Below are 72,089 nucleotides of genomic sequence, written 5' to 3' on the forward strand. Positions count from 1 at the left end.
ACAGCTAAATGCGGAAGGAGTGAATACGTTTTGTTCAAGTTATATGTCAATTCCGACGGCATGTTAACATTATGGACATATTCTGTTGAAGCTATATATCGCTTCCGTCCAAATTGAAACATTCTGTTTAAGCACTGGACACATTTTTTTTCAAGTGCTTTGTTGCTTCCGAAGGAATGGACACATTCTATTTCATGCCGCTCTATGTTGCTTCCGAAAGAATGACCACATTCTATTTCATGCTCAGTGTTACTTCCGAAGGAATGGCCACACTCTATTTCATGCTCTATGTTGCTTCCAAAGGAATGACCACATTATATTTCATGCTCTATGTTGCTTCCGAAGGAATGGCCACATACTATTTCATGCTCTATTTGTACAAAAGAAATGGCCACATTCTATTTCATGCTCTGTTTCTTCCGAAGGAATGGCCACATTCTGTTTCATGCTCTATTTGCTCCGAGAAGGTCACAACTAATTTCATCTTTATGTGCTTCCGGTGTGTAAGCGATTACTTCAGTCCGCAACCATCTAGCCATCGATGCATTAATTAAGTTTCGATCGAATTCATGTCTCATGTGCTTCCGAAAGAATTCGCATTTTATATCTGCTCCATGTTGCTTCCGACGGAATGGCCACATTTATTCCAGCTCTACTTGCTTCAAGACAATGGCCAGATCTATTTCATGCATCATGTTTCGTCGAAGGAATGGCACTTTATAGGAAGTTTCACTGTCAAGAGGAGATGCGCGTATTTTCCTCGTGTTTTCGGTCAGGTAATTTTCACAGAGTTATCTCCCTCTAATTATTTAACAATAGTATATTGTAGTACAATTCTCGTCCAGAGTATTTCTCAGTAAAAACCGGCTGGAGATCAACGAAACTTAATAGAAAGCTTCAAAATCAAGAGGAGATGCGCAAATTGCCTTCTTGTTCCAGTCGGAGATTTTTTTCCCCAGTTTTAATGCCCTTTAGTTTACTATGGGACAACTCTTGTCCGGAGTATTTCTCAGCAACCACTGGTTGGAGTTTAGCAAATCATCTTATGAAGCTTGCATATTATCTTCATGTTTCGGTTAATTACTTTCTCATTGAGATATTACCCATTAGTAAACTGTATGTGCACAGTCAGTGCATTTTGTTCTTATAATATGCAACAAATATTTTGGCGAACATCCATCGGTCCTTGCTAAGTTCTACGACGCACAATTATCAAATTATTATGAATTTGAGGTCAAAGTAACTCTTTAAGATGTCACTACAACAATGCAAAACTTTATAAAAACAGAGGTTTCGTCTGCACATCTACTAACACTATAACTATTTTGGTAACACTATAACTATTTTGGTAACACAATATCTATTAGTCATATACCAGTAAAGTAATCTACATGCAGGGGCGTCGGAAGGTGTTTGATATTGGGGCCGCGAGGGGGGTAGGTACGGGAGGGGGCATCACCCTCCCGTAAGGGGGGTAAGGGGGACCTCCCCCTGAAATTTTTTCAAAACAGGATCATAAATGGCGAGTTCTGGTGCATTTTAAGGGTACTGAATCGCATCTCAAGTCTCCAGTATTTTCTTACTATTTACATGACTATAAGCAAAATAAAGTTTAATAAACTCTTATCAGAATTAATAATGTATAACGCAATACAAAGAATGCATGTATGTTGTTTTTTTTTTGTTTTTTTTTTTTTTTTTCTTTTTTTTTTTTGTATTTAATGTATTGAACAATAATCATTCATGTTACATTCATTTCTTATTTTTGTTTGAAATATCATTTTTTTTAGTAAAAACAATTTATGTAATAAATTCCTTACATCTTAGCGGTGTGATAAATCTTAACACTTACCTCTTTCATTAAATAAAAACATGATAATTATTTTTCTGAATTTTATAAGTTAACACCCTAGATCTTTGCGGCTGGGTAAAGCTTAAACATTCCATTGACTAAAGACATGCCAATTAAAAACATGCTGATTTGTTCATGCGTAATTAAGTCCAATCACGGACACGTGTGTATGACTCCAATTAACACCCCCGATCGTGTCACCGTCACCACGGTAACACACTAATCTGGACAGCGTGTATTGTTTAACGCGAAGCAAAATTTAATATACTATACAAAATATTGGGTCCGCGGACCTGCGACTCCAACATATTTATTTACAAAAAATCGTTTTTGGTCAAATTATTGGGGCCGCGGTCGCGGCCCCTGCGGCCCCACTTCCGACGCTCCTGACATGCCGAGTGTATAATGCAAGCTAATATACAATAATATTAATAATAACCTCCTCCACCTCGCCAGATAAACTTTCTCATCTACGGCACTAACCTATTATTCTCTATATATTACACTATGCTGCGTTGTGTCGTGTCGTGTCATCACGGTCATGTCATATTTACTCATATCATATTTACTCAGATATAAGCACATGTCATTTAGATAAGAAAAACTTACCCGCATGTGTTGTTCCCAACGCAAACATATTTTCCAAGGAAATAGAACACTCCATGGTATGACCATATTGGTTCATACCAATAAAAAGTATCAGGCTGGAACGCTAGTAACTGGCCTAAAAAGCTGGACCCACTGCGCATGTACGAGTTGATAAGTATGTCGTAATGTTTGCTTCTTGTGCTCTCTAAAAGTAAATATATATATAATTAATAATATATTTGGGACCGTACCATCTAATCTCCGATACTGTTAATGCACTGCCATTTATGCATGCAACGGTAATAATGAAATTTATTACATAGATCTACTCGTTTCTATTCCCCGTTAAGTTACACTGGTACCGGAAACGTCAATATTTTTCCATTACTGACGCCTGAATTTCATATCGGGTACGTGACGTAATTCAGTGTGTGTAGTTGCACTATTTTTTTTTTCTATTTAGTTCAGTATTATCAATCCTATTCAGGCTATAGAACACATTTATGATATTTACATAATATTTATACGTGTAGATGCGTATGTAATAAAAAGGTTATTATCTTTGCATCGGGAAATATGCACTCGGTCTTCAGCGGAAGAGTATTGCGCTCCTAAAGTCGCGCAATATTTCCGCAGAAGAACTCGTGCATATTTCCCGATACAACGCTAATAACCTATAATAATGAATCACAGTCGAAAAACTAACTGATACCGGATGTTAATGACTTAGTGCGACGATGGGTGGTATTAAGTTTTTTACTGTTATTTCCTTATCATTGAAATTTTAAAATCATTGTTGAAATTTAGACAAAGTTTGCTGTTCCCAACGTTCTCCTGCTGTTTAAAGGGCAAATATACAAGATTCTGTATGTTATATATTCACTGGTAATGTAGAGAAGTAAGTACATCAGGGAAATTTTGGCAGTTTTGACAAGTTAAAAGTGTTGGGAAAAACTAGTTATACTTTTTTTTACTCGAAAATTGCCATTAGCTGACAAAGTCAATACACGACTGGTCCGCTGTGAACTCTGAACGTGTCCAAAATTGTGCAAGTTCACGGCGCACTGTAGATGGACAGAGAAAAAGGATGTACGTACACTGTATGACTGTTGCCATTGCTGTTACAGGAATGTGGTAGAGTGCACACCTTAGGTCTGACAGGCACAGGTTCGAGTCATGTTCAGGCCTTGAATATTCCATCGGACGATTCTATTTTTCTATAAACAGCATACTAGTACTGGGACATTGTTCGGCAATAATCCACATAGAATACCCAATATGGTATTTTTGTTGTACCTGTCCAAAACGTTTCATTTCGTGTGACTTTGTCACAAATTTTGTCTTTTTTTCTTCTATATAACTCATTTATTTATATAATTATGCAGTTTTGGTTAAACAAAATTAATTACAAGTAAATTTGTTATGAGACATGGACATTTGCATGCATGTCAAAGTTTTCTAACTTCATATCTTTTAATGCAGAACAAATAGTTCAATGGGAAAGCGATGGGTTCTAATCTATCATATGATTTCGCAAAAAAAAAAATAGGACTATCTGAATCCGCCATTATGCGACTAGCATTTATTTTCGCGCCATCTTCCTATTTAGTGTCTGTGTGTCAAGTGAAAAAACTTTTTTCTCTAAGATTATGCCAGTCTCATTTAAAATATATATGCCACCCAAATGCACGTAAAAAAATAACAACAAGGTTTTAGTTTGATACCAACAGTTCCAAGGTTTTATGGCATTGTCAATAGCATAAGACAAAGTGTCAGATTTTGCAAAAAAGAAATAGCTGTCGCGAAATAAGTTTAAAGCAGTCTTCCTAACTGTAGCCTAGGTTTGCCCTACTTTGTCATTTTCTACTCTGATCTACATACAAACTACACATTTAATATGTTAAATATGTTCAATTTATCTCTGATTGTCAAAAATTAGCAATCTTTAGGCTATATATAAGCAGGAGTATTTTGTTGTCTTTTTTTTGGGGGGGGGGGGGGGGGGGGGGGCGGGGGGGGTAGTTATGGTACACCCAAAAAACAGTGAATATGTGATATTTTAGGTTTAATCCTCATTTACAGCACATCACAACTGTAATAAATTTGTCATTTTCTATCAAATTCTAATTCAAGTAGCCCATTTTCACCCGCATCTGGCCAGATTTTATGGTTACAACACACTGACTGTTCTTCTTTATTCTATATAAAATTGATATATTTTCAATGGCCGCAGAACACATCAGCACCTATTTTATATGTCTGTAACTTACATTTTCTTGAACAATATTTGTGCTGAATAAAAATCAAAAGAAAAATGTAAATCATGTTTGATGCATGAAAAATATTTCAATCAATCACACAAACTGCAAAATCAGCTAAAAATTATACCCAAATTGTATTGGTGATGTTTGGTTGAGGTTTCAATGACAAAATCTGTCGTTTTATTGTTTCGTTTTGAAAATGTTACCTACATTTCAAGCATAGATCTGTCATGTCTGTCATGTGATTTCGGAGAAACATGCAAGGAAGCAAAGAAAATAGCTCTACAGAGCAAAAAGAAAAACAAACACACACAACAACAACAAAACAAAAACTGAGGACTATTTGAATCCGCCATTTTTCCTGCATTTTTTCGCGCCAGTTTCCTATTTAGTGCATGTATGTGTACAACAAACAGGAAATGACTACTTAGTGTGAAGTAGTCCAAAATTTAGTTCCATTTTGCTGTTGAAATCTGGTATAATGAGTCATTTAAGACTGTGAAAGATATATTTTTGGCTTATTCTTATTGCTTATGGTATTGAGAAAAGATCCAGACCACTTTCACTTGACTTGTTGTAAATGTATATGACAGACCGGCGCAAAAAATATTTCGTTTTCAGTTTTTAGTAAATGTTATATGTATAAATATCTCAGTCTGTCGGGGGAAATGCGTAGCTCAATGTGGCACCGTTAAATGTCGCAAGGTTGAAGTGATATGTCGCAACCACCGTTAAATGTCTGAAATGTCGCAAGGTTGAAGTGATATGTCGCAACCACCGCTAAATGTCGCAAAGCAAATAACAAAAGAAATAACTATGGTAAGTTCAAGCGTCATTACAGCTTAGATATTACTTTCAGTAATTTTGAACCTGAGATAAGATTAGTGTGTGCGTGAACGCCAAAGCATGCATTGTGTGGACTATGTGAAGAAGGGCTTAGAAATTACATACTGTTCTGAAATGTTTCTCAAAATTACCGCTCCCTACGTAATAAGTTTTTGAAAATTCAAGGTTTGAGCCTCGACGCGGTACTCGCTGTGGTACTTCTAAACTATAGATTCCGACAGAGTCGTGTTTGGCATATGCATCGCGCGTCGTGTCGCCCGTCTTATCTTTGTTGAGCGTCCTGTCCTGCCTCGTTTCGTAATGTCGCGTGTTGTATTGTATGTGCGTCGGTCAACACACAACACGGCGTTCAACACACGATACGGCGGATGACAATATAAAAGAATTTTGTAACATTTGCTAGAATTCTTTTTACCAGACATCGATATTTGAATGAGAAAATATCTTTTAAAACTGAGTAAGCGTATTCTTGACCTGTGGAGTTTCCATTTCTTCTATTTTCATGTTACTTTTTATTCCATTAATTGCTCTCTCTCTCTCTCTCTCTCTCTCTCTCTCTCTCTCTCTCTCGGGACATTTTCTGTGGCAAAACATGTATTTTGAATATAAAACAGTCTTAGATCGTTTTTTGTTGCTTTACAATAGAAATAAGATATCGTGCACTCGGGATAATATGTTGAGTGCTCGAGAATCGATATCGTGCGACTGAAGTAAGATGTCGTGCGCTCGAGATAATATGTCGAGAGCTTGGGATTTTTTTTTTTAAACAAAAGAGTCATTATGATTCTAGATCGATCACCCGAGTTTCACAGCTCAAACATATATTTTTACAACTGTTAAAGCAAGCCAGAGCCATAAGTGGTACTCTTTTTCTCAAAAAAAAAACCTGTAGTGTGAATAGTCTAAGTAGACTGGTTCCATGAAGAATCATTTGCGAGAAATTGTTTTGACAAAACAAAAAATTGCTGTCATGCTGCAAGTCTATTTAACATAACAAAATGCCATTAACAACATAAAAAAACAATTATTATTTTCAATCATTTTAAAACCGAACAAGCGTTTTCTCCCAAAATTTGACAGAACGTGTCTTTTCACCATTTTTTTTAAGTCAGTTCCTTAACGGGCTAACTTTTTTCATGTATGAATAGGATACTTTGTAAATCGACTTGCCTAAATTGTTCGATCCCAGAAAGCATGGTTAACCGCAGTTATTAATTGAACATGGCTTACATTTTCAATATTACGTAAACATTTTACTAGGACTGCTCACACACTTTTGATTTGTACGAAAACATGGCCGAAAGTGGACGTTATTTTTTTCATATCTTTTAAGCTTCGAAACTCAGGTGATCAATCTAGCATCATCAAAAGTGTGATGTCAAAAGATAAAGTTATCTCGAGCATTTGACATATTATCTTGAGCTCACGACATATTATCTAGAATGCATGATATTTTATCACGATATCATGACGGCATTTTATTTCGATCGCCCGACGCCTCGAGTGCAAGACATGTTATATTGATTGCACGACATCATATCTCGAACACTGGACATTTTATCTAGAGCGTTCAACATCTTATCCCAAACACGACATCCTATCTCGAATTCACAATGTCTTATTTCGATCGCACTTGATTATCTAATTTAAAAATCATAAGATAGTTGCCGATAACTTCCCCACACGATACCAAATATAACAATCAAGGGACCTTTTGTCAAAATGAAGGTTTCACTGGCCCAGCACAGTCAAGTCTGATTGATCTAAGTAAAAGCTGCTGCAAGATATATTTTTGTAATAGGGAAATGTATGATATAAGCGACATAAAATGGCCTTGCTGCCACCGAAGGATCGAAGCCTGATATGTTGAAAGACAACCAATCGCAAATTGATGCACATGCGAGTCATGCCAACTGCACCGACCTTGATAACGCTCGTTCACACGCGATACTTTAACCTGTTCGTATTACTAATGATACGCCCGCAACTTATTTTGTACCGTGCAGTAGTAAAATACGAATTCTTTCCTATTAATTGACCATGGGTTCGTTTTCTTGGGCTGAATTTTACAGGTAAGGTCATATTAACACATCATCATCCTCCCTACCCACAATATCCCCTCAATCTTTCGTCCCATCCCCACACATTAACTCTCCTACCTCGTCTACCCCCCACCCCCCTCATCTTCCCAAAAAGTGTTGTTGTTGTTTTTTTTTATACTTATTGTTATTTTGGTATTGTTACTTAGATTCCTGTATCATCATTCACCCACTTCTTTACCCACAGCGTTCCTGTCAGAAAACGCTGGTGCTTATTACAGGTATTTTTTGTTTCCCTGTGTTAAAACTGTGTCAACAAACTGTGAAATTCATGCGACCTAGGACAATCTGTATAAAAGATGATTATTTGTATAACATGTTAAGTCTGCTGGCCTCAAAAAAATTTACACTAGACTTCTGTCGGGCTTAAAGTCAAGTTTGTTTCATAAAATAAAATTTGAAAAAGAATACACAGTGAATTGTAAATATATGTCTTAGTTTTGAACTGGCATTGCGATATGCGGCATGTAACAGTTGACGAATTCTTGCGACATTTAGCGTTAAAGATGTGACATATAGCACATGTGATATATATATATATATATATATATGATATATGCAGATGCTTTTAGGTGTCAAGGTTAATCAATTTACAGCACGTTCACTATGAACTACAGCATTACGACTGGTGTTACAATTGATAAACTTGAAATATATAATCTCTATTTGAGTCTAAACAGTAGACGCTAATCAATATATTAAGTGGATATTAAAATGAGCGATTAAAATACTGATATTTGAAAAAAAAGCACTATTGTGCAAATTCAAAAAAGAAGGGCTAAAAATCAGATATCACCCCATCAGATCGTATATGAACTGCAAACGCACTATTTTGGTTTTCTCAAAGTGATTTGCGTAATGTATTAGATTATAGACATTCAAGCTACGTGGCAACAGTTCTTCATTTCTTACCCACAGGTACTTTAATATGTTTAATCAGAGGTATTATATAATTAATAACGGAATCATTGAAATTAAAATGTCAAAATAAATAAAAGACATACCTGTTTTAAAATCTGTCAGTGACATAAATAGCAGCAATAAACACCAAGACAAAGCGACAACAAGAAACGGCCTCTGTTTTAGATAACTTCCATTCCAAAATTTACTTCTGTATTTGCACATTTTGCTGTGGAAATCTACTTTCAAAACAACAGCTAAAACTTTGTTCGTCTTGCTTTAAGGCATACTTAATACTTATTTCAAAGGATGACCTTTTAATGTGCTGTCGAACTTTGTTGACACTCAAAATAATCGATAAAATAATGCACGTGCAGGATCACTGTTAATAAATTAATTAATTGATTTTCATATTTGCCTGACAGCATTGTGTTAACTTGATTAAAAGACATGAGGCTTTATATTATTCAAAACTGCGCGTACTTAACTTAGTTAAGTGACAAATACTCCGAAGATGCTACCTTGTAAAAGCAAATATTCATAATGAACATACAGAAATAGATTTGCGAAAGTCATATAGCAGAACAACGTACAGAAATAGATTTGCGAAAGTCATATAGCAGAACAACGTACAGAAATAGATTTGCGAAAGTCATATAGCAGAACAACGTACAGAAATAGATTTGCTTTGCAAAAGTCATATAGCAGAACGTCATATCAAGTGATAATCTTTATTTTAACAGTTGGCAGTTATTTTGACAATAAGTAAGGACATTTTTCACAGATGACGATAAATAAACATTTATATTAATTCCAAAATTCTTATTATTTTGTCAGGATTCACTTATACAACAATCTGTCGTCTAAAATTGAAAATATTATTTTTTTAAATGGGGGTGACCTGGAGTCTATTAATGCCAAACGACCAGTCGTGGTTTACTTGCACTCTTTGTTTGCTAGGCAACGAAATATTGTTTATAAAATTTTAAGTATGTTATCGTCACTGCTCGTAGCGTTGTACAATAGGAGGAACAAGTCATATCCTTATCGCAAAATCACTTGAAATGGCAGATTATCCTCCCCAGAAATATTGGGATTTGTGGATCCTTGCTGCCATTTTATAACTTTAGGTAACATCTTCAACCTATTAACTGCATAGGTTAAGTAGCCGTACAAAATAAACCTCAGCTCGCCTTTGAGTAAGGCTTGTCCACACTTAAATACAATAGGTTCATAAAGTCCATGGAAAAAAGAAATTGTTGCCACATGAAAGTATCAAAGATTTTTCTTCTGTTTAGCTATATCTTTTGTAACATGTTAACTTTAAACAATAAATAAAACACAATACTTTACATGTAGTTAACAATGTACGTGCAGTTTAGGCTCAAAATACATGTACCTATATCTAGAAATTATACAGTATAATAATAATACAGTATGTAATAATGTGTGTATAAATGCTTGTACATGTATGTAATAATGTGTGTATAAATGTTTGTACATGTATGTAATAATGTGTGTATAAATGCAAAATGACCCATAATGGCTGCACACTGAGAATCGAATGCGAATCAAGAATGTTTTGTGTGTCTTATTTATGAAATATAGATTCTATCTTATTTATGAAATATAGATTCTATCCTATTTATGAAATATAGATTCTATCTTATTTATGAAATATAGATTCTATCCTATTTATGAAATATAGATTCTATCTTATTTATGAAATATAGATTCTATCTTATTTATGAAATATAGATTCTATCCTATTTATGAAATATAGATTCTATCTTATTTATGAAATATAGATTCTATCTTATTTATGAAATATAGATTCTATCACAAACATTTATTTTATAGTTGGATTACTCCTATATTTCAATTCAGATGTAATGAATCATATACATGTATATTATTCCCATTCTAACATGATATAAAGGATTCCTAAATTCATCCTTGACCATCTACCGAATGCCTGTTATGAGCCGAAGTCATTAGAGTTCCCCTATGACGTTTGACTATATGACGTTGACGTATGTCGTATTATCTATGACGTACAATCAAATTCCTTTTAATCACGCTTAAATTGAGCCAGTCAGCAAACGTTTTACAAAACAAACACATCATAAACATTACGACAATGACGCACACTTATGCAAGTTCTAAATTACCAATATTCTTTGATCAGAGATTCTGGAATCTTCTTTTGAAACAATATCAGTTTCTAAATATTATATACTAGTTGAAACAGTATCAATTTCTAAATATTATATACTAGTTGAAACAATATCAATTTCTAAATATTATATACTAGTTGAAACAGTATCAATTTCTAAATATTATATACTAGTTGAAACAGTATCAATTTCTAAATATTATATACTAGTTGAAACAGTATCAATTTCTAAATATTATATACTAGTTGAAACAATATCAATTTCTAAATATTATATACTAGTTGAAATAATATCAATTTCTAAATATTATATACTAGTTCATATTGTTCAGCTTCTTAATATCATAAGGTAACATATCTCACCTAAGTCACCTTGGTATTAACCGATGTCATTAATGTCGGGTTATATTTGCTTTTACTCTTAAATTAAAAGAGTTTTGTGCTCCGTGATTTCGTTGCCTTGCTTTGGAATAATATCAATTTTCCTTCTAAAAGGCCTCTGGTTACGCAAAGCCTTAAAATCATAGAACCCGCTTTCATTCAAGTTGCTTATCAGCAGCTCTTTCTGGAACTTAAATGCTTTATTTGACACGTTCCTAAGCTCTGATTCATTCAAAAATATTTTGTACCCTAAAAATGAAAGAACGTTTCCACAAACGCTGTCAACAACATTTAATGTCCTAAACGATAATTGGAATCTCCACCAGTTTGTATAATCGCCATGTGTTCTGTTCACTTTGTGTTCCTCCTGCAAAATTTCTGTATTATTTTCCGCTTTTGACTTTACGTCTGACTTGCCAATGCCAAAATATGAATATAACATTTCTGTTTTAGTTTTTAGATCAGTCTGCAAATCCTCATACATTATAAACGAAAATCTTTGAGGATATTTTTGCTTTAACTTTTCCCCTTGGATTAAGTCGTATTTAACCCTACTGCATAGCTCATGTGCATCACTTTTAATCGTTTGCTCCGAAACATTTAAATTATACCACTTTGTGGTGATTCTTGAATTAATGATTGCACGTGGATCTCGTATAAGATGTATAGCCTTTAAGTTCGGTCGATGTTCTAGAACATATTCCAAGTTATCGACTGTTAATCGGACAATCTTAGTTGCCCGGTGCTTTGAACGTCTACAGATATCTTCCATTATTGTCAGGCATGACGACACTGTTTGGTTCTTGTCTCGGCAGTTCAGGTAAGGTTTCCAGTTCGTACCTGGAATATATACATTTGATTATTTGACATAAAAGTGACAAACCTTTAGCCTGCCGGCGGCAAGTGATTCTGTCTTTGCAACTAGTGCAGATCAAGATAAGCGTGCACATCCGTGCAAAGACAATCATAGAAATTTAGCACGGTAAGGGTTCAGTATTTCGCAACCTTTACCTCCGCTGATGAGAAGCTATTGTTGTAATCTGCTATCTATCTCGTTTACAGAAACTTTTCTTGTAACTTATTCTAAAACTGCTACAGGTAGTTAAATATACATAACTATTTTACCACCTGTATTTTCTTTATAAAATCTAACCGGAGATGGGAAACTACCTGAATAATTCGGCGTGGCATTTTCTGCTACGGCAGTTTCCATCGGCCGGAAGTTGCATGAGTATAAGTTATCCAGCAGGTCGTATATTTCTTTACTTTTATCGTTTCCAAAGTCTCTGAAAGCAAAAAGAAAAAATCAATGTTCATTGTGTATCGAATACATTTACAATACGGGCGGGCAAGCTTTAATAGATAGGCAATTTGGATAATTTTGTATCAACATTAAGTGTCATGAATCCTTTTCATCAAATGACTGCATAGGAAAATAGCAGGAGTTAAAGTGCTAGGGATGTGCATGAAAGTTGCTGTACTTTTTCGTAAAAATAATCGAAAGTAAGTGTTTAGCTAATTTTTCTTGCACTGCTATCAAGGCGTTTTCGCGGAAATTTTAATTTTTCTATTCTCTACTCCGGCAAATTAGAATGTTTATGAGTAAACAAAAAGTCGATACAACAGACACGTGCTTTCAGAAATACTAAACATACTGTCCAAATTTGTTAACTGAATTCGGATAATTCATACACCACCCTTCTCTCGAACTCGTCGTCAGGTTCCTGGAAAATCCATGTATAATGAATTTTGTTGGATGGCTCGAACAACCGATCACTCGAACAAATTTTGATTGTAACCTGTAACAGACTAATAAATGACAGACCGTGTACATACTTTATAATCAAACTTTTTAGAATTTTAGATCGAAACTGTGCCTTTGGGGCCTATTTCACAATCATTATCTGATAAATACCGGTAAAATAATGCACGTGCAGGAGTGACTCAAATACGGCTGAGGAACTGTAATTAAATATTTTAATGTGTCAATTTGTAAAATGCTTACCCACAAGTGTTGTGCCCAATACACACATATCTTCCCAAAAGATAATATAAGCCATGGTATGACAACATAGGTTCGTACCAGTAGAAAATATCGGACTGGAACGCGAGCAGCTGGCCTGTAAAACTAGATCCACTGCGCATGTACGAGCTGATAAGTATGTCGTAATGCCTGTTTCCTGCTCTGTCTGAAAGTTAAATAGGATCATAATTATACTTCTGTTTGAAGACAGACCTATGGATATTGTATTGAACGCAATGTATGACTTCTTAGGGTTAAGTCCCATTCAGTATTAGCAAGTACACTGGAACTTTTGTGCTTTGGGTTTTGTAATATAAATACTGAACTGCCATGCTGCTATAATGACGTCCCATGCTCCGCTCAAGTGAGCTCGCATGGAAACTGTAAGCAGCCTAAAACAAATCGACCGGCAGAACCAAATGTTTCTTTGTAAAATAATCATAACTATAGATATAACTTACAGTTATCTTTAATGGGCTGTATTAACGAGTTTCTAATATTATATTTTCCACGAGTCTTAGGTCGCGTTAGACAAAATGACGTAAAATACAGGCCTAACACGGCTTGAACCCAACACATCCGTGGGAAGCCCGTCGATCTATAGACATGTTTACCATTTCGTATACATCTCAAAAACATCAAAAATGTTATGCGAGAAACAATGTGTGTGCGTTGTAACTTGGTTTTTAATGTATTTATTGGGAATTAACTCTACACAAGAAATATCTTTAAAAATGATGGTCGGCGAATTGTAATAAGGAAAGAAATTTATAAATTTTTCATCTAACATTCATCTTTCATCTAACATTTTTCAAATTGCAAAACTAAACACCGCACTTTAACAATTTAAATGGTTCTCTTTTATTTTTTCGCAAAGGTTTCGTAGGGTTGCAATTTTGTTTCGTTTATCCTTAGACGAATAATTACAGCAGTAGTTCGATGAAGATTCATAAAGCGGTTCATGAGAAGAGGTCATTAAACGTGTTTATAGTTTTAGCTAAATTGGTCCCTATCCCCATTTGTAACAAAATAGCAGGAGACCTTACGATATTGTTACACATCGAGTTTGATAAAAATCCATTACATTTTAGTGGTTAATGCGAAGAAAGGCATATCTACTTTTAGCTATAGTGGTCCCTAATAGGGCCCAAGTTCCTATATAAATAAATTTGGAAGAGGACCTTATAATGATGCTCCAGACCAAGTATGACAAAGATCCACAAAGCTGTTCATGAGACGCTGTTGAAGGCATTTCTAGTTTTAGCTCTAGCAGCCCCTAAAAGGGGTCAAATGTCCCAGCTGAACAAAGTTGGCTGCGGGCCTATTAAAGATGCTACAAATCAAGTTTGATTAGAATACATGAGAAAAAATCAATTAAAGGATTTTTTTATTAATTATTTTTTATTTATTTCTAAAATAGGCCAACTGATCCCGCTTTAACAAATGCATATTCGCTATTCGTGAATCTTTGGACAATGACGTCACACCTATAAAAAGTGAAGGTCAAGCAAAACATAAAATTGTTATTATTTCAATATGTCTGTTTCATAAGCAAATTTTGACCGCATAAGCAAAGTTTGACCGTAGTTATATCACATAGATAAACTGTATGCAACGTACCTTCATTTCAGTGTAAAATGAGATTCAGTCATTATATAGCATATATATAATGAAACAGATTTCAACTGAGTTCAATACTTGCATACAATACTAAAAAAAATATTCATATATAACAAATGAGTTAAATAATTTGTAACAAATATATCAAAGCAAACAAGTACTCATTTTAATATGCAAACTGAATAAGTCACAAAAGCAAGAAACCTTTTCATATACAGACGACAATTGTAACAAGGAAAATCTTTTAAAAAGCACTTCTCTACATAAAAGACTCTTATCACACCCTTATTCATGTGATACGCAGACCGTATTCAGCTCTTTCTTTAATTTGATATATGTTGGTATTTGAACAGGTTTTTATCATATTTATTAAACTTACTTATTATTTTGAGATATATCAATATTCTTGCTAAATATACTGAGCCAAAGTTGGCTTTAAAACTGTGAGCAGCGTCGTTTAGGATAAACGCTTTGCCTACATTTCATTCAGCGTAGCACAGTCAACAGAGTGAAAGAAATTGACACTCTCGTCCAATCAGGCAGAGTGTTGCATAAATCTTCCGTTTTGTTAAATTATCTATAATGCGTTATCAAGTAGTTTGATTGGCAAACTGAAGTCACGTGGCATAGGAAAACGAAAACGAATTTAGACGGCGTCGCCGAAAAAACTTGTGACAAAGATAAACTTCATGTGATCTGTTCTTCCTTTAAATACTGACTGCAAACTATACAGGTTTCCGTACCAAGGTGTGCTTATTAAGAAATCCGGACGATAATTCTGGAATAATAAGGATAATGCTTTTTGCCACCCGTCATAATTTTCCGGGTGTATTTTTGCATGTTGTATGGCATTGTTCCTCATGTAAACAATAGCTAGAAATATAAAACTCGTAGTAGATAAACGAGTATTGTTAGAGAAAAAGTACAGTCCAAACCAAAGTTCATATTTATATAGCATGAACAACTACTACATATAGTTTATGTAGATATAAAATTAGCACGTCTATGTGTATTACAGAACTATGCATTAGATTGCAAATAGTACACGCTGTATGCATGCGTGGTGAACACAACATAACTGTGTTATATCACTAAAAAGCTGGAAGGTTTTTAAACAATCGACTGTTATACCATGACATTCAATTACGAATGTAGCAATTGGAAATCTTTAAAGTAATGTTATTAAAGCTGGATTCTTCCGTAATGTTTCTATATGTTTTTTATTTTCCTAGGGATGTTTCAGGTAGAGTTAAGGAAAACAGTGACAAATGATATGAGAATCGAATTTACATTTCACTGCGATTTTCGACCATTTTATATGTTTATTTTTTTTTATTAATATATGCGCATGGCACGCCAAATTACGTGTATACTTTGAACACTCGGACTTACCATTTCGTGACACTAGCTGTGTTTTCCTAACATCACCGAGTATACTGGGTGTCATGTCTGGTAAATCCTTCATCGTGTCATTTTCCAATTCTTTCTTCGAAATAATACCTAAATAAAGGTCATATTACGTAAGTAAAATTAAATACTTATAACATATCTGAAAATAATTTCCTCCTTTTTGGGGTAACACATATGTGAATATTCACTGTCTATGAATATTAAAAGATATATCTATATCTATGTTAGTTATAAACATTTTTTTAAACTATGATATAAAAAAACGCAGTTTGGCTTTAATGTGGCTTTTGATTCATTGAATGTTATTCCGATAATCCCTTCCATGTCCGTTTATCAAATAGTTTCCTTCATCTACGCGCTTTGAAAACCCATGAAAAGGTAAATTATGAGATTTTTCAGTACATTTTTCATAGTCCATACCACCAGCCTCTCAAGATTATTACACTGGTTTCTCGTTTACCTAAACGTTTCACTGTAATTAATGAACTGCATAAAACACACATACATAAGTGTATATGAAAGCTTGCATGCGTGATATTTTATTAAAGAAAATTTATTTATAAAAGACTAACAATCATATTTTCCTTTTTTTTTTCATTCTTTTTCTCATTCCTTTTTTTACCATGCATCTAGTTAAATTATCTTTTTTTAAGTTTTCTTCATTTTTTTTTACCTTTGTACTTACATAAGAAGTGTATACTTGAAAATATATCTTATATATACCTATACCATGTCGCAAATTATTTGAAACATTATTTTCACTGTATACTCATGTGTCATGTATATGATTTGAGTTAATAAAGTTGTGTTGTGTTTCCGACATACACACAACATCAACAAATTGTCAGCGGTCAATGGCCTAGGAACACTAATTATTTTACCATTGTCTGAGAGTTTCGAAAGAAATATGAGAAATAATCGTCGTCTTTGAGTTAATCCTCATCATTTTTATTTCATTAACATATCATAATCCCAAGAGAACCACATAATTCACGATTTCCGACAACATGCCTTAAAACTTAAATTCCACAGAAAATTGAATTATGTGTAAACTTAACACACTATAATATGGTAAACAAATACCTGTATTTAAAGCCGCCAAGATAATAAATAATAACAACAAACACCAGATCAGGTAAAATACCCGTAGTGTCCTTTTTGTAACAGATCTAGGAAAGGCCTTCGAAAACCTATTGTATTTTTTAAACATGATCAAAGTGTAATTCCTTGCATCGACTTGGAACAATATTATACCATGATAGTAATCCCTTCTAATTTTCAGCCTGTATACTTAGAAAAGAATTAAACTTCAGTATGGCCTCAAGACTTTTCATTGACATCGTAACATCAAACGTAATAAACATTTAATGACCAGCAGGCTTAGCTGTCACTTATTTCAAAATGTTTTATCATTATGTAATAACAGAACGGTTAAACAAAAATTGAGCAGCGCCATGAGAAAACCCATACAGTGCGTTTGCGACCAGCATGGATCCAGACCAGCCCGTGCATCAGCGGATGTGCAGGCTGGTCTGTATCCATGCTGTTAGCAAATGCATTATGTTGGTTTTCTCATGGCGCGGCTCAAATGTAAGCTAGTACTAGTAAGTAAATTTATAATAAACACATATACATAAGGAATTTACAAACACAACAATATAATGATGCTCGGCTCATTGTACCCATCATAAAATCTGAAAAGGATCCTTTTGGAAACATAAATCAACGAAACAAAATAACAGCAGACTTCGGTCCATTGCATATGTTCATGAGGGTACACCCCTAACATCTACCGACGGAATATCATAGTTGTTTGTTAACAACCACTCGCCCACATTTGGGGTAATATTTTTCAACAAATTGATTTCCACAAAGTTTAGCATATAATTTATATAATGAAGGGAATGAATTAAGCGTTTGTTACTGATAAAAAAGCAAAAATGATTTGTTTCAAAGTTAAACAACGGTTTAGTTCCTTTGTTTAATTATCAGGATACTAAGCAAAAATCAATGTCAATAAGTGTATACCTCAGTACCAATAAACTTAACGGATCTTTTAGGAAACAAATATTTCGCAAAAACCGAGTAGTTTCAATAGATATTCACTTTGTTCTGAAACTTATCATGTCATTATACAGATCTATATAATATAGCAATAACAATAAAAATAAAGATCCTAAATTTCCTTGTTTCCATGGCATTCAATTAGAGAATCGGAGTTCCATCCTCTGTCTGTCCAGTTTGAATACGTGCAAACAAAATGTGTATGCAAGGAAAAAATGGATAAAATGTCAACTATGAGGTAACATATTCTGTTAATTATCATCAATTTAACTTATATTTTATGGTGTATTTTTATTCTGTTTTCGGACAGTTAAAAGCTGTGTGCTTACTGAAAAATAATAATGACTGAATGGCGAACAGTGCAGATCATGATCAGACTGCATGGATGTGCAGGCTGATCATGATCTATACTGGTCGCAAAGGCAGAAACACAGTCGTGTCCAGCATGATAAGGATTTATAATCATTAAACTGGCATTTTGAATTTCAAACATTACTGCTATGGTTTAATACTACTGACGGTCTATGTGACGTATAAATTCAAACCACTCAAACCGTTGAAAAAAATAAGTCCGTTTTAACATATTATAGTTTTTCAAAAACATTAAAAAAAAGCAAGCCATCTTTTAACGAAACCATATTTTTACATTTATTTGCATCAGTTAATCATTTATCAAAAAGTCTTCCTGTAAGTAAACATTTGAAAGGCCGTGTGTTGCAATTCTTAGCACAGGAACTAACTAGTAATATAGAGTTCGCAAATATAAAACAATTGTCGTTTAAAATGGGAAACAATGTAGGATTCATGTGCACGGAATTAGTCTCATAAGATATACTCGGTGATTTATGGAAAACGTTTCAATTTTCAGTAGTGTTACAGGCGATAGGCTGGTGATGTACTTTATTGTATTTGTCCGTTTTTTTACATTCACTTAACACGTGAATGATTGAGTTCAAGTCATGTTGTGTTCTAGACTGTTCTTAAAATCTTTCAATATAAAAAGGCAAATCGGTTCGCTCAGAACATTTGTCTGATATAATCATTAAAAGCAGACTTGCAACGGTTAGCTTATGAACATATTTATTGTCGTCTTGTAACTTATTCATTGTAGTATTAAGAAATGAGGTTTTTTTGGTGTTCATGCAAAATGAACGACAGAATAGTGTTGGCAAATCCATGAATCGCGCTCATGAACGCCGAAAAAAGTTTCATTTCTTATATTTACATTATATTTCCTTTTCCATTTGTAAACAAGATAATATTATCAGTTTCACGCATTTTGTTCCATTTACATTAAAGTCAGCTTCCCGACGATTCTGTTCACTAGACGGAAGAACTGCGACGTCATCTAAGGAACGTTCTCCCTGATTATACGTGGACGTCGTCAAAACATCGGCCCGTTATCTCTATGCAGCGTTGACGTAACATTCGCACCTCATACGAAATGAACGTCATACTTTTAAATGGAAAATAATAGGTTGAATGTAACTATTCTTTTATCAATGTATTACTCTTACTGTCCTATTGCTGTATAACCGACATTTTTCACCTTTACTGTATTTATTTCCTGGTCCATCAAAATACTTTTACAGGAAGTGCGTATAATTTTCGCCAGCGGCAATTTGACATGTCAAACATATAAGTATAGGTAGTAAATATGAAGATATCGTGTTCAATTTATTGAAGTTTATAATCAAATTATTTGTTTTTAATTTCGTTATTTTATCTTTAAAAATTAATCGTGAAACCTGTATTAACAAGGACATAATTATGGCCCTTATATTCTCAACGACTTTTAAAAGATGTAAACATGTTAATTTTTCAAACATTTTATAATCCTAGGAGATGAAATCGTTATCTTTGGTTTAATATTATGTAAGCCGTCTGTTCATAATTATCCAGGCTGATTACATGTTTTTAAAGGAATTTAAGCAAACGAAATCAACTCTATACTTAATGGATTAAGAAATAGAAACACTGTCTTTTTCCTGATATAGCATAAAAACGATCATAAAAGTATGCAGAGATTATTTCATTTCTATACAGACTGTGTTTGCCTATGTTTGATGATAAACGCTGTGAAGTAGACATTAAGAGAAACTATCAGAATTTAACAGGTTTATAACAATAAATGTTGCGTAATGTGTATTTGATTTCCTTATTTTGGATGCGAAATTAACAATTTGTTCATCTGTTTCTGTTGCTTGTCTGATAAGTTAGGAAAATTGATGACAACAATCAGCTGTCTTTTTGACTGCGTTAGATAAATAGCTTTATAATGTATTCTACTAAGCATCATACGAGTTATAGTTGAGTAATTTGAAATTTGTTAAATAGTTTTTGATCCAACAACAATCAAAAATTGAATTAAATATCCAATATTTTTTCTAACAAAAATTTCAACACTAGTAAAGATTTTTAAAAATATGAAACGCCATATTATCACAAATGAAGTTATTCCTAATGATGTGAAATAATATCGTAGTCTTATATTAAAAGAGAAATCAACAACACTTTGTCACGGGAATATTTGCCAATACAACCAATACCTATACTCGTGGCAGCTCTACAACTGCGATCACACGCCGGGATTCTACGCTTACCACGACGACCCTCCTACTCGCCGCCGCATGGCTCCTTGGGGGCTCGCTTTGCGGCGACGGCCCGGTGTAGGCTTTAGGGGGCTATTTGATTCGTTGAATGTAGTCGCAAACAGTAGAATAAAAGACCATTTTTTAAATTTTATTTTGTTTCAATCCCGTCGGTATTTTCCTATCGAGTGGCATGTCTTTAAAGTCATAAATACATGTTCAGATTTCTTTTTCCAAATGGTAATTACAGTTTTACAAATGGATTTATATATGCTTGCACGTTTGAATCTTTAATTAAGATGAACTATACAAACGTACATGGCATTCGCATTTGGAATCGACTTTCCTTCCTCATTGTTAAAATAAACATTTTGCTAAACAGTTTTATTTTAAGGAGAAGTATAAACTGTTGTTATTGTGAAGAATGAGTATTCTCTTGGACATCTGTACTGCAATTTTAAACGATAATAAATGATATAATATGAGGCATTTGTTTAGATTAAATGTTGCTAGTTTCTTGTGGAGTACAATTTCAGAAAACTGGTTACGTTCATTTGCTGTCATGACCATGCCATTAAAGTATGTGTATTCAATAGTTATTTTCTGTCAGTTAGTTATAAAGCCTAATCACGAAATAAGGACAAAGCGCCGATACAATTGTAGGCATTTAAGTATCGTAGTAGTAGTAGAAGTAGTAGTAGAGACAGAGCGTGCGTGCGTGTGTTCGGAAATGGCGTCATTTTCAACAATTTTTCTGTGATGTAAATGATGATGTGTACTTGTAGCATTGAGTGCAATATCTAACTTCATTGTGATGCCTCACTGGAATTTCAAGCCGTCCTTAAACTATATCCTTAATGCTGAGCGCCAGGCGAGGATGCTTCTAGTACTGTGTTTATTTCTCTGGTAACGTTACTTGAAGCAGTTTTAACTATATCTTTATCTTTCTAGACTGTCTTTGAAAATCTGGTTATCAAAACAATTAACAGTTTAAGTATGTGACTAATATTACGTCTTAGAAAATATTCATATTTATCTTGCCTCCTACAAGTTTCTTGCATTTCTATTGGTCAACAGACATCACGTGGAGACAGGATATATTCCATATCCTGCTAGTACATTTCAGATATGAATTTTGTTTTAAAAAAATGCTTGCCGCTTTGTTACTTTACAAAATATTAGATTATAGCATGTAAGTAAAGGGTAGTCGGCAAGATAAAATCGTTATACAGCTTGTTGGTGACAGGATACGGGATATACGCTGTCTGGAAAATCCATATCAGGCTCGAGCTTCGCTCTCGCCTGATATGGATTTCCTGGACAGCGTATATTCCGTATCCTGTCACCAACAAGCAGTGTAACTAATAATATATGAAAAATAGTATGAATGTATGAAACATATGTATATTTTATCTTTTCAGAAATACATGTGCAGTGTATATATATTTTAAAGAGTTAAATTATATCGCTTTATTCATGCTGTACGTATGAAGCGACATAATTAATATGAGCTGTGCCATGGTAAAACCAACATAGTGGGTTTGCGACCAGCATGGATCCAGACCAGCCTGCGCATTGGAATTGGAGAAACTGTTAGCGAACAGCATGGATCCTGACCAGACTGCGCATCCTGACCAGACTGCGCGGATGCGCAGGCTGGTCTGGATCCATGCTGGTCGCAAACCCACTATGTTGGTTTTCTCATGGCACGGCTCAATTAATATATTTGATTAGACTTGACCTGTGCCGATTTCATTCACGTTTTTAGGATTGGGTAAATTAATTATTTTCAGTCTTAATCAGACAGCTGTGGAATATAAATTAATACTACTTGTAAAATATTCTGTACCAGAATCAGAATATTGACAACATCCGTGTAACAGTATATATGTGATTACATTTTATCACGTTTGCTGATATATGACAAAGTGATTTTATATAGGTCAGTCTTATCTTAACTACTAAGGGTTTTCAAAAGTAGTTCATCGTTTGACATTTTGTTCCAAGTTTTACTTCCGGTAAGTAAACTTTAAACATTTTATGCCATCTTCTGCCTATTTTTTCGTTGTATCCCATGTCTTTATTAAATTGCACATTCTTTCTAAAAGCAGTTACTTTATGAACTAAAGATACCTTAATGATATTTAAAACCCATATTTTTCAGAAATGACGAATTACAACATTAAAACCTAATACCTCGGATTTAAAAGCGCTATTTTAGACCCTTTTATTTAACAATTTAGGATAAAAGATATGATTTCGAAATTGATATTTTCGAATTACAAGAAAAAATTGATAAACAGTTTTACAGTTGTCGCAAAGGACGGAAGACTTATACAAAATATTTCCTAGGAAATACAAACAAATCTTAAAACAGTCCTATACACACCATTTACTATGCGGGTGTCGTATATAAACTATGCAAAATCAAACATAATGCTTACTTTTGTAAAATATTTGAAAAATATGTTAAAAGGTTTATTCAAAGAGGATACAATGTCAAAATGGCAAGGCACAGTGTATGTTTCGCGACTGACGCCTCTACAATTGCTAGATTATCCTGTTTGATAATGTGATGACTACTCAGATATGAGACGTGTAGACCAATAAAACGGACGGAGGATTGAATTATCATCTTGCAATTTGCATAAATACACCCTGAAAAGTTATGCACTTAATACACTGATCTTAGACAAGTTATAAAATGCATTCGTGAACTATACTCCGGCTTTACCCTCTTTCTATGATTTCTGTAGTGTAGTAATTTTTCACTAAGTTAAGAACTTAATCTCAGCGTATAATTATTATATCCCCCTCCCCCACCCTTCACAGAAGCAGGGGTATATTGTTTTGCAGATGTCGGTCGGTCTGTTGGTCGGTATGTAGATCCGTTTCCGGATGATAACTCAAGAACGCTTTGGCCTAGGATCATGAAAGTTTATGAGGAGTTTGGTCATTATCAGTAGATGATCCCTATTAATTTTGAGGTCAGAATATCAAAGGTCAAGGTCACAGTGACTCGGAACAGTTAAACGGTTTCCGGATGATAACTCAAGAATACTTGTGCCTAGGATCATAAAAGTTGATAGAGAGGTTGATAATGACCGGTAGGTGATCTTTACTAACTTTGAGATCATTAGGTCAAAGTTCAAGGCCACATTGGCCAGGAACAGTTAAACAGTTTCAGGATGATAACTCAAAAACGCTTGGGCCAAGGATGATGAAAGTTAATAGAGTGTTTAATCATGACCAGCAGATGATCCCTATAGATATTGAGTCAGTAGGCCAAAGGTCAAGGTCAAATTGACCCGGAACAGTCAAACCCTTTTCGGACATTAACTTGAGCAGGCTTGGGGGTAGGATCACAAAACTTTAAAGAGAGGTTGCTCATGACCAGCAGATTGCCCCAGTTGATTTTGAGGTCAATAGGTCAAAGGTCAAGGTCACATTGAACCAGAACAATAGAATCTTTGTTTACAGTGAGCAATTTATTTCTGTTCCTTGTGCAATTACAAAGAATAATAAATTACATATGACAATGTCAGATTTGCTTTTCTTAATATCTATTCCTCTGAATGGCATAGCTGGGCGCAGTCAGATATGTAAATAGAATAGGACTCCTTTTTACCTTTTTAAACTTGGCCTGTTGGCGTGATTAAAAGTTTAAAACCTGATATATATCCGCGTGAATGACAGCGGTTGTGATGTGAAAAAAAAAGAATCATGCTGACATGCGGTGTTCTGTAACCGTCAGCCGTCATTACCATTGTGAGGTTATTGAAATTTAAAGGAATAAGCAAGATTAATTATTCCGGTGAAACTATAATGAATCTAGTTCAATTTTATTTAAATTTCAGTGCGCATCAATACTCTAAGATACCAAACAATGAAAAGAGGTAAGTACAATATGTTTGAAAATATATAAAACTGTCATAGAGTGTACTAAAACACTTCTTATTACGAAATACCGCTCGGAATTGTTGTTAATTAACAGGGAATCGATTCTACCGATTTATACTATCGAATTAAAAAATGTGTCCTTCCGGCACGTGCACAAAGCGTCTAATTTCGGATTTTTTGGAAGGATACGCTTTTTCCTTTTGCCTAATAAGCGTCCAAATAACTTGACCGAACCGCAACGTCTTGCGCATCAATACAAATATGGGCAAATTTGTTTTGAATCCAAAATCTACCATTAAAATGATACGGAATCGATGCTGTCATCAGACGGTTCTTTTCAAATCATATGGAATGAGTTAAAATCGGATCAATTCCCGATTGAGGCAGTCCTTTATTTCATATAACTGTCTACAACTAAATGCGTATATTCACATATTCACGACATTGTTGTATTTTATGCAATTGGGGTCAAAACAATGACTTCTCATATAACAACAGTACTGTTCTTTTTTTCCGGGAAGCTGACTCGAGAGTGGTTCCAATAAGCTTGAAGCACATTTTGTAATCTTTTTACGTAATTGTGAAAAGCAGATAAATAGTCTTCTTTTGGTATCTGTTGGAGAAACTGGTAAATAACGTTGCCAAGGGAACTTCGGGACATTAATTTCTTTCTAGAAAGCATTTTCTTAAGCCCGGGAAATAAAAATGTCACAGGGACTCAGGTCAGGTGAATAATGCAGCTGGTTTACAACTTTTACCTCTTCATAAGCCAAGAAAGATCTTTACGACCTCGCACTTGTGAGAGGAGGCGTTGTCGTGTACAAGATGTACTCCTGGCCATCATTTGTATGGAAGTTTCGTATTTTTTTCATTTTCTTCAATGCAGAGCTCTTGTAGAATTTCCATTGACTGTAATACCAGATGGACAAGGAACTTGAACGACTGGCCCACTAGAATTGAGGAAAATTGCGTGCAATACTAGTATCTTTTTCGAACTTACGGTGCTCTTGACAATACAAGGGCGTTTTATGATCTTTTCGCTTCCATTGCTTAGTATCAGCCCTTTTCTGTGACTCAGGCATGTGCACTCAGGTTTTAGCATGTTAGAAATAGCCAGACTATCACAGCCATTGTACGTTTTCAAAAGTTCTCGGACATATCTAAGGCGTCGTTTCTTTTGCTCTTTTGTGAACAAATGAGGTACCCAGCTAGCGCAAACCTTTCTCGTGTCCAAACGCTTTTTCAGAATTGTTTTCACACTGCCTTCTGATATGCCAACACAACTGGCTGTATCTTTCACCGGCAATCGCACATCCTGTTCGGCCACAACTTTTACAGCAGCGATGTTTGCCTTGGTAACAGAGGTTTTAGGCCTACCAGAACGGGTATCATCTTCGACAGATAATTTCCCACCTTTAAAAGCTTTAACCAACCTAAAAACTGTGGCTCTGAAATTGTCTGAGGTCCATATATACTACACAGTTCATCAAATATCTGCTTTGAATCTATATCAAACCTAATGCGGCATTAAATATAGCTATGACTTCCAGTCTTTTCATCCATTTTAAAATGTGTCAAGTAAATTGCTCGGTATAATAACCCGATCATTTGAAAAGCAATTTGCTGGAAATAAACGGATATCGCTAGCTATTGGACACACCATTCAAGTGCAATAAAGCGTTTTAAAAAATACTTGGGTAAAAAATATCTGGAAGCCCATTAGTGACAGAACTTTTTGCAGGACCCTCGTAGCAATTATACGAATTTTAGAATTATTAAGAAACAAACCCTTTACCTGTTAAGAAATTAATATTGAATTACTTATTATTTTAAAACATCGTGTTGCATAAAAACACATGTGTTAGCGTCTATTCTACAAGTTGCACGCGCCTAATTGAGCTACATTTGTAAGCTCAAAAGTCATTTCATTTTTAATCCGACATATATCCAACTTTGCTTAGACGTACGTATAGCTTCAACGGCAGTCAGATGTCGTGCGCATGGTTTAAAATTATGTTATTCGTAGGATTTTAGTCGCCGACGTCGGTTTGACGTCGTATGTTCGTTTAGATATTTTTTTATCATTTCGATAAAGCGTTTAAAACACGATGTGATGAGTGATCAAATATTCTCATCCGGGCATTACTTTAATGACCATTTTGATGATGTTCTCCATACGATATATGTCGTGATATGCACGAACTTACATACCAATAAAAGTATAAGCGGCTAGGTCCACGTCTTTTTATCACATTGATTTGTCTTTTCTTTCTGCAGGTGCTCTCTTACTCGTAGTTATGTCCTTTTGGACATTTCAAGGTAAGCAAAAACAAGTTATTTTTTTTATCTAGAAATATCTTAAATATGAAATCTATCATAGGTTTATGTAAATGTATTAGTAAAATAACTAGAACAACGTACTTTTTCAGTACATGAACTTCATACCGATAATACAGTAAGTTGACAGTAAACATTCTAATGGCATTCCTTTGTCATTGTTCTGTTGTTGGTTTTTTGTTTTTTATTTTCTTGTTGTTGTTTTTTTGTTGTTGTTGTTGTTGCTGTTTTTTTTTTTTTATCATTTATGTCTTCCCTAGATAGTTTTATTTATTTCTTCAGTTTATATACTATCTTTATAGAAACGCGACAGAAACTAGTTGTTTTGTCCCAGATTCATAACCAGTATCATTCATTCAGATCTTTAAAGGCTTAGTTCTATCATCTACTTTTGTAACTATAGTTTAACTGTTGTTGCGTCTAGGTAAAGAAATTGACGTATTTCATCTAAATTTTATTTTCATCAACTTCATCATTTTTCAGTGTCATAACATACATTCTATTGCCAAACTTGGCGGAAACGAACATGTGAAAAATTTCACATAAACTGTGGGCAAGTAGCTTTAATAGTTACAAAAGTTAATTTTTAATTATTAACTAGTTGCATGAGACTGATTCCTTTAGGTTTCAGAATGGTGGATAAGTTAGAAAATATTGACGGGACTGTGTAATTACAGGATTTTCCGTGTGTTATATTAAAAAGTACTGTTTTTAATTGCTTTTAAAGATAGATGGAACACGCGGACCAATGAGATTTTGACTGTGTGTCTGAATAGAAAATATGACCTGTTAAAACGGAGAGAACTGGGAGATCGTCGCCACATGTTGTATAGCTGCCTCTTCAACTCAGTATGCTCAAATGTTCTGACCATATTTCGGATATCTGCGCCTACTTCTGCAGCGATTCCTGGATAAAAAGTCCATTTTTTGTCCTTAGAATGTCAGAAAATGTACAAAATTCATCCACCTGGGTCTTGTTCACGACGGAATTAATTATATTTCAGAATCAAAGTAAAAAAAATAATGCAAACAATTAAAATTTTAACACAAATGTATAGTAAAACGATCATAAGGCCTAAATTTAGCCCAGTAAATGGGTAGGGAATGACTTTAATTAAATGTCTATGTTGTTACATAAGAAAGCTCCGTTAAATTTTGTATGGTTTTGTAAAGTTACACTTTTTTACTTGAAAACACAACCTGAAAACTATGTCCGCATTTGTTTTCCAAAGACTGTGTAGCTAATGAAAACTAAGCATTCTCAGCTCAGTGTGCTATGTTTGCTAGATTTTAACAGAGTGTATCAGAAGCAAGAATAATGACAAGGTTTGCTATATTTGGAAAGAATGCTTGCGAGAAAAATGTGAAACTAGACTAGTACGGAAATCGAGGCCTCGAAATACTGTTCCGGTATTATACTCTGCCGACCGAGCTACTAGGAAGCTTACACATATTCTCACTTTTTAATAATCAGTTCTAACCGTGACATAAATCCCTACTATTTTGAAGCTGGAAGGTACTATACATAAAGCAGTTACAGGCGTCGGAAACTAATCAGTGTAATTCTATCAAGGCCCAGTTTTGTGCACCAAAGTTTTGTATCACAGGATGAGCAAAATGTGCAGTCACACCATGACTCGAACCCGTTGCATAGATTACCATTCCAATGCTTTATCTATTGACCTTCCGATTCGCACTAACATACCGGTATTCTCCTCTTATTAATAATCAAGTGGTACACTATGAAACAAAAACCGAGTTTACATGTTCACAGTCCTTTGATATTCTGTTCCTACGTATTAAAAGTTAGCAATAAAGTCACGTTTTCTGTCTTTCAGTGAATTCCCAAACGATGCCATCTAATACAACTATACGATGTCGTTTATGCAACAGAGCTAGTACGCTTTCCGACTGCAATAAATTAGTAACTTGTGATAGCATCCTTGAAGTAAGTAAAATTCTAAAATGTTCCGTTCATTCAGGGCATGGTTTTCTAGCTCAAACGAAATGATAGGAGCAACATCTAAAAAGCTACACACACCTGTTCTTCTATACTGAATAGGAGCAACACATTCATTAAAGAGACTTACAAATAGTGTAAACATATAGTTCTAAAACGTTGTTCACTGTAAACGATTGTCTTCGCCATTTTTTGTTTGGTTTAACGTCGAACCGTCGCAGTTATGTCATATGGCGATTTTCCATCTATGATAGTGGAGGCAGACCCCAGGTGCCTCTTCGCGCATTATTTCATCACGGGCGAGCACCTGGGTAGAGCCTGCCGACCTCCCGTAAGCCAGCTGGATGGAGTCCTCACATAAAGAATTAAACGCCCCTGTATGATGCTCGAAACCCACATCGGTAAGAAGCAAGTGACTAAAGTCAGCGACCTAAACCACTCCGCCAAGGAGGCCCTTTCTATGACATCTACTGAAATGGAAACTGTTATAACTGTCATAGTTTTAAAATAAGAATGTTTTCCTTTTCTTTCATTTAATCTTTGTGCTTTTAATTTCAACAAATAAATAAAATGGCATTAGTTACAAATTTAAACGTTTTGCATATGATTAGATAAGTTGATATTATGTCAGCAGTAAAAGTGAATTAATATTTGCAACTCGAAATTTACTCCATATCAGCTATTCAAGTTATTCTACATCAGCAACACCCTTATATCAGCATCACAAAGGTTACTTCAAATCAACAAAAAAGTTATTTTCGATATCAACAATTCGAACCCCCATATCAGCGGTACAAAAGTCATACCGAAATTGAACATTACATATTAATCAATACGACTTGTCCACTTGATGGGGATACCTTTTATTTACAGTAAGGGCAAAATTGAGGTTAGGTAGGCCAAAGTGAGGTTAGGTAGGCCAAAGTGAGGTTAGGTAGGCCTACGCTCCATTAAGCTCCCTAGTTGTGGTTTCACCACTGACCACTCTAATGCGATGTCGTGGCGTGACGATGGATTCCATCATGAATGAGGTGTCGAAAGTGATTAACATAAGTTGTAGAACTTGCTTCGCAATTGACCTAAAATAAATTAGTATAAACTATGAGAAAATAACATTGGAAAAATAGCAGTGGAAATATGACTACTCCAACATCTGGAATACATTACTTACAGGAATGCTATATGGATCAGCTTCGCACTGATCAACTGACCGTAGTGTTCGAAGGAGGCTGCCGTGCGAAAGATGTAAGTTTGTAAACCATTATGTAGTCAAACTGAACCCGAGTTGTATCCCAATCATGTTGTCAATTGGATATGTACATCAAAAACCTTAATGGTATCATATTGTTAAGCGATATTTGCCACAATCACTAAACATACATGTATGTAAAATCTTAGATACAATTAGGCTAATAGGTCTAAAACAATTCACATAAGCAAGGACCGGCTTTATAAAAGAATCATGAATACATACATGTCGTTTTTATTAAGCGTAACTGAAGGTGTTACCCTACTGATACAGTTCATCAGTATGATTCTTGTCATGCGCGGATCCAGAGGGGAGGCGGGGGGGGGGGGGGGACCGGGGGTCCGGACCCCCTCTGGAAAAACTTTAAAAAAGGAAAGACGACAAAATGAAAAGAAAATATTTTAAAAAAGGACAACATTAGGACCGCATTCAAAGTATATGCGGCTGCTGCTACATACGACCCCGACATGATTCATATATATATTAATCATCTAAAAGAAACTTATCTGATTTTATCATTTTCCCAAAGTTAACAGGTTTAACCGTTAGCCCATAAAACTGTGAAAATAAAGGGTATATTGTAATAGAATTGCAGTGGAACGGTGTTCTTGAATGCTCCTAGAATGCCCATGAATGCAGAAAATGAAGCGCTAAATTTCAAAATTTTCCAGGGGGTGGGGGAGGGGCGGTGTCGGACCCCCTCTGAGAAAATTGGCTGGATCCGCGCATGCTTGTTAACTTTTAAAGGTGAGAGTTCCGTGTAATTATCTTGCATTTTAATTCCAGAAAATTCAGGAGTTTTGCTCTGTGTACTTATGTTGTAGGTTTGTTCTAGAATTATATCTGTTTAGATCGGTGTAGATGTTTCAGAATTTTAGAAGTACATATCCGTGTTATTGACTTGCAGGTTTGTTCACGATCAGGCAGGAAGAGGGGCGATTTGGTGTTATGTTCAAGGTAAATATGAAGTTCTTGTCTAATATTGTAAATGAACATACTTAGTACTGGACAAGGGCAATATCGCATCCAGTACTAGTCATAAAATGCAAAAATCATTTACTACGCACCAAGTGGTTCGGAAGTTTCATGTAAATTGTTATATTCATAATCAATGGGCTACAACAAAGCCAATTTCAGATCTTGTGGTTTGTGCACGATTTAAGTCGGACGACAGAACTTCATTGTTTTGTTTCCAGAAACACAAGTTTCGTTAGATATTTTCATAGATGTATGATATACTGATAAATTTAAGACCATTACAGATGTTGTGCTTTTGAAGAAGACTGCAACAAACGCCTTTGTGGAATCAAAGATGGTAAGACTTATATTGTAAAGAGCTATTTAAAACATGATTATTGTATAAAAATACGTTTTCATTGGATCCGAGCATGTATTAACGGGAGAAAAAGTATGTTTAACAAGGCAATTCACGTGCTATTATTGCAGGATGTTTTTATTTTTCAAATGCTGTTATGTTGCCGAATATTCATTCTTGCTCAAATAAACTTCTGGTATCTACGTCTTGTACGTATTCTTTTATAAAATTCTCTTTTTGCAATTGCTTTCCAACCCATAATATAGTTTGCTTCGTTAGCTTCCAGGCCCAACATACTGCCATTTCCACATATAGAGCCGCCCCATTATGTACTCACTTTCTTCCCCAGTACTTTCTTTCGAATTTGTTATTAGAAATAGATGACATCTACATGTTCATCAATAGCCTTGAATATATTGAATCGCACGTTACTTATACAACCAACGATACAGGGAAGTTTTATGTCTTATCTGGTTCTTTTAATGAAACATATAAAGCAACACAAGTCAAATAAACAGATAAAACTATGTGTATTAGTCTTTACTGTATTTAACAGACACCATTGGCAATTCGCAGTGTTATAAATGCAATCACCAGAGAGCTGATATGCCTTGTGTGAACTTAGCGCCTTGCCAACCAAACGAGGTAACAAAAATAATGTTTATTTAAGGATATTCCTCTTCAGTTCAAAAACTGTGTTATTGTTTTGTTTTCATTCTTTGTTTATTGGGAATTATCAAATACTCGTTTTAACTATCCATTACCGTAATGGAATCGGAATCGTCATTACTTTTCCATACTGACTTCTGAAGTTCGTATCAAGTGTATGACGTCGTTTTTTAAAATATGTATCCTTGCGTTAATTTTTATCGAAGGCGGAGTGATATTGTTTTTGCGCTGTTCTTCCAGCTGTTCGTCAGTGCGTGAGTGCGTCCGAAATTAAGTCTTTTAGCTAGAATCACCAATTATTTAGCACATGACCTTTGCTCACATTTAGTTTTTACACTGAGTGCTCTTGACCCAGTAAAAGCAGAGCCTTTCTCCATCACCGCTAGACCCCCAGATTTGGTTAAAAAATGAGAACAATTACTATAACTAAAAAAGTTTTTCAGCCAGAATCAACAAACCGCACAAAATTAATAATTAGCACATGACCTTTTATCCCCCTTGACCCAGTAAAATTTGATTTGTTGAAAAAAAAATGAAATGCTTATAATTAAATTAGCATTTTATCTAGAATCAACAAACATCATATAGTTATTAATTAGCATATCACTTGTGCTCACTATTAGTATTATTCCCCTTAATAAAGTATAATTTTCCCTATTGATCGATAAAGTAGATCATTATAAGGAGGTGGTGCAAGCGCAAGTTTCGTCAGAATCACTTCTGTAACCAGAGTTATTGCCGTTGAATTGTTTTACAAACCATACAACAAATGACACTCGAAAAAAAATTGAATGTCATGCAAGAAACGACATACGGCATACAAATTTCGAATGTTGAATGTCATGCAAAAAAAAAAAACGACATTGGACATATGACATTCGAACTTTAAACTAAAAAATGAATGCTGTTCAGCACGCGACATACGACTTTTGAAAAAATGTTAAATATCATGCAGAAAACGGCATTAGCCTAAACAATTGAATGTCGTTCAGTATGCGACATACGACATTCAGTATGCAACATACGACATTCGAAAGATGTTGAATGTCGTGCAACAAATGACAAAACAACATTGTAAAAAGTTGAATGTCGTGCAGAAACGACATTGGACATACGACATTCGAACTTTAACCTACAAAAATAAATGTCGTTCAGCACGCGACATACGACATACGAGTGATTTAAGTCAATGTTGGTAAACAGAAGAAGCATCATTTTTACCTCTTTCTGTTTCGTTTTCGTGGAAATGGGTAATACAAATGAATCGCTCTACCTGTTTTGCCTGTCTGCATGACCTAGAAGCACTATTTTTTATTAATATTATTATTAGAATTTTTATTTATGTGAATGTCCAGTGTGAACAGGACTAGATTAAACAAATGATCGCAATATTGTGAAGTGTATATACTGTTACCTCCTGTTTATGTTTGCGTTTAAGGACAAAAAATCAAAATTTTGAATTCATACATGTATTGTAAATATATAGGAAGATTTCTCCCTCTGAGCCAGTTCGTATATCGATATTCTACGGTCATACTTATTTTTTTTTTTTGAATATGCGACATTTATTGTATTCTCCCCCATGTAATAAGTTAAGAATAGAATACTTTACATGAATTGATAAAAAAATATCATATGTGTATGGCCTCCCACTTTTTCTTGCAATTTGATATTTAGTTAATATTCTACAGTAATATACGAATTGTCGAACATGTGACATTCTATATTTCCTTAGCTTTTGTGAATGAATTTAAAGTTAATATATTGCATGCACATTTGCACTGTTACCTTTTGTATGGGTTATAGGCCTACTGCTATAATTGTGTAAATACATGTATAGCATTTTATTTTATTTGTATGTTGTATGAACATGTATGTAAAATGTGCTCTTCAATTTAGAGGAAATTTCGAAAAATGGTTGGATGTCGTGCAGAAAACGACACTGAACATCGACATTCGAACTTTGACAAAAAGGTTGAATGGCGTTCAGCACGTGACATACGACATTCCAAAAATGTTGAATGTCGTGCAAAAAAAACGACATTGGACATAAATGACATTCAAACTTTAACCTGAAAAAAATGAAATATCATTCAGCACGCAACATACGACATTTGAAAAGAGGTTGAATGTCGTGCAACAAATAACATACGATGTTAAAGAAAATTGAATGTCGTGCATACAACATACAACATCTGAACTTTGACAAAAAATGTTGAATGTCGTTCAGCACGCGACATACGACATTCAGGAAAAGTTGAATATCGTGCAAAAAACGACATCGGACATTTGACATTCAAACTTTTACCTGAAAAAATGAATGTCTATCAGCACACGACATACGACATTTGAAAAGAGGTTGAATGTCGTGGAGAAAAACGACATTCAAACTTTAACAAAAGAAGTTGAATGTCGTTCACGCGAAATACGACATACAACATTCGAAAAAAAGTTGAAAGTTGTGCAGAAAACGACATTGGACATCTGACATTCGAACTTTTACAAAATGTTGAATGTCGTATGTCAAATGTCATTTTTTGCACAAATTTCAACTTTTTTTCGAATGTTGTATGTCGCGTGCTGAAGACATTCATTTTCATTGGTTAAAGTTCGAATGTCGTATGTCCAATGTCTTTTTTTGGATGACATTCAACTTTTTTCGAATGTCATATGGCGTATGTCGTGTGCTGAACGACATTCATTTTTTTACTAAAAGGTTAAAGTTCGAATGTCATATGTCCAATGTCATTTTTGCACGGCATTAAAATTCTTTGAATGTCATTTGTCGTATGTCGTTTGTTGCATGACATTCAACTTTTTTCCGAATCTCGTATGTCGCGTACTAAACGACATTCAATTTCTTTCGAATGTCATATGTCATATGTCGTTTATTGCACGACATTCAAAATGTCTTATGTCGTATGTTGCGTACTGAATGACATTCAATTTTTTGAATGACATATGTCGTTTGTTGCACGACACTCAATATTTTTCGAATGTCGTTTGTTGTATGTTGCGTACTGAACGACATTCAATTATCTTGAATGTCGTATGTCGTTTGTTTAGCCATCTTCACACAGCTAATATTTGACCTGTTTTGGATACACCTAAAATAGACATTAAAAATTCAAATGGGCTTTGTCTGCAATGTTGTCTTTATAAATCGACTGTACATTCGCAGTCCGTTTGAAGTTTGCGTGCTGAAGACATTCATTTTCATTGGTTAAAGTTCGAATGTTGCATGTCAAATGTCTTTCTTTGGATGACATTCAACTTTTTTCGAATGTCATATGGCGTATGTCGTGTGCTGAACGACATTCAGTTTTTTACTAAAAGGTTAAAGTTCGAATGTCATATGTCCAATGTCATTTTGCACGGCATCAAAATTCTTTGAATGTCGTTTGTCGTATGTCGTTTGTTGCACGACATTCAACTTTTTTCCGAATCTCGTATGTCGCGTACTAAACGACATTCAATTTCTTTCGAATGTCATATGTCATATGTCGTTTATTGCACGACATTCAAAATGTCTTATGTCGTATGTTGCGTACTGAATGACATTCAATTTTTTGAATGACATTTGTCGTTTGTTGCACGACAATCAATATTTTTCGAATGTCATTTGTTGTATGTTGCGTACTGAACGACATTCAATTATCTTGAATGTCGTATGTCGTTTGTTTAGCCATCTTCACACAGCTAATATTTGACCTGATTTGGATACACCTAAAATAGGCATTAAAAATTCAAATGGGCTTTGTCTGCAATGTTGTCTTTATAAATCGACTGTACATTCGCAGTCCGTTTGAAGTTTGCTGAAAAGGTATTATATTGTACCCCAAATTTTAGAACCTTATCATAAAATAGGTTTCATCATTGAGTCAAATAAATGTAAATAATTTCTAACCAATGGTTCTGTGTTAACAATTAAATTTGAAATCTTGAAAGAGGTTTTTAGACTCCTTTATACAGTTTATCTTTCGCCATAGAAGAAGTGCCGCTCACTGCAAATTCCACACCAAGAAAGCTGTAATGCTGGACATATTCTAGCCGCTCATCCTGAAATATGAACTTTCTTTCGGGTACCGAACTTGCTTGTTAGACTTTTGTCTTCTCGGTGCTGGAATCTAAATCCCATTCTTGGCAGAAAAGCTCTATTCCGTTAATTCGTTGTTGTAGCCCGTCTTGTGATATTGAAAAGATTACGATGTCATCTGCATACATTAAGCAATGAATAGTTTTCCCATTCAGTTCAACTGTACCATCAGCACTGTTTAAATATTCTGGTAGAGAGTTCGTGAATATTTTGAATAAATCAGGACTCAAAACACAAAAGAAAAACATCGCCTTGTTTCAGTCAAACATTGAACACGAATGTTTCTGAAACGCTGATACCGTCCTTAAAACACAGTGCAGATTTCTTTAACATGTTGCTGAGGATTTTGTACAACAAGCCCCCAATTCCAATGTTTAACAGCTGGATGCAAAACTGGATAAAATGCCTTCTTAATTTCAATATCGCATGCATATAATTGCTTACTTCCCGAATTCTTTTATTTATCTATTATTGTTTTCAGTACAAACATGACCTGATGGTCTGCTAGGTTTTGAAAATCAAATCTAACATTCGTTGATGATGCTGTTGTCTGCTATACACTTGTTAAGCCTCTCATTTATTGCTATGCTGAAAACTTTTGATGTGCTTAAATTGATTACAATGCCTCGATAATTTTCGGGTTGTGTTGGATCATTTTTCTTCAGTAGTGGCTTAATATATGCAGTAGCCCACTCCGTGGCCGAGTGGTCGTTGACTTTAAATCACTTGCCCCTCTTCGATGTGGGTTCGAGCCTCACTCGGGGCGTTGAATTCTTCACGTGAGGAAGCCATCCAGCTGGCTTACGGAAGGTCGGTGGTTCTACCCAGGTGCCCGCTCGTGATGAAATAACGGGAGCGGCACCTGGGGTCTTCCTCCACCATTAAAGCTAAGAAGTCGCCATATGACCTATCATGTGTCGGTGCGACGTTCAATTAAAAAAAAAAACAAAAAAAAGAACATTCTTGTGGTTTAAAAGATGTAAAATTCTGTCGTTAAGTAATCGCATTGTAACATTCGTCTAGGTCAATGAATTTGTCATTGTTGTCCTGACTTTAGTCATGCTCAGTACCAGTTCTAGCATTTAAATCACAACAGATAATTATTTCACTCATTTCGAAAACATAGTATGTCCTTCTTAATATCATCAATAGAAACGTTTGCTTTCTCATTTCTAACAAAGGCAAAGGTAAATATCCTTATCAGTATTTATACAACCTTTCTTAATCTTTAATCATTGATATTCTGAACATTCTGTTGGAAAAAATTACACATGCTTTTTACATAATTCTTTTTTAATGAATATACTAAGACATCCAAAATATCTACCATTACCTGACCCCTTTCTAAACTTTGAACGTAGATGCATTGTTTCTTTCTCTGACCTTTGAGTTTCAGATAGCATTATGATGTCATGTTGTTCCAACGCCTGGACGAAATCTGGATTTTTTTCACTTATTGTACTATTTTGACTTTAGGCCCCCAACATTACAAACGCAAACAGATAAATTGTTTTTGTTCTGCACTTTAAAATGTTTGATTATATCCACAAAGTGCTTTGCATTTTAAAAACTTCAAGATTTCTACTATTCGAGGTAAATTTATAGCACAAGTTGAAATTAGATGCTTAATTTCAAGTTGCCGCGTATCTACCTGGTCGAAAAGTCTATTGCGAAAGCTGGATTTCGTACTGTTCATGTATTAGAGAATAATTCAGAAATAAGTGAAGGAGATAAATGTAGTTGAATTTAGTTTTATTAAAATACAGATTATGAGAATCTAGTTTTATCCAAACCGCATCATGACTAGATCAAAACCGTTAACCATTGATATATTTGTATGTAACCCTATGGGAAATTAATTGTACTTTGGGGCGATTTGTGACAGTTTAACGACGATTTCTTAGAAAACCAACGCACAGCTTATTTACACTGACATATCCTTGATTGATTAATATATATATATTATAAATATGAGAGACTTACGGTACCAAATACTTGCACCGAAAATTTCCATGCATTTTCTTCTAGTACACTGTTAAAATAAACAATACAATAAATACAGATTATGAGAATCTAGTTGTTATCCAAACCGCATCATGACTTATACCTGTACGAAATTTTACAGCTGTAAAAGACCTGTATTTTTGTTCAAAATAACAGTCATGCTTATTCTAAATATTCCAAATTTACACCTGTAGATTTTATATAACAACATTGATTTTACAGTTGTAGATTTCAATTTACAGCTGTCAAACGACTGTAAAACAGTTCGAAATATGCAAATGAGCTACACCTGTGAAAAAGTTACAGCTGTAAAAATGCCCAAAAGTTACAGCTGTAAAAATGAAAAAAGTTACAGCTGTAAAAATGCCCAAAAGTTACAGCTGTAGAAATATTATAGGTGTTGAAAAAGAGGGCATTATTTTAAGGGACGAAAGTAGAGGTGCAAAAAGTTTTAGGATGAATTGTAATTCTCTAGATAAGGTAGCAATTACTATGAAAATAGCAAAATAAATGATCTAGTACGTAACGTATATGTGGTATGAGTACAGTATAGCAACAGCAAAATTCAAGGGTAGGATACAAAGTAGGACATTTGCAGATCTTGTTATAAAATTTTCTTTGTCAGTCATGAAAACATATGACAATCTTGTAATTATTTCTTTTAAACTTATCGGCTTCAAGTATAGAGTAAATTGTTAATGTATGTTCTTATACATGTCCTTTTACAACTATTATAGACAATTAAACATCTGTACTTACTCTATACCGCTTTAAATTCCAAAATTTTACAAGATGTGATGTCTGTGTGAATTTCAGTTATATCCCGCCAAAATGCATTAAAGATGGCTGACAATACTCATGTTTCCCTCCAAAAATGTTACAGCTGTAATTTTGAGACATGGTCATTTTACAGCTGTAACTTTAAACAGTAAAAGTTTCACAGCTGTAAATTGAGACCTTCATATTTTACACCTGAAAATTTCAACTGTATTTCTGATCATTTTTCCACTTACAGGTCTTTTACAGTTGTAATTTCAAAATACAGGTCTTTTACAGACGTTTTACAGCTGTAAAACTGGTCCTTTTTTCGTTCAGACAGATCCAAACCGTTCACCGTTGTTCCGAAACGTTACATACTTAATATATGTAGTTGACGTCAAATTGTATTTTGTCGCAAAATACAAAATTTTCAGTTGAGAAACCAGTGACTACATACGTAAAAATGTGAAAAGAAATCCTTTATTTTAATTGTTTTTCCTGATATCCTTCTTTTTAATTGTTTTTCCTGACATATTGAAAGCTAACTTTGGATCAACACCAATAGTAACGTTTGCTTTAACCAGCATTAACACCACTAACGCCCTCGGGTTGAGTTAATCTTAATCCCCAGTCAATGTAAAGAAGATCATTAGCTGATTAAGTCCAAAGTAGACGGATGAAGGCACCCAAGGTTAGCTTTCAATATAATATATATTTATATTTTCTTTTTTTTTTTGTATGAAAGTAAAAAGATATATAACTATTCTAATAATGCAAGAATTTATTAATATCATTTAAAAGTTTCGTTTTCGCTTCCAGATTGCCATAATATGCAAGTTAATGATTTAAACTGAAATGATTTCATCATTTATTTCTTACAGTTTGGAGCTTATAATGATGAGTTAAAACGGAATAAACATTCATATAAAAATCTGTGTTAAATGGATTAAGTCAGCAATTGTTATACGGTGTTTTTGTCCTTTTCTGCTCGGAAGAGGCCTTACTGGACAGATCTCACACGTGTTCACTGTTGTAGTTACCATTACGCTGATATCCTGACGAAAACAATGTTTTATAATTCAACTTTTCATTTTTAAGTACAATCCAACACGTAATATGTCGCGATTAGCCGTCTGTAATATAACCCCCAAAACGTAAACATATGTACAGCCTATCTCCCTAACAGCATTAAAGTATTTAAGGAACAGCTTGTATTTTGTGCTCCAGATGTGTTATATAAGTCAAAAGGATGTTGGTGGACGAGACACTTTTGATTCTGGCTGTTTCTCCAAATTAGTAAGTATATAGTAATTGTCTATTAAAATATACTAAGTATATACCTAGCGCGCACTGCAATTAGCAAGCAATCGTATATCTTACAATAAGCCGTTCACAACTGATGTTGCCCCGGAGCTTGGGAGGGGCACCAATATATCCCTAACTAAATTTGAATTTACCAACGCTGACTTGAATAGAGTTGGGAGTGTCTGCATATCTTAGCCACAGCCACTGTCAGATTTTTATCCCGTTCGTTTTTAAACAAGTGAATGAATTATTGCAATTATTTCAATACAAAGTCCCTTACTGAAAGGCAACTAATTTTCTCTACTGCAGTATAACATAATGATCGGATAGCTGTCAATGATGTATAAAAAATTTTTACTGTATATACAATATGTTATATAACAACATTCGGATTGAAATTTGCATACTGTGAAATCATTTAATTTCGTGGGCATGAAATTTCGTGGTTTTGGTCAAAACGGCAATTTCGTGGGGATATGAATTCGTGGATTTCATCTTTTGAACATAAAATGAATGGGAATTTTACTTTTTCGTTGGGATTAAATTTCGTGGATTCTCAACCATGAAATCCACGAAAATTAGTCCCCCACGAATATTAATGATTTCACAGTATACAAAACTCTACAGTTGTTCATTGTTTCATACCATCTATAAATATAAAAAAGTATTTAATTTCAATTTTGGTAACATTCCATTTTGAAATTGGACGTATCATAATATCAAAGGGAAGTAATTCTGAAGAAATTACCCTACAAATATTAACTGGGTCCATATGACATATGAGCTTCTATAAAAATATTTTACATACTGGACAGGAAAAGATGAATGTTGACTTTTTCATTCAGGTGTGACTTTGACCTTTAAACTAGGAGTCTAGGAATTTCACTTGACAAAGCGTCTTATTTTGGGTTACAGTTGTGTCAAGTAATAGCAAAATTCCTTAATTGATGGCAAAGTTATGGACCAGAAAGTAATCAAATCTTATTGACTATTGACCTCCTACAGTGACTGACCATTGAGTTAGGGATAAGGGGGTCCGTAAGTCATGTTGTCTCATTATGGAAAATATTTGTGCAAAGAAATATTAAAATCCCTTCATGAATGACAGTTATTGATCATACAGGAAAACCTCCTACCGGCCTTTGACCGAAAAGTGTGACCTTGATATTTGTATCAGCTTATCATGGGGTATATATTTGTGCTAAATAATATTAAAATCCCTTTAAGGGTAGTTACAATCCAGACAAGAAAAAGGCTGTTTGTCTTTGACTCCCGATTATGACCTTGACCCCTCAGCTAAGGGTCCGGGTTTACGCATGACATGTAGCTCACTGACGAAATATTTGTGCCAACTGATATTTAAATCCTTTTTTGCATAACATAACAAAGTCTCAAATTCACTCAAACATTTTATAACTACATGACCACCGGCCCTGGTACAGATAATATATACTGAACATACAATCACAATACAATAAACAGTTCAGTACAATAAACAGTTGTGGACCGGATTGAAAAAAGAAATCCATTGACCTTTGATCTCCAAGTGTGACCTTACATTTTAAGCCAGGGTTCTATGTGTTGTGTTTGACACGTTGCTTGATTATGGGTAACATGTATGCCAAGTAATATTGCGATCCATTAGTGGATGGCAGAGTTCTAGACTGGACAAGAAAAGGTCTCTGTTCATGCCATGTTACCATCTGACTGCTAAGTGTAACTTGTCCCTTGAGCCAGGGGTCGGAAAAATGTGCACGACACATTGTCTTGTTATGGGGTACATTTGTGCCCAGTACTTGTAAAATCCCTTCAAGAATGGCAGAGTTATGGACCGGTCAGAAAAAAAAGACCTGTCGACTTCTGACTTCCAAGTGTGACCTTGACCTTTGAGCTAGGGTTCAGGGTTTTGAGCAAGAAACGTCGACGCAATAAACTGGAACGTTCATTATATGATAGTCTGTTAAAGCCTAGAATGTACTAGATAAGTGTATATTGTAGTTCATTAAAATAGAATGTTATTTATTGTTAAAACTGTTTGGATAAAGCTAAAAGGTAAATGTAAGCTTTGTTTATTGTAATCAGTAAACAATATGAGCTACAAAAAACTGTGTACGACAAACTAGACGTCCATATCCAGTACCAGGTACTTACCTTGGTTTAGTTTACCTGCTGGTACAGCCCTTTAAATATTGTCAAGTGCCAAGCAAGGGAGCTATTATATAGTACCATTTTTCACGTCTTTGGTATCACGTGACCCGAGACTGAGCCAACGAACTCCTTCACTTAAAGTGGGACAGTCCACCAGTGAGCTATTGAGGCAGCCAGGCTTTACTGGAGGTTTCGTCACATCCTAATGTTTTCAAACTTATTCGAGTATCTAGTCATAAATCGTCACTTACCAGCAATACTCTGCTATTAAAGAATATTCACGTTGCTGCCAACTCTTCTGATATACAAATTTTGTGCCAACCGTCAAAATGTCTCGTCATGGCATTTACTAAATTTATTTTGATAGGTCTTATTTGCGGATTTCACTTAAGCTCCACTATGTGTGTCAAATTTTCAGGCAAAATGTTTTAAAGGTATATTAGATCCAAAACTCATATTTGAAACTAAACATGAGCAAGTACTTCACAGAGTTTATGTAAATATGAAATAAACAATTTTATGTGTATTAAGATACAGGAAAGTTAAATACATTTGTTAAGGATTTTATACATTTGAAGTAAATATCTAAGAATAATATTTATGTGAAAGCTTCCTATTGGATATCTTTAAATTTCAAGGTTTGTCATAGTGTAATGGCACTAGCGTACGAAAATTATCGCGTCTGTGTGCTAAATGCGACAGTACCTGGTCCGGGTTTAACTTGGAACGAAAGATGTGGAGATATTGGAAAGCGACAAACAACTGTATGCACGTCATGTTGCGCAGATACAGCATGTAATTATGGTACGTGTGAAGAACTGAGAGGTAATAAACTATTCATTTTGTATTACTATGACAATATCTTTTGACAAACTGATGTGTTTACCTCTCTGTCTAAACAAGCATGTAACTACAATAGTTATGAAATTTGACAGTTGTTGAGTACTTTTCATTTCTCTGTCGTAGTATAATTACAAACCTAATTCTTTACAATTGTAAAACTGTAACTGTTATCTTACTTCCATTTTGTATACTTCGGTTATTTTGCACCTAAAGTCATCTTTTTTATTAGTTTCATTACATGTGGAAAATACGTTACCTTTAGTCAATATTCAACCGTTAAAATATGGCTGAACTTCAATAGATACTTTAGATATTGTACGTACATAATTATGTATTTCATGTTTTCAGACAGGCTTTTCAAGATGGCAGAGGTTGGAAAATTTGACATGAAGACGCTAAAAGAAATACCGTAACATTATGTAATTTGTAAGCAAACAAGCATAATAAAATATTTTATTTCAATATATTCTTCTTTCTTGCCCCTCATTGATACGGGTTCAAGCCTCAGTAAGGGCCTTGGATTCTTCACGTGACGAAGCCATCCAGCAGGCTTACGGAAGGTCTTCTACCTAGGTGCCTGCTCGTGATGAAATAATGCACAGAAGGGCCACTGGGTTGATTTGAAAGTATATATAATTTACAGTCGCAGTTAATGAATATTTTTATTCAAAATGGCCTGCTCACTCAGAAGTATCTTTACAGTCTTTTGATTTCTGAGACCTTTACTGTGTTCCCTGACAATATAGTAAAATACTATCTTGTTTCCTAAACGTGTCCTGCACAACATTCAGATCCCTAGCTTTAAGGTCAAGGTTACATTTAGAGGTTAAAGGTAAACACGGTCAGTTTCTTGTCCGTTTCATAACTTTTACATCGATGAATGGATTTTAAAATTACTTGGCAAAAACGTTCCCTATATTGAGATGACGTGTCAGACGCAATACCAAGAATCATAGCTTTTAGTTCAATGTCATACTTAGAAATCAAAGGTTAACATTGTATGTTTCTTGTCTGGTCAATAACTTCGCCATTCGTCAAGAGATGTTAAATTACTTATCGCAAATGTTCACTATAATAAGTTGATCTGTCATTTTTTTATTATCTGGTCACAAAATGATTCACACCTAAACTTTTCTGGCATATTCTGCGCAGACAACTGTAGCATTCTTGGGCGCACTTCGAGGGCGTTTGTCACTAATAGTGACAGCTCTTGATGGAGATTCAATTTTAAACACTTAGTATATTTGAGAGTTATGTATTTTTCCCCTATAAGATGTCAAGGTCAGTAATGGCTTAACACTTCATGTTATTTTTTGAATACCGATGGTTAAAAATAAATACTATAGCCTAGGCAGTGAAACTAGAAATACAAACTTCAAGTAGGAACTATCTATTTTAGATATATGTGTAGTTAACTGCATCAAAAACGTAGACTGAAAAAAAAAGTCATTTTCTGAAAAAGAGTTATTTGAGCTGAAAAAAATGATCCCGGGTAAAATATTTCGTAAAAATGGAGACAACTCCGTTAAGACTTTATGGTAGGCTTAGGTGGCTATTGGCGTAGAACCTCATGAAACTATGCTCTTTTTACCTCTAGGCAGGGAAAAAGCATGCATAATTGCCACATGGATTAGCAATCTGAATAGAAAACTATGTAAAGATCAAGTAAGTTAATGCCCGGGGAAAGTGTGACATTTTCTGTGGTGAAATTTGTCAACAAACAGACATTTTTTAAAAAGAAAAAAAGTCAAAACCTACAGAAATTCACAAGGTGAAATATGTTGAAAAAGCTACTGCTGGAAAGTAAATATCAAGAAATATGAGAAAATCAAAGAAATCAATTTCAGAACTATTAGATGCATGACTGACTTATCATGCATAGTATTTAACATAGATAGGTTACTTTTCCTTTGCACTGATATAACATGGACAGGATTAAGGTTAACAAACGGTGCTCACTTAAGAAATGAAATTATTTTTTCCGATGTTCATGCGAAATGAACGACAAAATGAAATCGGCAAATCCATGAATGTTTAATTTGCCGATCCTATTCTGTCGTTCATTTCGCATGAACACCGAAAAAATAGTTTCATTTCTTATATTTACATTATATTTCCTTTCCATTTGTAAACAAGATAATATTATAAAATGCACATATTTTGTCGCATTTATCATTAAAATCAGCTTCCCGGCCATTCTGTTCAACACACGGAATAACTGCGACGTCATCTAAGGAACGTTCTCCCTGACTATACGCGGACGTCGTCAAAACAGTGGTCGGTTATCACTAAGCACCGATGACGTAAATTTCGCGCCTTTCCTTTTGCTGTTCATACGAAATGAACGTCATAATTTTCAATGGAAAAGAATAGGGCGAATGTAAATATTCAATAATTTCACTATATAAATAGATTATTTCCCTTGTGTAAAGAAGGCTTAGGGTAAGTCTCTATATAGCCTTTATATTAACGATTAATGCGAAAGCGATAATGTTACACACTGATAGCCACACGAGAATTACATGCAGACATAGACATGTCATAGTACGCTTATCAGCGACCACTACTGCGGGAAATATAAAGTGATAGTATTGGACTGGGAATTCAAACATAAAAAATAAAACAAGTAGTAAGCGCATTCACAAAATAAAACTTAAGGTCGAGTCCTGTGGGACTGTTTTAAATTTTGCTCACTTCAAGTAAAATCTACCTACATTTCTTCCACAAAATGTAATCTAAATTAAGAGTAAAGGCGAAAAAGATAACTTTAACCGCATTTAACTCAGTATTTTTAAAGATGTCTAACACTGCCCCTTTCTGTTTCGGAGGTAAATTCACTTTAAACAGCAAGAAATCACATTATCAAATGGAAAAAAAGTCAAGTTTTGTATAATAAATCAATACCAAGTCTTGAAAAAAGTAAAAACTTACTAGTAAAAAGGAATATAAGGAAACAATGATGGTCCCATATGATATTAAATACTCTTCGAAAGGAGGAACCCTATTAGGTATCTAATACCTTAAGTAGTGATGTTCGAGTTCCCATGGTCAAAGTATTTTAATTTTTGTGTGTAAACATGCCTTAAATAATTCGGATTCATAGTTTTACGTTTCAATCATGCCGTTTCAGGCCATTCTCATTTATCAGATGTTCGACATGGTACCGGAGACGAACCTCTGATTTAGTTCGCGTATTTTCTTGGTTGGCATGCATACCGGTAGCAATAACAGGAAGTAAAATAAGCCAAGGAAGCCGTGGTAAACGTACTGTAAGCGAGAATGTCTCAGTTTGCAAAATTCTATCCTTTAATGAGAAAGTTCATCAGACTACGAAGGTTTTTAATTTTTGTTGAAGAAAACGAACACTTTTATAATCTTCTTTAGCCTTCGCAAATAGTACAAGAAAATCTATCATATGCAATTTCTTCTAGAGAATCAACAAAATGTTGCATTTGCACGATAGTTATTCATTAATTTCTTGAAACAAATCTATGATAGATCCTTCTTTTTGTCCGAAATATTGTTTTCGTCTTGTAAAAAAAAATGATTTTTATAATCACCATCTACTTCAAAGAACAATTCAAATGACAATAATTATACCAGATTTATTAATGCATAAAGGTCTGGACTTACAGAACTAGAACTAACATTATCATTTCAAGCAGTTTTTGATCTTCAGGTAAACTTTCTCGATTGTAAATATCTATATTTTGCAGTCATTATTCACTACTTCAGCTATAGCGCTACTGGTTACGACGACGGGAAACGTCTTTATTGCCGCGGCGGTCCGGGGTTCGATTTCCAACGCTGTCATCGTTTTTTCTTGATTGGAACTTTTAAAATATGTTAGAAACAAAAATTCATATTCTAATGTTCATAATATGATCAAACTTCAATTTGAAAGAAGGATTATTTTTTAGCCAAATCTGGAGGCATGCTGCTTTAAAATTATTAATAAAAGCCAATGATTAAGATGATACACAGCAAAAACTCAACAACAATCGAACATTGTGGACCAATATCTAGAGGATATTTGTTCATTATTGTCTAAGATGTAGTTTTATTCAATCAATACTATTTCTGAAGCTAATTTAAGTGGTTAAAATGAATCTTCTTACACAAGAAAAAACAACAAATGAATTATTTTCTTTTTATTTTATACTTTTCCGCGACAAAAAAAGTCAAATTACTGGCACAGGTAGGCCCAAATACGAACCCAAGCACAAGTGAACAAAACCAACGTGCAAACACAAAATGTGCCAAAAATTATCCGCAAACAATTATTTTTCAGGAATATTTTCTATCAAAAATCACGATTTAATCGTTGTTTTTATGTTCAATATAACAAAATTAAGAGCGGTATAATTTAGACCATCGCAATGTATTTTGAAAACTTTCTTACTGCAGAAACGGAACGGTCAAGTATTAATATGACCGCCATATTTGAACAAGAGTGCCAGCATGTCACAATATACGCCCGTCATAACCATAGAAAATTTCTTTACATGGGTACAAATGCCTTAAAATACACCTAAAATTTGAAAGTAACATCTATATTGTACCGCAGAAAAGTGGTCCTGGTTTTTCCCTACGGTCAAAAATAAAAAAAAAGTTTAAATATAAGTTATTTATAGTAACAACAAAGGGGAAAAATCTTAAAGATATCTAAGTCATTACAAAAATCCTTACCAGGTACAGATAGGTCAAATACACCTTAAAATTGGATGTATCATGCATATTGTACTACAGAAAAGTGGTCTCGACTTTTCCCTACGACCAGTAATAGTGAATTTTGAATTTGACCTTTGACCTCTATGTGTGACCGTGACTTAGACCTTGGGGTCTGGTTCTTGCGCATGGCACTCCGTCTTATGATAGCGAACATTTGCATCAAATTACATTAAAACGGGCGTTTAAAAATGAATAATGAGACCTTCGGTCTCGGTCACAAACAATCCCGTGGGCTTCTGCTGACGTTAATACACAAAAAAAACGTGTATTATCCCTACATTTGAAATGTTTATGTATTTTCCATATCACAGTAATTCACCCGGAAGCATAAAATAAATGCGTAGTCATTTCTTTACATATTTCAACATTTCTTTCCTGAATCTCTTGGATACAAGATATAAAATCTAGATTATTTGAACACCGACTGTTCCAATTTCCGCAAACATATCACATGAAAGAAAATATTTATTTCCGCTGTTTGATCTTTTAATTCAGGTGCAAACGACAGGCAGTCTCTGACAGTGTACTAATTCTATCAAATAATTCTGTCAAGTATATTTGATAATATCTCAGAAAAAGGACTTTAAGCCGAAAACGGAAATTCTATCATGAACCACTTAATTTTCTTGTTTAACACGAACCACATAATTTTCTTTTAAACAAAGACTGCAAGTGTGACTTATTATGCAACAAAATCATTCTTGTATGTCACAAATATGACGTCAAAGAACCAGAGTTCATAGCGACGCGCTGGTAAGGAAAACCACTCAATGATAAACGTCGTCAAGGATTCAGATAATAATCCTATCTAACGTGTTAGAATCGAAATTATATATAGCAAACAGTGACTTTCTCTTGTTTAAAATTCCGTTCAGCTAAGCCTTAATGATAATTCCTTCGCATCTAAACTCAAAACAATGATGTCATTCACCAACAAATCACTCTTTTAGATATTTATCACCACATGCAATTAAAAAGACGTTTTCTTGTTAAATGCATACGTTCTACTGGTAAGGAAGAAATTGAATGATCGAAAGTAAAAAAGAAGCACTTAAAAACGTAACTGTACATAATTTTTTATTAAAGATAAAAAATTATGCCCCAGCTTATCAAAAGTATGTAGAACGCCTAAACTGCCTTTACGTGATAATTATCAGATCGTCATGTGCCATTTCCAATATATTCGGTACAAATAATAATTTGTTATGTAGATAAAGCAGTTTGGTATGTACATTTGCTAGTTTGCCCTGTACATATTTAGTTTATGCTGTGCATTCACTAGTTTCTTCTGTACAATTAATAGTTCGTCATGTGCATTTGCCAATATATTCGGTACAAAACATAATTTGTTATGTAGAAGCAGTTTGTTACGTATATTTACTAGTTTGTGCTGTACATATTTTAGTTTGTGCTATGCATTCACTAGTTTGTGCTGTACAATTTATAGTTCGGCATGTGCATTTTCCAATATATTCGGTACAAATCATAATTTGTTATATAGATAAAGCAGTTTGTTATGTACATTTACTAGTTTGTTCGGTACATTTCTTAGTTTGTGCTGTGCATTCACTAGATTGTTCTGTACAATTAATAGTTCGTCATGTGCGATTTCCAATATATTCTGTACAAAACATAATTTGTTATGTAGATAAAGCAGTTCGTTATACCCCAGTCACACATACGGCGCGGATAGCTACGTCTAGCCACGGATAGAAACGTAGTAATCCGTATCGATCCGTACCTATGCCGTACGGATTGATACGGATTACTGCTTTAAGGTACGGCTCAGGTACGGATCGATACGGATTACTACGTTTCTATCCGTGTCTAGACGAAGCTATCCGCGCCATATGTGTGACTGCGGTATTAAGTACATTTGCTAGTTTGTTCTGTCATATAGTTTGTGCTGTGAATTCACTAGTTTGTGCTGTACAAATAATAGTTCGTCATTTGCATTTTCCAATATATTCGGTACAAATCATAATTTGTTTTGTAGATAAAGCAGTTTTGTTTAATATGGAACACAGAATATTCCTGATTTAATGTTTGTTTTACAGCCTCCTGTCTTTTTATATATATTTCATAAAGACAGATAACTAGTAATTAGTATTTTAATGCCGTAAAATTCTAAAAAGGAGCAAAAGAAATCAATAGAATCACTGATAATATGTTTTTTCTTTTTTCTGAACTAATAGTAGTAATACATGTGTACTTATACATACCTTTTTGCAAAAACAGCCCAAAATAAGTTCTTGTTCTCATTCTACCCATATCATTTATTATCTTCCTATTTATCCATTTCCGGAAATTTATTACATTTTATCACACCTGGTGGTTTGCAACTTTAATAACCCCATATCATATAAAGAAAATCCTGCAGCCAGAGTAATATTGATCAGAAACTGTTATGCATGTATATTATTTCATTTTTTATTTCAGTCTCATTCATGTACAAAGTATTCAACATAAACGAGAAGCATGACAGATAAAATATACATCACCATTCATTAACTGAATTATAAGAGACTTATGAATTTAAAAGATAAAAAATAAAAGCTACAAATTTAACTGATTTACCTTTGTTAATTTCTGTAATTTTACCATGTCTATTTAGTTTATCAAATTCTAAAATGATATATAATGAGGCTAAAACGATGTAAAAATCCCAAACATTTAAATACATCAACGGTCATTTAATTAACAAAGGTAAATTCATATATACATAAACACATGTATATATACATATAGTATACACGCATAAACACATATATAATACAAATACATACACATGCATATATGCACACACATGTACACCTATACATGCATATATATGCATTAAAGTATATGCACTATTATACAGAGTATTTGATACATTATTTACATCGTACAATATCAGTGATGTGTTATAATCAAACATCTCAGCTCTAGCCTTTTTTATGTTTTCTTATATAAAATATTAAAAAGTGTGTGTTAAAATTTTCTAAATTGATCCAATCATATGAGAATTGATTCAGTCCTATACTCATGTCAACATTAACCCTATGAGTGTGCTAAGACAGCCAATGTTCGACTATTCAAACTGTTGTTCCAGAAGCAAGAATATTACCCTAAATGTAAAAATATCCATGGAGTTTCAACCCAGTCCCTGCATTAGTTTTGGAGAAAGTAACTTGCATTCAAAAACTCAAACCAGAAGTTTTAAGTTCAAAAAAGGAAATAATTTGGCCAAAATGCACATCAGAGTTATGGGACTTGATGCTATAACCCAGTTTTATAACCCCGAAGACACATGTGAAGTTTCAATTCAATATCTGCATTTGATTTGATGATAGTAACTTACAAACTTTAACCAAGATTTTCAAGTCAAAAAGGGGGCATAATTTGTACATATCAGAGTTATGGGACTTGACCCAATGAGGCTAGTAATTTACCTAGAAAAAAAGTTTCAGAGCTATTTGACTTTAAGTAATAATTATATGTACTGGCATGCATAACTTTAACCAGTATTTTCTAGTTCCAACAGGGGGTATAATTTTGCCAAAATGCATGTTAGAGTTATGGCACTTGACCCAGTGAGGTTGGTAACTGACCTAGAAAAATTAAAGTTTCAAAGCTATATATTTCAAATGGTAACCATATGTACTTGCATGCCAAATCTAACCAGAGTTTTATAAGTCCAAAAGGAGCATAATTTGCCAAGATGCCTGCCAGAGCTATGGCTCTTGATGCTATCACCTAGTTTTATGAACCCGAAGACACATGTGAAGTTTCAATTCAATCTCTACATTTGTTTTGGAGATAGTATCTTGCATATAAAACTTTAACCATGATTTTCTAAGTTCAAAAGGGAGCATAATTCAGTCAAAATACAAGTCAGAGTTAAGGGATTTGACCCAGTGAGATTGATAATTGACCTAAAAAAATTCAAAGCTATATGCCTTAACTTAATAGCTATGTGTACTTGCATGCAAAACTAACCATGATTTTTAAGACCAAAAATGGGATATAATTTGGTCAAAATGCATGTCAGAGTTATAGGACTTGATGCTATCACCTACTGTTTTAACCCCGAAGACACCCGTGAATTTTCCATTCAATACCTTCATTAGTTTTGGGGATAGTAACTTGCATGTAAAAACTTAAACCAGGATTGCTAAGTCCAAAAGCATGAAAAGGGGGCATAATCTGGCCAAAATACATGTCAGAGTTATAGGACTTGACCTAGTGAGGTTAGTAATTGACCTATAAAGTTCCAAAGCTATATGCCTTTAAATAATAGCCATATGTACTTGCATGTAAAACTTGAACCAAATTGTGACGCAGACGCCAGGTATGTGACCACTAAGCCTGAAAAGAAATTTATGGATGAATAGTTTGCTTGCTTTTTTATTTTGCCATTAAACTTTAATGTAGGAAAATTACCCCATTCTGCATGTTTTGCAAGCAGATTCCGGTTGTTGGTAGGTATTGCGTGTTACAATTTCGGATTGTTTCCCGTACACACACTGACAAAAATAAAAACAACAGTTTATTGCTGTTCTTAAACAATATCTAAAACAGTATCCAAACCTGACATTTTACTGCTGCATGAAAATTTTCTATCCTAGCTCTATTGCAAAAACGGCGTTCCATAAATGCGAAAAGCAAATTGCATATCGGTAAAAATCACGTGAAAACACACTACACCACTTTGTTTGCTTTCCAATATACACGCGGCCTGATTGATTCATGACAACAGTTTTAGAAAATGAAGTGCTTTGAATAGTAATCTGAATAGTCACATTTAGTTAGTTCCCGTATGTTGAAGTTGATTTTCTTAACTACAGAACAAGAACTCTCAGAAAACATTTTCTGTTTGAGATGTTATAGTGTATTAAGTATTATTAAATTAAACAAGACATATCTTTAAAAAATTGTATTAGTCGTTGGTGGAGATTTAATTTATTGAAAATGTTAGATCGTACAAAATAGTTCGAATATTCCTGTATAAGTTTTAACTCATATTTTATCAGTAGAAATACCAGTAAACAGAAGGCATTTTGCAGTTCTAAGCCATATCAAACATGCAGTTGTTACTATTAGTTTAATTAAGCGCAAGTTAATTATTATTATTATTATTATTATTATTATTATTATCATACCAGATTTGTTGAGCGCCCTTTTCATATGAAATATACGTTCAATGGCGCTTCATAATTAAACATGTGACATATCGCAGATATGTAGGAAAATCACAAATCATGATATACGCAATCATAAAACTGAAACTGAATAATTTGATTAAACGCCTATTTTTATAAACGATATATTCCATGGCCATAATTACTAATATTAGTAATACTTATTATAACAATATCAATAATGACAATGATAATAATTACAGAGTTTACGGGAATAGCTGAGCTCAAAAGTCTGTCAACTACACTACGCATTAATAGTTACACATATTTGGAGTAATATATATACCGCCTGTCCACAGTAATCTTTTGTGCTGCCGATAAACGAAATAAATATCTTTGATATGTAACGAACCATTTTGTGAAACAGCCAATTATTGCAAGTATATATTTATTTCTGTCCAGTTTCGTTGTCTTTATTTGCTGAATACTTATTTATTTACAAATTTCATTGCTTCTTTAGAAGGTTCTTGGCTTAGACATCAACGCCGAAAAATGTGCCACCTTTATAAAATGCTAAATCTTCGTTACTGTTTGTATGCACTTTGAAACCTCAGACTTCAATTTAATATCAATGACTATATCTTTCTTTTTTTTTTAGTTAAATTTATCTGTAAGAATATTCCTTTGAGGCAGAAGCAAACAAGAACAATCAAAGTGCGCTAATAAAAGATCATTTGCACAAAGTAAAACACTGGACTACTAAAAAAAAGACAGAAATCGACATTGAAGAAACACACAACGAGTAAACTGGCAAATGATAAATAAATTTGAACACATCAACGAAGGTGGTGTGGACGAAATTCGAAACGTTCGAATTGTTGTGACTAACGCGGAACCATTAAGCTGCACCCTATCGAGTATTATTTCGGTGACTTCCAAAATACATTTCTGTTAAATGTCCCTGATGCGAAGCCAATACATGAATACACTATTGATGTACTCGAAAATATTATGATTTAATGTTAACTCCACAATACCATAAAGAGTTTTCAATCAGCAGTTATCTTTACAACAACGTTCCACAATAGCCAGTATTTTGAGATATGAGAGGAGTTGAACATGTCATAACCTCCAAAGAAGAAGTTTGCTTTATTTACTTTTTTATTATTGGGTCCATTCTAAGAATATTATAAGTTCCGCTTAAGTCTGTTCTAAGAATATTATAAGTTCCGCTTAAGTCAGTTCTGTCGGGCATGACAGGAGTTAACCTTTTCTATTGTCTCTCATTTACAAAGAAACACACAGCGTATGCCATTATTTTCTTCAAAAAGTGTTCAGAATTATAGAGAATAATAAAATCTATATAAAATCCTTTGGAAAAATAGAATGCAACAAAGGACGGCAGACTCGGTTTAACTGAATCTGATCATGTAAGTTTCTGGAAAGTGCAACGCCCCTTACACCTCCTAGCACCAGCTTAAGCGGAACGCTATTACATAGAAATTGTATAATTGTATAGACTCCGTAATCCAAAAGGATTAGAAAATATAACAACACGGACTACAAGTAACATTTTTTTCTCGAAAAAGTTCACGACAGTTTAAATATAAGAATAGAAACATTCTGTGAAGATTATAATGTTATTTCAGATGCGGAATTCGGCTTTCGAAAAGGCAAATCTCTACTGCAGATGCTATATTTATGTTGCATTCAGCTATACGGAATTATTTTAATAACAATCAACATTATTATTTTGAAATCATGGCTAGACAATATACATAGAAACTGTTTTCGGCCTAGATGATAAAGAAATGGTATAGTAGTCGCAACTTGACCGCGATGGTTGATCTTAGGTTGATTATTCATATCGATTATTTCATTATAGAAATATGGGGTGCTTAGGGCAGCCGTCAATTTTAAAAAATGAAGCGTTTTACGTACACTCCTTTTCAATAATATTGTATCTAATTATGTATTATAATACAAAGGTCAACCATCGGGGTCAAGTTGCGTCCACTATATCTAAGGTAAATTTTTAAGCGTTAATAAAGTCACGTATGAAAAAGTAAAATCGTGTGTACGATGTTGCATCTCTTACTCTGATTTTTCAGCCATGCAGTCGGAATGCGTCAAGAGGGTCACATTTTACATGATATTGTATTAATATTGTTACTGTTTGCTGATGATATGGTAATTCTGGGTAAAACATCTGCAGGCTTGATAGTTTGTCTGCTTATTTTTCGCACTGGGGTTTAGAAGTCTAATAAAATTTACGTACGTTTTGTTCTGTTCTGTTCAAACGACCTTCTAAAAGGTTTTTTTTTTAGATATTTCAATATAAAATTTAATTGCCTTGTTGCGGCCATAAAGTTTCGCCAGATAGTGGTGGCCAGATAGTGGTGGTTTCACATAATAGTTTTTCTTTATGTAAGTAAAATTTCTCCGCTTAGGTGTCGGGACACTCTCTATAAATAGATTTGTAAATATATAAGAAAATAAAAGCTCAACTGTAATTACATTCATTTTATTCTACACTAAAGTCACTTACTTACGTATATGAACAGCAGTTTTGTTATAAAGAATATGTAAAGCAATTGTTTTAAAATTTCTCTTCATCTCACATATTTCATTGCTAATCTTTAACCTCAAATTCCCTCCAATCCGCCGAGAAAATATGAAAACAACCCCTTTTATACCAGTAACAAGATATCGAAAGCTATCCCCCAAATACGGAATTCTATGTCATAATAGCATTAGCCTTGCCAGCTATGTAGCCTAGACCCTAGAGATTTAAGGAGCTACATGTTGAAATACATACTGACTATAGCTGACCCCAGCATTCTGGAGACAGTAGCAGAGATTATCTGCAATGAAATACTCTTAAGAGAAAGAAAATACAACAACATTTAAAGTTATAACATTAAGAGTTCCGCTATAGCGAGTGAAAGTGTTTTACTTCCGTTATTTCTAATAAAAAACTGGATCAAACCGATACTGCTTGAATCTTGCCTAGTAGCCTGCTGGCGGGGAGCGAATCTGCCGTTGCAACCAGTACAGACCAAGATGAGGCTACACGTCTGTGCAGGCTCATCTTAGTCTTCACTGTTCGCTTTTCAGTAAGTACGTTTTCAGTGAACAGTCCCTACGAATAGTAAATGGTACTGTCCAAACTGAATTTGACTAGTTTACCGACTTGAAGGTAAAGTCAGTACTTTAGGAGGGCATGCAGATGGTGGGTGTTGGGTGTTGGGGTGCATAGGCAGTGTACCACTTTACTCTATTACCACGAATAGATTCACCCATTGCCGTCGTGTACATTCAGTAACACTAAAGTACGCTAATAACAGATCATTTGCGCTGCGCAAATTAATGGCGGAAATCAGCGTCGAAACAAAAAACATACGGAGAATAAACTGGTCTGTATCCTTTGTTCTAAACAGTTTCGGTAGTCGAGAGGCTTGTTACATGGATTGAACTTGTAACCTAGCATATATACCGTAATATATAAGCACATTCACATTTACATACCCCGTAATTGTAGTAAAGCTTCAAAAGAAGTTCTAAGAACTCCTGCGTGTAGTAATTTAGAAAAAGAAAGCACAAGCTATGCGTGTCTCTTCTTGGAAGTGAAGCTTTCTATGAAGTTTTGTTTCAGCGAGTGCAAAGTGATGAAAACCAGGAAGGTTTAATGCGTATTAGTAGTTCCGGAGAATACTCCGGTCAAAAATGGTACTTTAGTAAAACTGATGTTGAATAATAAAACGGTAATGATTTAGTGAAAAATCATCAGACCGGAGCATAAAAATTATCTATGCGCATCTCCTCTTGAGAGTGAAGCAGTTGCTGAGTCAGAGATATACTCCTGACAAGAAATTGTCATACTAGTAGTATATTTTGTTGAATAACTAAAGAGCAATTACTAAATGAACATTCATGGGACCGGAACATGATAATTAATGCGAATCTCCTTTTGTGAGTGTAGCTTCCTATATAGTTTCGCTAAATTCCAGCCATTGGTTGCTGAGAAACATGCAGGACAAGAATTGCAGGACGGACGAAAGTGGCTACTTTATGTCTCCCTTTCAAGGAGCATACAAACATATTAAAGTATTACACTGTGAATATACCAGCTAGACAAAGGCAGTCGCCAAATTTAGTTTCATTCAAAGTCATTCTAGGACTAACCTAAAATAAGGACTTGTCTTTAGTTTGAACCTAGCTTAAACAGGTTTTTGCGCATTTTATCTAATTTCAAACTTTTACTAAGTAGGCCTCTGTATGTTCTGTTATCATAAATAAGTAGTGACATATTAGTTCTTTTTCATCGATAAAGGCACCAGAGAAGCTATACATTCCGACCGTTATCTCAATGTTATCTAAATCACGAGGTTACAATGAAGTTTTAGAGATAGTGTTTATAAATCAGAGAGCTAGCTAGTGAGATCTGTAACAGCAAGGTCCAAAGAGGAACATACTAAATTTCAGTTTGTAAATTGTAGTTAAGCAACTGAATACAATACGATGAGAAAAGGTATGTAATTCCTTCATTGTTCAAAGTTATTAATGATTTTATTTTGTCAACATATCCAAAATCATAAATGATACTATAATTTTGTTTTTACCGTACTTTTTGTCGCGGATGAAATTTATACCACCAATCTTTATCTGTCTTTTTTAATGTGTACTTTTAAGTGACTGATTATTTCTTATGAAATTATAAATTGTACCTATGTTTTGTAATAACGGACGCGTTTTAAATATGTTTTGCGCGGGTTTTATAGGGTTTTTTTCTTTAACAGGTCTGTTCGTGCTCTTCATAATAATGCTGTGGATTCGTTCAGGTAGCAATTTCTTAAGCTTTACTCGATTGTGTTGTAATTTTAAATTAAAAACAAACATACATATCTTAACATGTGAGGAATGTTACAATGGTAGGTTCGTAGATTCTTCAATCAAGCTAGCAAAATAAGCTAAGGGAAGTGTGTGTGTGTGGGGGGGGTGGGGGGGGGGTAATATAAAATGATTAAATTATAAGTTTAAACGAACACAATTTTAAAACTAGATACCCGCCCCTTGACCCCTAATTGTGAACTTGACCTTCGAAATAGGAACCTAGGGTTTGCACATGACATCCGGCTCCGTCTTATTGAGTTAAACATTCATGCCAAATAAATAACAGGATTCCTCCATGCATGTCAATATATGGGCCGGACAAGATCTGACATGACCTTTTACATCAAACTGTGACCTTGACCTTGAGATAGGAACCTAGGGTTTGCATATGACACTACGCCTCACTGAGGTTAACATTCATGCCAAATATAAACAAGATTGCTCCATGCAGGTCAAAGTAATGGTCCGGACAAAAAAAATCAGGCTTTACGCATGGACGCACGCATAAACACCGAACAGCTATTTGGACAACAGTTACTATGCCTTCGCATCCGCAAGCCGGCTTGGGAAAAATCGGGGAAAAACAGGTTTTCTCAAAATCAAAAGAAAAAGTATTGTGCAGTTTCAACATTTCTTCGTTGAAGTTGTTCACAACATTTTTGCAACGTTATGACTCATCGTTTATTCATCAGTTTTGTCTTTTCTTCTACATATTTACTTATAGGTAAAAAGATAGGTATTTGTACCATTACAATACACATCTTTACAGTGTCTAAAATCTTATAGGTAAAAAGATATGTATTTGTACCATTACGATACACATCTTTAAAAGTGTAAAAAGCGGCTGTAAAAAGTCTCCCCGTACTTGGATTCAGTGTTGTTATATTTTCTAGTCCTTTGGAGTCCATTCAACATACATGTAATAATAGAATCCCGCTCAAGCCGGTGCTAGGGTTTTGAGCAAGGTGCTAGGCGTGCGAGGTGGTGTACATTTCATTATCTCTCGTGAACATACTCAATCAAACCGAGACTGCATATTATTCTTGGTTGCATTCTTTGTTTCCAAAGGATCTTTTTACAGATTTTATTTACACTGTCTAAAATAAAAGAAAAGTAAATGAAATGAAAAAGTAATATTTAAAGCATATAAATGGAGTTATATTATGATTAAAATCCCGGACGTAAACGTGATCATGACTGAGTGCGATGTACACGTAATCTTTGAGTGTTTGTGAAAACAAACCAACTACTATTAACAATACCAGATATTAGAATTTATTTTGAATATTAACAGTTCAAATACCTTAACGATACGAACTAGCTATAATCAGAGGTCAGCCAACAGCCTTGTCAAATGAATGAATATAAAAGTCAATAATTGGCATAATTTTGTGAAAGTACAAAACAGGGTTAAGCAACATGTACAATTCATATCCACTCTTGTTCTTGACAAGTGTGTGAGGTTTCAATCCATTCCCATAAGTATGTACTGAGATACCAGATAAATTCAAAAACCCTGAGCAATGTCAGTCAGTTTATCACATAAGTGTATGAAGTTTGTATCTTTTCTTACAAGTGGCTACTGAGATACAAGCTTAAATACACAAAACTTAACTTAATCGGGACGCGGACGTATAGCTGAGTACAACAGCTCAACCTATTCTTTGAACAGTCGAGCTAAAAAGGAAGATTCCGAAACAACAACCAGAATAACCGACTTTAAAATAATTTTAACACCCTGCTTATCAGTATTTTGATAAAACATTCCGGACATCACAGAATATAGATAACCTTTTGACATACATGCTATCGCAAAACCATGTCAGGCTTTACAATTAACAATGAGTCATCAATATAATGGAAGTACATGCTCATAATACTTTTTTACAAACTGCACTTCACTAGCTTTGTCATATGAATTTATCAGCAGAAATAAGTACTTAGTGAAACATAATCTTTTAGAAAAATCAAAAACGATAGAATGCTGCTTCAGAGCAATCAATAATTGGCATATCATTAAAATTATAGTGCGTCTTTCATGCTTTGCGTAAATATTTTCTTGTGTTAAGTTTGGAGACTGATTTGGGATACTTCATTGTATCGTTCTGTCGCAGCGATACGTTGACAAACATTGTTATGACGCACCGGTGAACATCGACCCACCAAATTGCGTCCCACCGACCGCCCCGCCCCGCCGAATACCCCCATGCCCAACGTCTGTCTTGAAGGCCAAAGCTTGGATGGTACAAGCCCTAACATTTAGGAAACAGAAAAAAAGATTTCACTACAACATAACCCTAGCCCACCCCACTCGCCTCACAGTGACATAAGCCTTTAGATGAGTATCTGGCGTTTGCTCACGACAATCCATGTCAACGAGGATTTTAATTTTGCAATGCACGGTAACTTTAACCTGAACAAAAACTAGACAGACGGACGCAAGCAAGTACACATATTACCCTTGTATCTATCTATATTCTTGACTTATATATATAACTGACGGATTGAATGCCAGGTGGAGGGGATAGGGAGGGGTAGGCGTGAGCAATTTCATTTGGTAACACTTCATTGGGGATTTACAAATGTTCCATAATTATTTGAATTTAACTATCTTTTATCTCCAGTTTAATTAAACCTATCTTGTCATTCCGGTAGGCGAATAGAAGACGTTTGACTGGGCGTTTTCGGCAGGGCGCCATAATCACATTTTTCGGGGCGACGTTCGGCACAACGATGTGCTTTATAACCGTTTGCTTCTGAAAGGGGACTAACAGATATTAATGTCTAGTTTTCCGAAATTTATCACTTTAATTAGATAGTGCATTATTACAAATATATCTACTATTTATACTTTTATTTAGCTTTTGCTTGTTTCAGGTTTACTGCCGTTTTTCAACAGTATTTGAGTTATGTAGCAACGGGCAGTAAATATACCCAGTCCGCCTTGATTCTGTACCAGTACAAACCTGTTCTCCGCAAGTAACTGCCAACTTGAAATATAACGCAGTATTTTTTATCTTATACAAAATTCTGAAGAAGTCCGAGGTTTGTAATAGGGACTGATGTATTACTTATACGTTATACGTACAGAAATTATTCACACAAAAAACTATTACGGAATTCGTGGATCAAACTGTAGATGTATTCACAATTATTGTTTGGTATTTTAAAATTCCAGGGACTTCTCAAACCGCTAGTACCACTACCATACGGTGCCGTCTATGCAACAATGCTTTCACACTCTCGGACTGCAACAAATTAGTAACTTGTGACAGCACCCTTGAGGTAACGAGTAGGCACTCAAACAATCCCTGTCTATAGGACTGTAAACCATTTGACCAAATGAAAACAATACAAAAAAGAGAGTTATTCTGTTTATTTATTTTTAAAATACATTTGTATAATAACAATCTGTCAGTTATTAGTTCGCCGTCTAAATCGTTTACTATAACAGGAAGCACAAAGTACAGATCAGTAAAAATGATATACACAGGTTCGAAAACATAAAAAGAAAGAAAAATGTATGTGTGTTTTGTAACTTGCAGGAATGTTATATGGACGAAGTGATTACAGAGCAAAGGATGGTAGTTTACCAAGGAGGTTGTCGTGCAAAAGACGTACTCTTTAATCTTTATAGATATTTGTTTTTGATATATTTTAAGAAATTATCTTTACATTTAACTCAATGTTTTGCTTCTAATCACAGTTCTAAGAAATGTGACATTAACATGCTTTAATTTTTTAATAACAACAATTAATCATTTTAAAACGCAGCTATAAAACATTAATCAGAATATAATGTACTGATACATTGATGAAAACAATACATATTGTCGTTCGAAAATTTATTCATTTTGTGCCAATTATTTAAGGCGAATTTAAAACAACAATGGCTGCCCTGTTGTTTAACCGGATGTTTTGATCTTTTTATGTGTGGTAAAAAGGCCGTTCTTATAGGTCAACATACACAAATACATCAATATATTACGAATTCCGTTGCCACAATTAATTTTGATCGGAGAATTTATTGCACAGAATACCACAGATATAGATGTTATTAATTATATCCTACATAAGGAACCGCCTTTATTCTTATCTTATTTTCGTCCGTGCACAGTCATTCTCACATCTAGATCCATTCACAAAACAAACATACTACTTGTTAATTACATTTGAATATGTCATATTTTCTTTTATTACATCAGTCAAAAGAGGTTGTCCTTCAAATTACGTTGTATTGTTATTTTCTCCGACTTGGATGATATTAATTATATGTCTTTCAGGGACACGGCTCTCTATAAGTCTTTCAGGGTCACGGCTCTCTGTAAGTCTTTCAGGGACACGGCTCTCTGTAAGTCTTTCAGGGACACGGCTCTCTGTAAGTCTTTCAGGGACACGGCTCTCTGTAAGTCTTTCAGGGACACGGCTCTCTGTAAGTCTTTCAGGGTCACGGCTCTCTGTAAGTCTTTCAGGGATACGGCTCTCTATAAGTCTTTCAGGGACACTCTCTATAAGTCTTTCAGGGACACGGCTCTTCGTTACTAAAATTGCTGGTTTTAGTAATACGGGCTGCTGCTGAGTACAATTTATCACGTAATAACTACGAAACAAACATAATAGGTTACTTGCTGTTATGGTGAAAGAGACCATTACATTAGACTTGTTTGTGATTTCGAGTATGTCACCTAATAAAACCAGGATATTAACGTTACTAAAGCACATGCGATGTCTTTGATGTGACTAACTGACTTTTGCCCTTCAGTCATCAATGCCGTGATTATAATTATAAGGTACTCGGAATCAAAAAATAAACATATCACACGTTACCTACAGTTGCTATAAAAATATATAATAAGATGACAATATAGCTCCTTATTTTAATTTAAAATATCCTTAAATCAAATTAAAAATCACATAACGTTGTTGATTCAATTCTAATCTTAACCCGGAGGAAAGGAATATCTGGCATATTCTTTCTGAAACTTTGACTGCCATTTTCAAAGATTTTTTTCGAACGTCAGTTCACACGTGCTTTCTCGCGGAAAGTGTTGACTTACACGAAATTCTAACACGACCAGCAAATAACTTACATACATGTACAGCAAAGTCTATCTCGGGTTATTCTGCAATAAACCACTCGCGTGCAATGAGGTCATCCGATCCAGGTGCGTAACACAGTCGTAAAAAGTAGTTATCATTTTTTCTAACATTGTTAATACTAGAATGTCGTGTTAGAATCGAAATGATAAGTTCCCAAGTGTAATTTATTGTAGAACCAGAGTTTTTCGTTCTTATGCGAAACAATATATCACTCAGGCCGTAGGGAACTTATTTCTTAAATAAACGATATTTTCTTTATTCAAAATGCATAGTGAATGTGAATATTTCTATGTACTAATAACCTACAAAATGTTTGAACTATGTAGCTCTGTTGCAGGTATGTTCCCGGTCTGGAAAAAGAAACAGCAAAACCACGTGTTCAAGGTATGAATTATATTTGTCCGAAAGGCAAAACATTCCGTAGGTCACAACGCTCGATCGACCACTTTTTTATACTAACGGCACGTTGGAACACTATACTTATTCAATTGACTGTTTTTTCTTTTCAGAGTTTTTATCTTCGAAAGTATGCAATATTGTACAAACTAAAACAATGTGATTTGAAGCAAAGATAAAACTTTACATATAGCATAGGAAGGTTGATCCAGAAGCAATGTCTCTGCGTTCATTGTGCATTTATCCATCGTTATTTTAAAACAAAAAGATATATCAAGACGTAAGATAAATCATTTATGATTACACGAGTAAATTTTATTTCCTATGGTCGTTTCGTTTGAAGTACTCAGAAGAACTTCAATATTCACCCCAAACGACATTTCGCGCAGTCAAAACAGCAGCAGAAAAAAAAAAGTAACTAACTGATACCAAAATGACAATCCTAATCATATGAAATCAAAATTATGTTAAGTTACATCTTTCAGCAATCAACAATTAAAACTAAAGTAACATTCGTGCAAATTAATGTTCAGTGTGTAGTGCGGATGCCTGTTATAGCGCAATATCAAATCAAAACTATCGATTTATTACATCAATTATGTCAATGACGTACTGCGATAGTCGTTACCATGCTTTCTATGAATGTCGATATCTCGATAAATAAACTTCATTTTTTTTTATTATATTCTCAAAAAAAAAATGCAGATAGATCAAGTTTTTTGGGCTGGAAGTTATGTTATTTTCTTTTCATTATACACATTTAGGGCAACACCATTATATAACCTGGGGACCATACGCCGCTTTTCATGGAATTGCACTCCGTGTATGAGTGAAGGTTCCATGCACATCGCCGTATGATTACATGTGCAGATGTCTCTTATTATATTCCGATTCTTTGTATCTAATCATATTCTGGTACTTTTGTGTGAATGTCTGGTTCTGCTCACCCCGGGGCTAGAGAGCGCGGATAGTGACATTTACTCTACCGTCCATAAACAGGCTCAATTTAAACGTAGCGACCTGTGGTTTTTCATTTTTTCTATTAATGGATTCAGTGACATTACTTTTGGATCAACCCTATGAATCACGGCTTAGATAACTTCCATTTGAGAGTGGGAAATACCTGTGGTGTCCTTGACAAACACTTTAAAAACGCCTGTGTATAATCATACTTTAATGGCATGTGCATGAATTAAAAGTTCCTTGCCTTTATTATGTTTCATAGCTCATATTCATCTAATTAAGCATCCGATGGAGAATAAGTATCCAATTTTGTTCCTAGTTTATATCCTCCATAAGATATGTGTAGAAAGCAGAGGCGTCTTAATACATTACAGTTGCTGTGGATTTGAAGATGACTGCAACAAACGTCTTTGTGGAATAAAAGACGGTAAGATATTGCAATTTATTTGATAAAAAGAGTTCTGCATTTGAATAAAGAGTGAAAAAGACAAATATAACCCCAAACAAGAGTATTCTTAAATTAAAACAAAAATCATCTCCATTATGTTATCAACAAAGTTAGAAACATTTTAAATATGCTTACAAATACAAACAGTAATCATTTTTAAATCATTAGAAAATTCGACCTTTGTTTCATTTATTGATATACCGTTTCTATACATAAAATGATTCATTACATTAACATAAATAAAAGACTTTTTAATAGCCAAAATGACCAGTCATGGCACATTAAATGATGGTGAATTACTGAAAAATGTTTTTAAAACCCAAAGCTGCACTGTTTCTTACATATCCTATCACACTGTCCACTGACACTGATCAGATTTTTTTTCTACCCAGGAGCCGGAAGGTAATGAAACAATGCCCGGTGTGGCAAGTGGGGTCTTCCTCCAGCATTAACAGCTGAAAATTCGCCAAATATTTGTATTAAGCTTCCCCCATACTAAAAATGATCAGTTTTTACTTCGGCTGCATAGAATAACGATATTTCTAAGTCTATATATGTCACACTGTAGACAGAAAGGCATGATATAGAAAAATAGGTCGAAATAAATGAGTGACCTTTATGTAGTGTACTTTGCTGTCTATATAATCTGTTCAATGGTAGTTACTGATTTGAGAAATGGTTGACACTATGTTGTAACAAGAGATCACAGAGTGATCTTGGCGCCCAACAATGTGCCATTTTTGTGTGTTCCAAATTTCAAGACTTATTGATTAGCTCAAGGTCAAATTTCATTTCCGTACACAACACTGTGCATGTGGTCTAAATTCGAAAGCTGTAGCTTGAGAAATGTGAAAGTAGGTCACTAGATCAATTTCAAGGACAAAGTTCTTTGTACACAAAACTACGCATGTGCATCAAGTTTGAAGACTGTAGTCTGAGAAATCTGAAAGTAGGTCACTAGGTCAATCTTAAGGTCAAAGTTTATTTCGGTACACAAAACTATGCAAGTGGTCCAGATTTGAAGGCTGTAGCTTGAGAAATGTGCAAGTAGGTCACTAGGTCAAAATCAAGGTCAAATTTCACTTCTGAACACAAATCTATGCGTGTGGTCCAAACGTGAAGCCTGTAGTTACAGAAATGTGAAAGTAGGTCACTAGGTCAATGTCAAGGTCAAAGTTTGTTTCGGTACACAATCCTATGCATGTGGTCTAAATTTGAAGCCTGTAGCTACAGAAATGTGAAAGTAGGTCACTAGGTCAATCTTAAGGTCAAAGTTCTTTTCGGTACACAAAACTATGCAAGTGGTCCAAATTTGAAGGTTGTAACTTGAGAAATGTGGAAGTAGGTCACTAGGTCAAAATCAAGGTCAAATTTTATTTCGGAATACAAAACTATGCATGTAGTCCAAATTTGAAGCCTGTACCTTCAAAAATGTGAAAGTAGGTCACTAGGTCAAAATCAAGGTCAAAGTTTGTTTCGGTACACAAAACAATGCATGTGGTCCAAATTTGAAGCCTGTATCTTCAAAAATGTGAAAGTAGGTCACTAGGTTAAAATCAAGGTCAAATTTTATTTCGGAATACAGAACTATGCATGTGGTCCAAATTTGAAGCCTGTACCTTCAAAAATGTGAAAGTAGGTCACTAGGTCAATGAAAAGGTCAAAGTTTGTTTCGGTACATAAAACCATGCAAGTGGTCCAAATTTGAAGGCTGTAGCTTGAGAAATGTGAAAGTAGGTCAATGGGTCAAAATCAAAATCAAATTTCATTTCGGAACACGAAACTATGCATGTGGTCCAAATTTGAAGCCTGTACCTTCAAAAATGTGAAAGTAGGTCACTAGTTTAATGTCAAGGTCAAAGTTTATTTCAGTGCACGAAACTATGAATGTGGTCCAAATTTGAAGGTTGTAGCTACAGGAATGTGAAAGTACGTCACTAGGTCAAAATCAAGGTCAACCCATGTCAAGATTCATCTTGCCACTCAAAACCATACATGTGGTCCAAATTTGAATGTTGTAGGTTATTGACAAGAAGTTTTTAAAAGCTTTTCCCTATATAAGTCTATATGAACCATGTGACCCCCGGGGCGGGGTCATATTTGACCCTAGTGGGATAATTTTAACAAACTTGGTAGAGAACCACTAGATGATGCTACATTACAAATATCAAAGCCTTAGGCTTTTTGGTTTGGACAAGAAGATTTTCAAAGTGTTTCCCTATATAAGTCTATGTAAACCATGTGACCCCCGGGGTGGGGCCATATTTGACCCTAGGGGGATAATTTGAACAATCTTAGTAGAAGACCACTAGATGATGTCACATACAAAATATCAAAACCCTAGTCCCTGTGGTTTTGAACAAGTGGTTTTTCAAAGTTTTTCCCTATATAAGTCTATATAAACCATGTTACCCCCGGGGCGGGGCCATATTTGACCCCAGGGAAATAATTTGAATCATCTTGGTAGAGGACCACTAGATGATGCTTCATACCAAATATCAAAGCTCTAGGCTCTGTGGTTTTGGGCAAGACGATTTTCAAAGTTTTTCCCTATATAAATCTATGTAAATTATAGAAATAAACAAAGGGCCATAACTTACTAAAAAATTGTTGAACCAGTCTGATTTTCAGGGGGACACAACTAGGGTACCAATACATCATTCTGACAAAGTTTGGTCAAAATGCCCATGGTAGTTTCTGAGGAGATGCGATAACGAGAAACTGTTAACGAAAGGACGGACGGATGGAAGGACGACGGACCACGGACGCAGAGTGACTTGAATAGCCCACCATCTGATGATGGTCGGCTAAAAATGACTTACATAGTAAAGATACGTATTGTTATGTGAAATTCTAACCTACTTAGCTTAGACAGATTTAAGTTCTGTTTCAATGACGGCAAATAATACATAAATAGTCCTGAAAGTCGTGGCACTTTGCCCAAGATTTGTCCAAAAGCATTTCTTCATGTAAATGACACCCCTTGTCGTGCTTTATATAATAGTATAATGATACACTTTCCAGCTAAGCAATATATTCAACAAATTGTTCTTTTGACAATCAAAGCACATTGCATCTGAAAGTCCACATTTTGCATATTGTTATGTATGTGGTACAGTTTGTTAATGCCAATCCTGGAAGGCATCCTCTGAGAGTTGCACAATTAGCCGATGTAAACTCCCATGTGTTTTTTTTTATGTTTTGGAATTCTGTACATGTTGACTTCTTTTCTCAACTCTACACTTCAGACACTGTTAATATATCACAATGTTACTCGTGTGATCATCGGAGATCTGACAGACCGTGTCTCACTTTGACGTCATGTCATTCTAATGAGGTAATAATTAATTAAAAGGTTCACTTAATATTGATTCGATTTAAATGTTCGAATTCACATTGTCGGAGAATAACGAAACCACTTTGGATTTAATACTTTTGAAATAAACAAGCATCACATGAGAAATACGTAATTGTTGTAACTTGTAAACATGAAAATATTTCACTTTAGGACATGTTGATTAAAAAGAAATTGAGGTTAGACTATATGTCCAGTCAACCTCATACACACTTGCGGCTCCAGCTAGCCAGTCAACCTCATACACACTTGCGGCTCCAGCTAGCCAGTCAACCTCATACACACTTGCAGCTCCAGCTAGCCAGTCAACCTCATACACACTTGCAGCTCCAGCTAGCCAGTCAACCTCATACACACTTGCAGCTCGAGCTAGCCAGTCAACCTCATACCCACTTGCAGCTCCAGCTAGCCAGTCAACCTCATACACACTTGCAGCTCCAGCTAGCCAGTCAACCTCATACACACTTGCAGCTCCAGCTAGCCAGTCAACCTCATACACACTTGCAGCTCCAGCTAGCGAACGAAACTGAAGGATATCATCCGGTTATATAACATATCAGCATTTCATAGTGTACATTTGGTATATTTCACCATATGCTTTCCAAACAAGACTCTTGATTCAATTCTTAATCACCGTTGACCAAAATATTAGGGGAGGCCGGGTTAGTTCGGCCTCGGGGCATGTTCGGCATATAATTATATATAGCGCGTGAACTGAGATAAAAAGTTGTCATCAATATTGTGACGTCACTTGGGAAGCTTTTATCAACGGAATTACAAAAATGGCCGCCTTTTGATGGTTTATGTCGTTTTGGAACCAAAACTTCATTTTTTAAGTTGGTGAGTAAAATTTACACATCTATTTTAGTTTTTACTTTTCTTGAGAACCGCTAAGATTCAGATTAAATATCATAGGTTAATGGGCTTTAATATAAAACCATCTACATTTCATTTTTCTGCACCATGCAAGGAGGTGTCACGTAACAATTTCGTAAATACTGTCTGGGGCTAGTTCGGCCTTTTGGGAAGGGGCACGTTCGGCCTATAGCCGGACTTGCCACGCACTAACAATCTATTGGCCGGCATATTTTACTAATGGTTATTGTTTTATTCCTCATATATTTATTACAATAAAGCATTTGTTCACATGCAGATCTAGCAAGTTAAAATAATGTCTGGCATTTATGTTAAGATTTTCATTAGCAAGCCTTTAACTTTTAGTAGAATTATAGTGGTGCATGGGTTACATTTTCAGTCTACAGTCGCTATAGAACTTCATGTAATTATAATTAAATTGACAATACAGCTTTTTACTTATTTATTTCAGAATTAGATCTACACCATGGTGCGTACGTACAAGAAAAGAAGCGACACCACATCAGAAGACGTTTTGAGAAAAGCGATAGATCACTACAACAGTACTTCTGCTGGATACAAGAAAACAAGTCAACTGTTTTGTGTACCACGCTCAACCCCACAGGATTATGTAAAAAAAAATCCGACAAGTCATCCGAGTCGGATAGAGCTACATCAAATATGAAATTCGGGTATCAAAGACCTAGACAAGTTGAAGACTACACAAAACAACGAAACAGACAAAGGGCTACCGAAATCTAATAAACCAATAAAACAGTCAAGAAAAACCAAAATCAATTCAAGGAGTAAATCGAACAGAAAACAAAAAGAAAACCCAGAGAGTGGTGACGGATATTTTTGCTTAGTATGTCGCGAGAGCTGGGCTAGCAGTAGACCTAACGAAGTATGGATCGAGTGCACTGTTTTTCAAAATGTGGGCACATGTAGAATTTGCAGACACAACATGCTTGTCGTTTTACAAGTGTCATAACTGTGATTCTGATACAGATTAGAGCAAAATGAAAAAGAGTATACTGAGATAGTTTTTTTTTACGTTCAGGGTTTCTAGACTTGCGGAAAGGTTAATTGTTCAAGTTCAATGTTAATATAAACACACATGCTGGTGTTCAAAGTAATAAAACTATATGGTGTTAGAGTTATAAATATGTTTCAATTTGTCAGTCTACAGATTGGTTCCGTGATATACTAACATTGCATAATAAAGTCTCTACAAGCCGAACTTGCCCCGTGGGGTGGCCAAACTTGCCCCTTCGCGGGGCAAGTTCGGTCACCTTGACCTGATCACTTTGAGCAGAAATCACCCTTATGAAGATAGAGAAACACTATAAGAAATAGCGGGAGTAGTACAGTCCCATTATACTTTACTTAAATATACATTTTTCAGAGATCTGGCTATATAAACCATTTATAAATTGTGATTTTTCTAAAATGGGGCCGCACTAGCCCCGGTCTCCCCTACTGTTCGCTTTCAAAGTCTATTGCAATTAGAGAAATCGTTAGCGAACAGCGCAGATGCGCAGGTCGGTCGTGATTCATGCTGCAGATACACTATGTTGGTTTTCTCATGGTGCATCTCATATCAGTATTCAAGAAAGGTATTGTTTGATGTCAAAGTACATCGGATTTCCATTACCATATGCCATATTACCAGTTGTACTTGTGAAAGTGAGCACGACACAGAACACTAATGTCATTTTAGGGTCGGAGTAATGTATGTCATTCCTCGTCCATGTAACAATATTCCTACATATTTAAACTCTAAACTCATATTTTAATCAACGACGGAATCGTTGTTCGAGAATATTTCATCTTAACCATGACTTGATTTGATGCGTGACATAAAAACGCAAGCATTCTAAAGTGAGATTACTTTTCAGTAAAAAACTGCAAGTCGCTAACTGTATTGGCTACATTATTCAGTTACAATGGATTTAGGCATGCATGTTTTACAGAATAAGATGCCCCCTTTCTAACAGTAATGATTCAATTAACGAAACCAGAACTATTTCTGTGAAGTTGATAATATAAGTTTACGTATCTAACACATTATTACGATAGTGAAAAGATTTATGCTTACATATTTTACAAGCGTTAAAGTCTTTATTAGAAACTTATATAAATATAAATGAAATCATCACATTATAATATTATATATATATATATATATATATATATATATATATATATATATATATAACATTATAACATGATAATGCTTCTTATTTTAGATGTGTTACATGCGACAAGAAGATGTAGGCGGTGTGGACAGGTTCACCTCAGGATGCTTATCAAAATTAGTAAATATATTATGACAGATACGTTGAAATTTGCACAAACTTTGCATCTGTTTCTTAGCACTTATGTTTTATGCACTTGAAAATTACAAATACCATTTATATGGTAACTTGATACAGAGTTCAGGTATTAATTTTTTAAATAAAGACGTTGACTTTCAATTCCACATATCAATTTTATTGCCATTATCTAGTTTGTAAAAAAATAGTTTGTATTATATGAAACTATGTCAAATGAATCTTTGTTAAGTAAAGAAAAGAAGTTATGTTATGCTTTCTCACGAAATATACATATCCTTAAATACCGCTACACGACACGTGTAAGTGTTCGTGTATGTACGTGCGTGTGAGCGCGCATGCATGTGTGCGTGCGAGCGAGTGAGAGAGAGAGAGAGAGAGAGAGTTACAATAAATATTGTATATATATATACAAACTGTTATAGGCATATAGAAACATACTCTCATAAAGCCTAAACAAACTGCCTGCCATACAGTTATGTTTTCTCAATGCCAACAA

At 34.6% G+C, this 72,089-nt stretch overlaps 4 protein-coding genes across 4 annotated transcripts in view; 2 read left to right on the top strand and 2 right to left on the bottom strand.

The window, feature by feature from the left end:
* LOC128548679 (carbohydrate sulfotransferase 1-like) overlaps positions 1-2,639 on the bottom strand; it is a 6,441-nt gene extending 3,802 nt beyond the window's left edge. Inside the window, exon 1 of the mRNA XM_053524036.1 lies at positions 2,462-2,639. Coding sequence (XP_053380011.1) covers positions 2,462-2,601 — 140 coding nt within the window. The 5' untranslated portion in view covers positions 2,602-2,639. The remainder of the gene's footprint in view (positions 1-2,461) is intronic.
* Positions 2,640-11,059: 8,420 nt separating this feature from the next.
* Positions 11,060-12,384, bottom strand: LOC123549021 (carbohydrate sulfotransferase 1-like). Its single transcript, XM_045336827.2, has 2 exons — positions 12,274-12,384; positions 11,060-11,943 (listed from the first exon to the last, which is right to left on the bottom strand). Exons 1-2 carry the CDS (start codon positions 12,314-12,316, stop codon positions 11,144-11,146), a joined length of 843 nt encoding a protein of 280 aa, XP_045192762.2. The 5' UTR covers positions 12,317-12,384; the 3' UTR covers positions 11,060-11,143.
* A 10,214-nt stretch (positions 12,385-22,598) lies between these two features.
* LOC123560518 (uncharacterized) lies at positions 22,599-43,858 on the top strand. Its single transcript, XM_045352701.2, has 11 exons — positions 22,599-22,829; positions 24,669-24,707; positions 26,989-27,030; positions 28,887-28,996; positions 30,182-30,253; positions 31,165-31,214; positions 31,520-31,572; positions 32,129-32,217; positions 40,328-40,396; positions 43,192-43,378; positions 43,745-43,858. Exons 2-11 carry the CDS (start codon positions 24,698-24,700, stop codon positions 43,807-43,809), a joined length of 747 nt encoding a protein of 248 aa, XP_045208636.2. The 5' UTR covers positions 22,599-22,829; positions 24,669-24,697; the 3' UTR covers positions 43,810-43,858.
* Positions 43,859-57,577: 13,719 nt separating this feature from the next.
* LOC123548740 (uncharacterized) overlaps positions 57,578-72,089 on the top strand; it is a 24,949-nt gene continuing 10,437 nt past the window's right edge. The window contains exons 1-8 of the mRNA XM_045336253.2: positions 57,578-57,778; positions 58,047-58,088; positions 61,319-61,425; positions 61,686-61,757; positions 63,578-63,624; positions 64,974-65,026; positions 68,296-68,384; positions 71,507-71,575. Coding sequence (XP_045192188.2) covers positions 57,769-57,778; positions 58,047-58,088; positions 61,319-61,425; positions 61,686-61,757; positions 63,578-63,624; positions 64,974-65,026; positions 68,296-68,384; positions 71,507-71,575 — 489 coding nt within the window. The 5' untranslated portion in view covers positions 57,578-57,768. The remainder of the gene's footprint in view (positions 57,779-58,046; positions 58,089-61,318; positions 61,426-61,685; positions 61,758-63,577; positions 63,625-64,973; positions 65,027-68,295; positions 68,385-71,506; positions 71,576-72,089) is intronic.

Source organism: Mercenaria mercenaria, chromosome 15 (assembly GCF_021730395.1).
Source record: "Mercenaria mercenaria strain notata chromosome 15, MADL_Memer_1, whole genome shotgun sequence".
NCBI classification, from domain to species: domain Eukaryota; kingdom Metazoa; phylum Mollusca; class Bivalvia; order Venerida; family Veneridae; genus Mercenaria; species Mercenaria mercenaria.

Excerpts from the sequence above, each read along its gene's own strand:
- LOC123549021 (XM_045336827.2), bottom strand. The coding sequence starts at position 12,316 with ATGGAAACTGCCGTAGCAGAAAATGCCACGCCGAATTATTCAG. Across the intron at positions 11,944-12,273 it reads TGCCACGCCGAATTATTCAG|GTACGAACTGGAAACCTTAC; the intron begins GTAGTTTCCCAT and ends TATATATTCCAG.
- LOC123560518 (XM_045352701.2), top strand. Across the intron at positions 31,215-31,519 it reads GATTTGGTGTTATGTTCAAG|ATGTTGTGCTTTTGAAGAAG; the intron begins GTAAATATGAAG and ends AGACCATTACAG. Across the intron at positions 40,397-43,191 it reads CTGGCTGTTTCTCCAAATTA|GTTTGTCATAGTGTAATGGC; the intron begins GTAAGTATATAG and ends TTAAATTTCAAG.